The sequence below is a fragment of the Peromyscus californicus genome, unplaced genomic scaffold, assembly GCF_007827085.1.
Source record: "Peromyscus californicus insignis strain IS unplaced genomic scaffold, ASM782708v3 Scaffold_13__1_contigs__length_99412109, whole genome shotgun sequence".
NCBI classification, from domain to species: domain Eukaryota; kingdom Metazoa; phylum Chordata; class Mammalia; order Rodentia; family Cricetidae; genus Peromyscus; species Peromyscus californicus.
Genome location: NW_026294424.1, coordinates 59,831,846 through 59,895,012, shown reverse-complemented (window position 1 = coordinate 59,895,012; position 63,167 = coordinate 59,831,846). Strand labels below are relative to the sequence as shown.

At 46.1% G+C, this 63,167-nt stretch overlaps 1 protein-coding gene across 1 annotated transcript; it reads right to left on the bottom strand.

Moving 5' to 3' along the window:
• Positions 1 to 25,445: 25,445 nt before the first annotated feature.
• On the bottom strand, positions 25,446 to 62,206 carry Rhoh (ras homolog family member H). The gene is made up of 3 exons (XM_052735902.1): positions 61,782 to 62,206; positions 29,342 to 29,463; positions 25,446 to 28,875 (listed from the first exon to the last, which is right to left on the bottom strand). Exon 3 carries the CDS (start codon positions 28,665 to 28,667, stop codon positions 28,092 to 28,094), a length of 576 nt encoding a protein of 191 aa, XP_052591862.1. The 5' UTR covers positions 28,668 to 28,875; positions 29,342 to 29,463; positions 61,782 to 62,206; the 3' UTR covers positions 25,446 to 28,091.
• Between the last annotated feature and the right edge of the window lie 961 nt (positions 62,207 to 63,167).

Here is a 63,167-nt window from a genome sequence, read left to right as displayed (position 1 = left end):
TCTTTCTACAGTTCTACCCATACAGACCAAAGTCTGTCTCTCTGCCTTGTGTCTCTCTCTGTACTTGACTTGTGACTTGTCTTGGGGGTCAGTGTGTCAGTTCTGGGCTCTCTCTTTGGGAATCCTTCCAAGACCCTACACAAACAAGGCTGGGCTAGCCTGCTGATGGGGAGAGGCCTCCAGCAGACGGCAAACAACTACGGAGCAGGGGTAGGTATGGCCTATAGATTTAGCTAAACCAAGAAAAGTAGTTTTAGTTGTCTCAGCCAAGGCTGAAGACACAAAGGAGTCCAGCCCACCTCAGCCTGCTGGACCCCAAAGTTTAGGGTCCCAAGTGGGCGCCCCAAGAACCCAGACTCCAGTCCAGTTGGTGCAACAGCACGAGGAATTTATTAAGGCTTCTGTACAGAAGGGCTCCTCTGCTCCCAAGAGCAAGAGTAGCATCTTATTGCAGCCCCATAAGGGCTTTTAAAGGAAAAACCCACAAAACCCACAAGATTACAATTTCCATACAATTTCATGACCTGATCACAGAGTGGGTACAGTTACGTCAGCTTGTACACTTTTCCTGAAACCTTAAGGGGGGTATCAGGGCCGGAGTGGAGTTTACACACAGGTCACAGTGGTCCTTCCTGGAACACCTGCAACTATCCCAGTCACAGTTGACCACATCTCTTAACAGAAATCTTTTTACATTGTTATATTGTTATAGGGGTGATTGAGTAGTGGCTGAGTCAGGTGGCTCTTGGACCTAGATTTTTAGTTTCTCATTTCCTGGTGCTTGAAGTTTCTCTCTTCCTGAGGCTTGGGGGTATAAGCCTGAAGGGCTAGGGTCTTTCAAGCCAAGTTATCCTGAAGCCAAAGTACCCATGTGTAAGAGCATCCAGCCAAGAGGGAGAACTATCTGCCATATCCATATAGGTTATCAACATCATATCCATATAAGCTATAAACAACAATAAATGGTTGTTTTAAGCTGCAGTGTTTCGGAGTCATTTGTTACACAGCCATAGCTCACTGATACACCTGGCCATGTCAGGCAACACTCAGCTGGGCCAAGACTTGAGATGAGGCATGAGTTTTGCAACTCCCCACTGTTCTTGCATTCTGTACTGTCTCTCAGGCACAGTAGCCGAGTGGCAGTGGCCACTAATTACCGTTCTGGAATTTTGTTCCTCAGCATTGGATGAGACTAAATTTAAATGGCCTAATAACCATGCCGTCAAGGCTTGAATACTTACAGTGATGGAGAGATCTGTATAATCTAAGGAAAATGGCAAAGTGAAAGGGAAGTCACCTTCTGAGAGTCACCTCCTAACTCACTTCCCCTGTAGATACTTTAGATTTAGCTCTTGTTTTAAACCTCCTTGGCCTCAGTTTTCTATGTAAAATGGGCTTAAATACACACGTCTTTAAGAACCAAGGCAGGGCCGGGCGGTGGTGGCGCACGCCTTTAATCCCAGCACTCGGGAGGCAGAGCCAGGCGGATCTCTGTGAGTTCGAGGCCAGCCTGGGCTACCAAGTGAGTCCCAGGAAAGGCGCAAAGCTACACAGAGAAACCCCGTCTCGAAAAAACCAAAAAAAAAAAAAAAAAAAAAAAAAAAAGAACCAAGGCAGGTGTGACAGAATGGCACGATGGTTTGGCGCATAGAATCAGAAGCCTGAGCACCAGTGTTTACACCCTAGAGCTGTCATCTTCCAGCTAAACGTTTATGTCCCACCCACCCTGCCACACAGAGGTTTCCCAACATTGCTCCCCAGCCCTGTTCCTCTGTAAGAATTCTTCCTAATCCTTGCATCTCTCCAGGAAGGGATTATCGATCAACACTAACTTTAAAGAAGATTCTTATTTCAGATGGCCATGGTGGCACACACTTTTAATCTCAGCACTTAGGAGGCAAAGGCAGGTGGACCTCTGTGAGTCTGAGGCCAGCCTGGGCTACATATCAAGTTCTCTGCCAGCCAAGGCTACACAGGGAGACCCTGTTGTAGCTGGAGTTTTCTCCAGTTCCACTCGGGCCCACAGCCCTCACACCCAAACAAACACACAGAGGCTTATATTAATTAAAACCATAGGGCCTAACGGCTCAGGCTTCTTGCTAGCTAGATCTTACATCTTAAATTAACCCATTTCTATAAATCGATACATTGCCATGTGGCTCGTGGCTTATCGTATCTTTACATCTTCTCATGGTGGTGGTGGCTGGCAGCATCTCCTGACTCAGCCTTCTACTTCCCAGAATTCTCCTCTCTGCTTATCCTGCCTATACTATACTTCCTGCCTGGCTACTGGCCAATCAGCATTTTATTTATCAATCAATCAGAGCAACACATTCACAGCATACAGAAAGACATCCCCAGTACCCTGTCTCAAAGAACAAATAGAAACAAACAAGATTTTTATTTTAGTAAAATGTTAAGAACTCATAACAACCAAAACAAAGTCAATTTTTTTTTAGTATATAATAGCTCTAATGAGAATTACAAAACATTTATACCTTCTGGTCAAAGTATAGACATTTTGTGATGACGGCTCTGGAACACAGAAACAAAGCATGTAGTTTATAGTGTCCATTCAATGCAATGAAATATTCAACCACAAAATAGGTATCACCATGGGAAAACATGTGGAATGTTCAAAAATAATGCTAAGTTGAAAGAAATATGCATACGTACACAAAATGAAACAGAATAAAATGCCAACATCTCCAGCTGCAGATCAGAGTGAGCCCGGGGGAATAAACAGATCCCGTCCTAGCCAAGTGCTCTTCAGTGATGGAAGGACACCATGCTCAGCCAACCCGCTGGACCAGCACAATTCCAGCTCTGCCTGGGTCTACACCCCTGGCTCCTATTGCCCAGAACATCACAGCAGGGTGGTACCAGCCTGCTAAACCTGCAGCACATCTTATGAGAGGACCATCTAGACGTTACACTGGGTAAGAGGAGTTCCTTCACTCAGCATTATGGTGGTATTGTGTTCCCCAAAATATTGTACACTCTAATAAACTTATCTGGGGTCAGAGAACAGAACAGCCACTAGATATAGAGGCCAGAAAATGGTGGCACACACACCTTTAATCCTATCACTTGGGAGGCAGAGATCCATCCGGACCTCTGTGAGTTTAAAGCCACACTGGAAACAGCCAGGCATGGTGACTCACGCCTTTAATCCCAAGAAGTGAGCCTTTAATCCCAGGAAGTGAGGGCAGAAAGCAGAAAGGTATATAAGGTGTAAAAACCAGGAACTAGGCTGGTTAAGCTTTTAGGCTTTTGAGCAGCAGTTCAGCTGAGATCCATTCTGAATGAGGACTCAGAGGCTTCCAGTCTGAGAAAACAGTATCAGCTGAGGAATTGGTAAGGTGAGGAAGCTGTTGCTTGTTCTGCTTCTCTGATCTTCCAGCATTCACCCCAATACCTGGTCCAGGTTTGTTTTTATTAATAAGACCCTTTAAGATTCATGCTACATAGCATTTCTCCAAAAGAAGAGAGACAAAAACTAACATGTGTGTACTTTTTTGTTAACAAAGGTGGCTACCATATACAGATATCATAATTGATGAGCTAGGTGTATTCTCCATTTGTCCTGGTTAGGTTTTGTCAACGTGGTACAAGGTGGAGTAGCTGGGAAGAGTAACCTCGATAGAAAATGCCTCCATCAGATTGCCAGAGGCAAGTGTGTAGGGTGTTTTCTTGATTAATGATTGATGTGGGAGGGCCCAGCCCATTAATGGTGGTGCCACCCCAGGCAGATGGTCCTGAATAGTATAAGAAAGCAGGCTGAACAAACCATGAGAAGCAAGCCAGTAAGCAGTGTTTTTCCGTGGCTTCTGTATCAGCTCCTGCCTCCAGCTTCCTGCCTTGATGTTGTAGGATATTGGTTTACACTGTGCGAAGATGTGTCACTATAATTGGTTTAATAAAAAGCTGAACAGCCAATAGCTAGGCAGGAAAGAATAGGTGGGTCTTCCGAGGAGAGAGGAAAAACTTGGGATGAACCTAGGCACTCGAGAGACGCCAACGAGACATGGAGAGAGTCGGACATACAGAATGAAAGAGAGGTAAATCGCCCTGTGGCAGTATGTAGATTAAGAGAAGCAGGAAAATTTAAGTTATAAGAGCTGGTTGGGAACAAGCCTAAGCTAAAGGCCCAGCTTTCATAATTAATAACAAGCCTCTGTGTCATTATTGGGGAACTGGCGGTCCCAAAGAAAATCTGACTACACGTTGGCTTCCCCGGTGATGGACTGGACCCTGTAAACCTAACAAACCCTTCCCCTCAAGTTGCTTTTGATCATGGTGTTTATCACAGCCATAGAAGGGAAACCAGGACACCAGGCAGCCATGGACTCCTATTTCACTGGTTCGGTTTGCCCTTTCCCAGTACTCGACAGGTAGTGTTCAAACCAGAGAAGCTGTCCCAGGCCCACAGCTAAGTTCTTGATACTCATTTCTCTCACTTAAGCCCCGCAAAATCCAAGAGAAATATTCCCATTTTGTGGCTGAGAAAATATGGAATTTGCCTTTGACCACACAACTATGAGACCTCCAGAAGAGAACTGAACCTTTGCTCCTTCTGAGAAGCTTAAGTCTAGTGTTTCTCTTCACTCCACATGCCCTGATACCATCCTGTACAATAGCATCAGGACATTTGCTAACCATCCAGGAAAGCTATAAGTTACCCGGACAGTAACAGTGAGAAAGGACTGCTATTTCCAACAGCGTTAGCATTCTGTCCCAGCTCCATAGTGAGCTCACTTTGGAAACACTCTCCTAAAACAACAATGAGGTTATTTTTAATTGCTCCAAGTGCATGGGGCTGGCAGTCATCAGCACCAGCTCAGCACCCAAAGGGACTGTCACTGTCCTAGAGACCAGTCACCTCTTCTGTAAATGAAGACACAGTGACTGGGACTTCAAGTGATGGTGAGGCCTCATGGAGGGCCCGTCCCTCCCCATCTCTGCAGGCCTTGCCTAGCTAGCTCTGTCCCTTTCTTCCTTCCCCACTGTCTCCAGGTCTCCAGGAACCACACTGTTGGATATTAACAAGCTCTATCTGAGTGCTGGGCTGCCTGCTTCTCAGAGCTCTGCAGGAAGATTCTCAGCCCAACCACACTCTAGTCTCATTATAGCAGAGACAGGGTCCCTTGCTCACATTGAAGGCGGCTGTGGCCAAGACGTCAACAGAGCTGGCCGAAAGCTGCTCCTTCAGTCTCCGCAGAGATGCCCACAGTCCTGCAAGAGGAAAGAAACAGCTTTTCTCAGCAATGTTTTTTAATTTTTTTATTGTTTTTATCACGTGTATGGGTGTTTTGCCTGATGTACAGCGATATACCACATCTTCTGGGTGCCCAGAAGAGGTCAAGAATCCCCTGGAACTGAAATTATAGACAGCTCCAGGCTGTCATAAAGGTTCTGGGATTCAAACCCAGGTCCTCTGGACAAGCAGTCAGCGCTCTTAACTGCTGAGCCATCTTTCTAGCCCCTCAATAATTTTTGAGAGTATAAAGGAGTCTCAACCCCAAAAAGTTTAAGAATGGTAAACTGGGTTTCCAGACTCACATGGAGATCTCAGTGGAAGGGGGGAACTCAGAGCATCACAGCTCTAGAGCCGGGACAGGGCTCTGAGAATTCGTGTTTAGAAAGAGACAGAAACAATAAGTCAAATGAAAATTTGGGAAATACAGAATTAAAATGCACTACAATTGCCAGAAAAAGCTTCAAGCACACACAGTTGCCCTTTGATATTCATGGAGGATTGACTTCTAGAGTATGAGATTCCTCAAGCTATAGAAGATGGCTCGGTGTTTGCAAGTAACCTATGCATGTGCATGAGTATATGTATATATTTATGTGTGTGTGTGTGTGTAGTATAGGTGTATGTGTGTATATGTATGTATATGTATCCCCCATATACTTTAAATCCTCTCAAGATTACTTATAATGCCCCATAAAATATGCATGCATTGTAAACCATTGTTATACTGTATAGTTTAAGGGATGACAGAAAAAAAGTTTGCATACATTCAACACAGAAGCAATACGTTGTTTTCTGAATAGTTTTGAATATTCAGAATCCCACACTGAAGGACTCTCTGGGCTTTGTTCTAGACACCATTGAAAATACTGGGTGTTTACCACGGAACAAGACCCAGCCCTGGTCTTGATGAAACTCACATACCAGTGGAGAGATGGACCCTGGTCCTGATGTAAGTCATATACCAGTGGGAGAGATGGACCCTGGTCCTGATGAAACTCACATACCTGTGGTGATGTTTTATGTCCCTCAATATTGTGCACCCTAATAAAGTTTATCTGAGGATCAGAGGAAAAAGCCAGCCATGATAGTAAACATAGAGGTCAGGTAGCACCTGCCTTTAATCCCATCACTTGGGAGGCAGGGATCCATCTGGATCTCTGTGAGTTCAAAGCCACACTGGGAACAGAGCCAGGCATGGTGGTACTGTACCTTTTTAATCCCAACACCAATCATAAAGGTCTGGAGGTCTGTACAGACAGACAGGAAGTGACAGAGCCGGGCAGGAAGAGGAAGTGATGTAGCTGGGCAGAGAGAGGAAATGAGATGGCAGAACAGAAAGGTATATAGGTATGGGTAGACAGGAAGTAGGTCTCTCTGGAGGCTGAGGAGTTGGTGAGGTGAGGTTGTCTGTGGCTTGTCCTATTTCTCTGATCTCTCGGTTTTTCACCCCAATATCTGGCTCCGGGTTTTTATTAATAAGACCATCTAGCAATTCATTCTACACATACCAGTGGGAGAGATGGACTCTGATCCTGATAAAACTCACGTACCAGTGGGAGAGATGGACCAAGAGGACAAGACCTTGAGTATACAATGATGGGTCTGTTGTGGAGGGAGTAGGGTGCTCTTAGCCACAGTGGAAGGGTTCCTGCTGATCAGAGATAGCCTCCCATGATAAAAAGGATCTGGAAAGCCAAGGAGGAAGAGTGATGGGAACATTATGAGTGATAGCCTGGAGGGAGGTAGCCATGATGTCCATGAGCTGGGCAGTGCCTGGATTGGGCAGGCTGGCCTGTAGGAGTGACTGACAAGAGAAGATAAAGTCACACAGAAGTGGATGGGAATTCAGTCCCAGTAAGAAAGCCGCTTGGAAGGGGTGGAGACATGGTGGAGACCCACCTTAGAATTATGACTCTGGTGGCACAGTGAGGGTCCTTGGAGGGACAGAGCTGAAGAATGGCGTGCCTGCTAATTGGCAAGAGGGTAGTGTGGTTCCAGGGAAATCCCTGAGGCAGGCAAAAAATAAGCAACAACGACCGTGCCCATGGTTTAAAAGAAGTTAGATAACCTGCTACAGTTGAGCCACTGGGATACAATAATTAAATAAGACCTTCCCGAACTTTCTTTGCCCCCTTCTTAGGGGATTTCATGAACCCTTCTCAGGAGGAGTTTTTAAAATGCTGGGGTCATGGACTCTCAAGAATTCAATGAGAGCTTTAGATAAGACTCTCCATGGGGGGGGATGAATTAAAGAAAAAAATATATATGTATATATATATATATATATGTGTGTGTGTGTGTGTGTGTGTGTGTGTGTGTGTGTGTGTGTGTGTATGCTCTGGTTCTCTTATCCCGTCTGCTTCTATCTGCAAGAGACATCATCTGTAAGAATGGGAGAGATGCTTTCAGCAGCACTGGGTACCAGAGCGCTCGCCTGATGCAGGCAGCAGAAAGGATGAAGGCGGATGTTCCCTCTGGAGTCTAGGAAGCCTCTTTCTGCTCCAGAAGTCACCAAAACAGGAAATAACAGTTTGAGTGAGAAAGGAAAGAGGAAGATGAGATGTCGCCCAGGTTCAGCAGCACTTCAGGGAAGAAGGCACAGCGCAAGAGCAGTTGCCTAGCAACGAGGCTTCCTGGAGTTACCTCTACCTTCACATCCACTGGGCACTGCAGCCATAACCGAGAGGGGATGTTTCCCCTTCGCTGATCTTAGTTCCTCCATTATGCCTCTGTCTTCCACAGCCTTTGGGAACCAGTCATCAGGACCGCTGGTCACAGCTGTGCAGGCTCCTCACTGAACCTTGCCTGTGCTGAGCTTGCTGAACTCTGTGGCTTTCCACTGGCCAAGATACCCAGAGCGGGTGACAGTTTCTAATTCTCACGAAGGTACCCCACAGGTTAGCAATGCTCTACTACAGGCCTGATGCCTCCTCCTCCCCGTCCTCCTCCTCCTCCTCCTCCTCCTCCTCCTCCTCCTCCTCCTCCTCCTTCTCCTCCTTCTCCTCTTCTCCTTTCACATTCCTTTCACACAGTGGGGCACAGCTGAGAAACACACCACCTCCTGCATCCCCTCCCTTCATGCCTTCCTGAGAGGCTCAACACACTTACTCTGCTCTCTAAGTGTGTGCGTGACAAGTGTGCTTCTACCCTAAGCAAAAAGAAGAGACACATTCCGGCAGAGTGGTGTAGCTGCCTCCCTCCCCCTTCAACCCCAGCCTCAAAGGACAGCCCAGAAATGGACCTGAGTCACAGCTGCGGAGTCAAAACCACTGGTGGACTCTGCCTTCTCCACAGCGTTGGGGGCTGGGGAGGGTAGGGCTTGGAGGGCCTCTAGAACACACACCTGCTGTGGTCTAGTCTCTAAGTCAGCTATCCCTCCACAATCAGTCCTGAGGAAGGGCTTTGAAAGCTGTACAAATGTGAATGCTATCTCCTCGGCAAGCCTGGAGCTGGGGGGTGGGGGGAGGGAGCCCCATCATTACCCCATAGAATGAGCATCTGAAGCTATAGATGTTCTTACCCCCCTACCCCACCACAGGATGCTCCTTCTGCTGGCCTGCCTGACAGTAGACTTAAGGGGAAGCAAACTGCCAGCCTAGGGTTTCCAGCCTCTCCTGGGCAAGGAAATGCAGGGTGCTACCTCCAATTCCATCCCCTTAGGGTCCCAGCTGAGCCCTGGAACTAAGTAACCTAAGGCAGGTTTACAGGGGCGGGGAAAAAGCATGCAAATGCATTTATTGCAAGTTTATGTGGCCCAGGAGTCCCCATGAGCATATGGCACTGGTGTTAGCAGCTAGCATTCCTCACATGTCCACTGAGCTGGGTTGAAAAAACAACCAAATGGTAAGCTGTGAAGAAACTGCTTGTGTGAGAGGGAAAATAACAATGAAACAAACCCCACCCAGCACTCACTCCCTTGGTCCTCACTTCTCAACGCTTCCACGGTAACTTCATCCCCAGCCTTTAGAAACAGCATGCAGGGAAGAGCTGTCCTCATGCATCTGCTGTTTTCCAAGAACCTTTTGCTTAACCGGTCAACATACTAAGAATGGCAGATTCTGAGAGGAACGCTTTTGACACCTCCGGAGTCCAGGTGCTCTTTGTCATCCTGGTGTCATACCATCCATGGTGCGGTCACGGGCACCGGGCACAGTGCCAAGCCCTTCCTACTCGTCCAACATTCAATTCTCACAGCAGCTTCCTGTAGTTTTTGGATTTGGGTTGCTGTTATTGGGGTTTGGGTTTTTGGGGGGGTTGTTTTTTGTTTTGTTCTGTTCTTGTTTTTGTTTTAGACAGAGTCTCACTGTGTAACCCAGGCTGGCCTGGAACTCACTACATAGACCAGGCTAGTCTTGAACTCACAGAGATCTACCTGCTCCCGCCTCCCCAATTACTTGGATTCAAGACATGTGCCTCCATGCCTGATGTTTCCCAAGGTGCCAGTGGCCATGTCAGGGGAGCAGCAGGTGGCATTTGACTTCAGGATGTCAACCCACTAGGAGGTGAAACCCTGATGGGTGAACCTTGGATAGGCAAGACCCCAGAGACCACAGACTCCAGAGTGTCGTTTGCTTCTGCTGTGCCTTTACATGTCTGCTGCTGCCATCTTTCTCTGGTATCTGGCATGGTATGAATGGTTGTAGGGAGATCCCTACTGCCTGTAATGTAGTGTGTTTATTTCATGGAAACATCCGTCCTACTGGGATTTTTACCTGTGGATTATTATGAAGATGATTTCTTCCTAAGCTGTACTGTCTAACTGATGATAATAATAATAATGTTTGTTTAAATAGAGTTTTGATGATAAAAAAATAAAACAAGGAAGTGTCACATAGCTAGAACACATGAGTTTCTATTGAGGAGCCATATAGACTGTGGCTTAGTTTAATAATTAAGAAAAGCAAGTGAGTCCCAGTAGCCCAGCTAGCTTAAATTCTTTTAACCTTAATGTTGGGAGATGTGTTCACAGGTTTCAGAGTGCATCATAGCTGAAACAAAACTTGGAAAATAACTTAAAGTTAGACTAAGATGTTTTTGTCAAAGAGCTTTGAGGTGAAAAACCCAAGAAGACAATCTAAAGTTTTAGAAAGGCACATAGTTGAGTGAGGAATTCATTAAGCTCAGGGAACAAGAACAAAGCAGCCCAATTATCATTAGCTGACGTGCCTTTCTTGCTAGAATTGGTTGATGACCAAAGGTGATGATTAATTCCTTGTATTCATTTTTGCCCTCAATCTCCTGATATAAAAAAAAAGTGTTAATGAGTAGGTATGCACCCTAAAGATTTAAAGTAGAGCTGACTGATTCTTTTTCATATATAAAAGTTTAGATTTGTGCCGGGCGGTGGTGGCGCACGCCTTTAATCCCAGCACTCGGGAGGCAGAGCCAGGCGGATCTTTGTGAGTTCGAGGCCAGCCTGGTCTACAGCGCGAGATCCAGGAAAGGCGCAAAGCTGCACAGAGAAACCCTGTCTCGAAAAAAACCTAAAAAAAAAAAAAAAAAAAAAAAAAAAAAAAAAAAAAAAAAAGTTTAGATTTGTGATTCCTTTAAGATTTCTGATAAGATTACCTTTCAAGATAAGTAATAAAGTGATTGGTCCTGCAAAATACATCCCGCCAGCAGAAGAATACCTTGCTTGCTTACACACTGTTACTCTTTAACAAGTTGCTTGGGTATGAATATCTGTGGGTTCTTGGGATAATTTGCTTTTTCACCTGTAATACCTAAAATGTTTAATCATGTAAGGGATATGGAAAACATGCTGCCTTTCACTTGTATTCACTGTCATCATTCACTTGAAAAACAGAATGTAACCACATTGTAATTTTTACATTGCCTGAAAGATGTTGCTGGGGTATATAAGCTGTAAGGGAAATAATAAAGAGAGAGTTAAAATGAGTTAGAAGGAAAACATCAAGAATGACAGAGTTAGGAGGAAAGCATCAAGAGAGACAGAAGGGACATTCCTGGATGGAGAGAAGAAGAGAGGATATAGAACACAGAACGAAGAATAGAGAAGAGTCAAGAAGGGAATCATCAGAGAGAGTGTGAGCATCTTTTTTCTCCCTCAGATAAAAAAGTCATAGTATGCACCATAGTACCCTGTGGATTCCTTTCGAGCCCTGCACTACCCCTAGGCAGCGATACCAAGGTTTTATTGTCTCCTTTGCATGGGTGGGGAAACTGAGTCATGAATGTTACAAAGCTTTCTAAGGGTCCCTGGCTCACTCACCCCACCATCCCATCAAAATGAGCTTCTCCCTCCTCTGCGCCCGTCACTGTGTGGCAGCCATCCTCCGGGGGAAGGGCCTCTGGGAACCCATTCTGAAGGTTTACACTTTGCAAGAGCATATTGTAAGAGAAGGGAAGGTCAGGCACCCACACACAGAAAGAAAGGGTTCAAAGTTCAAATGGACTGCAGTCTCACCGTCTGCCTGGTATGACTGACTTCCCAGAACCAGGCCTCCTCCACTGTGCTGTCTGAAAACAGCTAGGCATTTCATCAGGAGCACTGGTTTTCTTCCCAGAAGGAGGTTATTAATTACATTACACACAAAACAGGAGATCTCCCAGACTCACACAGGGACAATTTTTCTTATCAACGCTATTACGGTGACTATCACATTTGATTAATGAGTTATATAGCTATTGCTATTTCATTATGTAATCATAAAACATAACATGATGTCATAACAACCCCTCAAGGCACAGAAAGTCAGGACTGTAACCTGCCTGTGACCGGAGCAAAGATCTTCTAAGAGGACATCTGTGTCCCTCCCTTTGGCTCTCAGACTATGGAAGCAATGGACCCCCAAGGAATTCCCCCCCCTCCCCAGAGTCCCATGCTAGGGATGGAGAAGACTGGGGTCCTGGTGCTGGTCAGAGGGAGAGCTTGTCTCTCGGAAAGAGCATTCACACAGCCTGACAACCTTGAGGGGTGGGAGCAGTGGTGCATCAACTACAGGCAAGACCGTACCTCGACCACCACCGCTTCCGCTGTCTCCCTGACTCCGGTGGTCCCGGCCAGTGTTTCCAGGTCCTCAGCCTCTTATCAGGGGTGAAATAAAGACACACAAAAGTTGCAAAGCAGCAGAGAAAGCTCATTCAAAAAGAAGCTATAGTAGAGATTAGGAAAAAAACACATTGTCAAGATTGACAGTGAGTGAGGATGTCAGGGACTCTAGGTTAGTGCCCAGGGGCACCTTTTTAGGAGCAAAGGGGAGGAGGGGTTTGGTTACTAGGGATGTGGTTTGGGTGATTCTCTACCTTGATTGACGAGGTAAGTTATATAACCATTTCTCTACTGTGAATGCTCCTTCCCATACTTATCCCATTTTAATCATATGCATGCCCAGTTATGCATAGGCATAAGATGGTAAATAGAGGATTTTCCTTAAAAGTTCACTTTGAGGACGCTGTTTTATTGCACATGTACCCAAAATTATTTCAGGCTAGATCAGCCTTCCTACTGTCTTAGTTACTTCTCTACTGCTGTGGAGAGTCACCATGACCAAGGCAATCTATAGAAGAAAACATTTAACTGGGGCTCACAGTTCCAGAGGGTAGTAGAGTTTATGATCATCATGATGAGAAACATGCCAATAGGCAGGTGGGCATGGTTCTGGAGCAGTATCAGAGCTCATGAGACCTTACATGTTGAGACTACAATGACAATGAGGCAGAGAGAGAGAGAGACAGACAGACAGACAGACAGACAGAGAGACAGAGAGAGACAGAGAGACAGAGAGAGAGAGAGAACACTAACTGAGATGGTGTATGGTCTTTTGAAACTTCAAAGCCTATCTCCAGTGACACACGTCCTCCAATAAGCCACACCTCCTAATCCTTCCCCAATAGTTCCACCAACTAAACCTTACCACATGAGTCTATGAGGGCCATAGTCATTCTAACCACCATGCTACTCTTATATCCAGATATAACCGAATATAGTGAATAGAATCTGTCCAGGTTTCATAGCTATTAAGGGAAGGGGAAAATCATTCCATTGTTCAGAGAGAGGTGTGGATGCAGCTCAGTGCAGGTGGGGGTCCTAGGTTGCTAACAGGCTGCTAGGTACATTGTTCAGACAGATGTGCATAGTACATGCAGATGAGGGTCCTAGGTTGCCAAGTGCACTTTTAGAAGAGGGGTGTATGTAGAGCCCAAACCAAGCAGAGTTCCACGTGATAAGCTGTTCCCTATGCTTTCTTATCTCAATAGCTCTCGTTGTCTATTTCAACCTCAGGTCAGGACCCTGAAGATGGACTTAGAGGGTCACAGGACATCATCATTTGTTCTTCTAACCAATGTGGCTACATTGAAATCTTCCTTCTCTACTTTTCCCTATTACTTGTCTCTATAATTGGCCTGTGAAAATATGGTGGCTGAGCTACCAGGGCCCAGGCTCTGACCTTAACCACTCTGGCAACAGGATCACCTGAATGCTTGGCTTATAACAGACAATGAATGAATGTTTATCTAGTGAATGAATGACCTTTCCTATCAGAGAAGCGAGTAAGCTTGTTCAATGCTGTTCAAATAGTCCGCAGTCAGTATGGGTCTGTTTTGCTAATATCCTTTCCCTTGGGGAGATGTAAATAATATCTACTGTCCCTGCTACAAACCAAGGTACAGTTAAGCAAAGTCCCTCCACCCAGCAGGGAATAAATGAGTTTATTGGGCTTACTTAGGAAGCAGTTGATGAGGAGTTATGGGCAGGAGCACAGGTGACTCTGAAGTATCCACACTGGACGGCCTGCATCAGCAGGGATGATGGTTGTGTGAATGGAGGCCTCCATCCTTCCCCACCTTTATAATCTAGTCCCCTCTCAAAGGCCCTGGGACCACCTGAAACTAGGGCAGAATTGATACAACTGGTTTGGGGGGATGGCTGGATACTCAGGTAAGGTCTCGGGTGCCTTGAGGGGTTGTTATGACATCATGTTATGTTTTATGATTACATAATGAAATAGCAATAGCTGTATAACTCATTAATCAAATGTGATAGTCACCGTAATAGCATTGATAAGAAAAACACACACACACACACACACACAACACCATGCTTCCTTCCAAGAGGAAACTCAGTAGTCCATAAGCCCAGCTATGACAATCTTTGGTGAGCGGGTCCGACTAGACTCCTGAGGATGGTGGCCATTTGGCAGAGGATAGTCCTGGACAATGGCCTGCAAATGGGGACAGTGGCAGACTGTGTGTGGAGCCCAGGTGTGGAGAATCCAATGCATTTGGGATGATTCATTGCAATTGGACAGTGTCTATTCGGTCCAACAATAATCTTTGGAAATGGACTTGGCTTTTTTCCCCCATCCTTGTTTTTTTTTTTTTTTTTTGATTTCACATTTCCCTATTTGTTGTTTATCTGTTCGTTCCTTCCTTTTGGAATTCAGTGTGTTTTCAACAGCCTCGATCAGCAATGGTGGAAAATTTAAAAAGAAAAACGGTCCTTTACCATCACAGTTTAAGTAGATGATCCCAGAACCACCGGAAAAGACAAACTTCTTAAACCCTCTAGCAAACAGCAAGGGATAAAACTCCCCTAAGTTTTGTGGACCTCTCAGAGTGAAATTGTGGCGGCTGGAGTCTTTTTTTTTCTTTTGAGATTATGACATAATAACATTTCTCCCCTCTCTTCTCTCCAACCCCTCCCAATTACTCTTCCATCCTCTCCTTCAAAGTTATGGCCAGTTTTCATTAGTTGTTATTTCATGTATATATGTACATACATATCTAAATGTGACCTGCTCATTCTGTACAATATGTCTTGTGTGTAGGTCCAAGCTTCCCCAAGCCTTAGCAGACTTCCCCATGCCAGGTCTCGGCACAAGCATTCACAAGCACTCCCTACCCCACCCCAACTTGAAAACAACCAGGGAGAATCAAAGACTTTAGCATCAAAGCAGAGCACAATCCGGAACTCTGTGTTGTGGCAGGATGGGGGTTTTCTTTGCCCTGGGCCCCTTCTTTCCTTCCTCCCCAGACCCCCTCCCAACCCTTCCTGGGAGGAAGTCTGGCAAGATGGAGTCAGGCACTCTGACCCAGCCGCCACAATTTTGCTCTGAGAGGTCCACAAAACTTAGGGGAGTTTGTCTCTCGCTGTTTGCTAGAGGGCTGGAGTCACCTCTGAGGACCAAAGGCATCTGATGAACTGCTTTCCAGCAGGAGGGCAGAGAGGGGGAGCGGGGAGCCATGTGGGTACAAGAAAAACCCAGGAGCAAAGAGCAGGACCTCTGGCCACTGAATAAACTTCATTTGACAAGAAGAAGTTCAAGTCATTTGTCAAACTAAGAGTTTTCTTTCTGGGACCAGATATTCCCTGCAAGCTCTCCCAGTTTGTGCAATTATGAAGTTAGAGGGCCAGCAAGATGGCTCAGGGGGTGAGGACACTTTCTGTCAACTCCCTCAACCTGAGTTCAATCCCTGGACCCCACATGGTGGAAAAAGGTAACTAACCTTACAGGCCTCCTCTGATGTATGTGTACACCATGGCACATATGTGCATACACATACAAACACACACACACACACACACACCAAATAAATAAGTGTGGAAAAGGTTTTGTTTTTGTTTTTAAGGAAGAGTGCAGAACCAAGTAGGCAGGACCATTATTGGAAAAGTGGTGGCCGGGATGCCAGGCTGAACTGACATGCGTCGATTGTCTGGACTGAATCTTGGCCCTGCTCCATGCTGAGTATAAAAACAATGAAAAGGCAGAGACACAAAAGGACTGTAAAAAATCACTTTGATCATCACCTGTACATCATTATTTGAAAATCTCTATCCTTCCAGACCTGTTCCCATCCACAGACGTGTGCTTTCACAGAAGCAGGATCATGCGCTTCAGTCTGACTTACGATCTGCTTTTTGTCAGTTATGATCCTGTGAATAGCTTTCAATGTCAGCATGTCCATGGCAGTACAGACTCCTGCTGTTGCATGCAATGGTGGCATGGTGGCTATCCCCATCTTTTCCAAGGGATGTGGGACTCTGTTTGTCTCTTGCGTCTGTGGGCCTCTATCGAGGTCTGCGGTAGGAAATGTATGTTAAGTGTGTGTATTTTTGTGAAGGAGAAATTCCTGGAAAGAAGCTGTGTCTACAAAGGATTGATTGAAACTCCAGGGACAGGAGCGTTTAGAATGTCTCAGGTCCAAAGCCTAGTTACCATTCATCTTGGGCTGTCTTTAGCCCCTGAAATAGTCACTCCTTGTCCACCTCTGTGTGGGACCTAACATTTAGTAGCAGATTAAAAAACCTGCCACTTTCTACCAACCAAAAGGCTAAGAGTCAACAGATGACATCCAAGAACTATGACTGAGATGGCCTCAATTTGCTGTAGACACTTGTTAGTGTTTCTGCCAATGTCTTTGAAAAGTACTTGATTTATGACTTTGTGCTGCTACCATAAAAACTTCAAGAAGCTGCTTCCCATGCCGGAGTATGGAATTTGAGGTAACCTAAATCTGTGTTCCCAGGTCATGATCACTCAAATTTGGCTCTAGAATAAACTATCTCTAATCCTCGTTGGGGTGAGAGTTTGATTTTGTGTGGACATATACATGTATTGTGCAAAAAAGGTGTGTGGACCCATATATGGCCTTGCACGTGGCTATAATAATGGTTACAGCTACACCCAGCACATTGTGTTTTACAAGCATCAATGTATTTACTCCTGAAAAAGACCAAGATAATGGCCACATCATCATTTCATTTTTCAAACAAGGAAACTTCCTTAAGGTCAAACGTTCACATGGGGCAGAGTCAAGGTTCAATCCAGATCATTCATTCATTTTGTAAAAAATTATACGCCAGACCTGGGGTGATGATTCTGTGGATAACACACATCTGCTATGCAAGCTGAGGACCTGAGTTTGGACCCCACAATGGGACATCTCCATGTCAGGTGGACATGAGCAACCCACCTGTAACTCCAGCACTGAGAAGAGCAAGCTGACTAGATGGACCAACTGTGTCACTGAGCTCTGGGTTCAACTGAGAGGCCCTGTTGGGGGATATTTGTACATTGTGGTGTTATGCCCAGATCTCAGGGACCCTTGAAAGAACACCACAGAGACCAAATCCCATGGGTAAAAGCAAAGAGCCTTTATTTTCAAACTCAGAGCTTAGACCGATGTGGAGGTGAGAGCAGAGAACCCAGAGCCCAGGCAGGGTGGGGTTTTCAATCATAGTAGAGGTCGTGGTGAGGAGATTTCCAGGGTTCAGTACCCTGATTGGCTGCATTTGTCTAGGGATATAGGGAATGTTTGGATTGTCAGGTACTTCCTCTTAGGTGCAGGCTCCACTGGGTGGGGTCCGCTTATGGCTTTTCCTGAGTCCACGTGTTGCCTGCCAGAAGCTGTGTCTGGGCCTCTAAGCCTGTCATGGCAGCTGTGTGGTCAAGCTGTTTTGCCCCACCCCACCCCCACATTGTGAAGATGTGTTGCTGTGATTGGTGCAATAAAAAGTTGAATGGCCGATAGCTAGGCAGGAAGAGGTTAAGTGGGACTTCCAGGAACAGAGAGGACTCTGGGAAGAAGAAAGGCAGAGTCACCAGAGAGATGCAGAGAAAGCAGGATGGTCAGTACAGAGATGAGGTCAGGAAGCCTCATGGCAGAATGTAGATTAATATAAATGGGTTAATTTAAGTTGTAAGAACTAGTTGGGAACAAGCCTAAGCTAAGGCCGAGCATTCATAATTAATAGGAAGTCTCCTTGTCATTATTTGTGGGCTGGTGGTCCCGACAAGAAAAGTATGACAACAAGACCCTGCCTCGGTGAATAAGGTGGAAAGCCAATGAGGAACACTCCCAGCACCATCCTTGGGCCTGCACATGCATGCACACACGTGTGTGCACACTTCCCCCATCACATACACTTGTGCCTGCACGCCTGCACACAGACACATGAAAACAAATCATTAAGCAAAGGATACACCTCTAAATTCCTTCTACCAAAGACTGCCTCAAAACAGTTCAGAGTCCAAAGACCCAGAGCCGAAGGTAGAAAGCCAGAGAGGCACACGAGAAGGGCAAGAGACCTCCAAGTCTGGCTTTGCCCAAGGCCGGCTGTGTGGCCTGGGACAACTCAGAAAGTCACATTCTTCCACGCCTAAGGAGACAGAATTGGGCCAAACCCTGTCTGAGGTCCCTTCCTTTTCTAAACGTGAGAGTCTAGTAAATAATGGAGAAGCAGAATGAAGTGCCTTGGCCAGGCTGCTTTGGACATTAAACCCGCGGTAGGAGTATCTGTGCTCACAGAGGGGTAAGCTGGGGTGCTTTGCCTGCAGTACCCAGAGAATTAAGGCCAAGTTTATTTGGGTCTTCACTTGGAGATAATTTCCTTTGGATTTTTTTTTTAATTTGTTGGATACAAATATGACCTGTACCTAACTTAACAAGCACTATCTGAGTCAATCGAGGCAGACCGATGGAACAAGATATGGGTGATATATAGACAATAAAAATGTATTTGTTGTTGTACTAGAGGCTGAGAAACCCAAGACTAAGGACCTGCAGATTTTGTGAACCCTGATATGCCTTTTTCAACCCTCTGTGGTTGGAATCAAGCCCAGGCTTGTGCTAGGAGACACTCTACCCCTAGGTAGCACCTGGATGTGCCTTCTTGCTGCATCCTCACATGGTGAACAATTATATTCTTATTTATGAGAACTCTAACCCCATTCACCTCCTAGATACCCCTTCCACTAGAATGACCCCATCATGATCTAAAATGTGAAATGAGGTGTGTGGGGGGGTAGGGGAGGGGGACAGAGTATGTGCAAAAACACGAAAGGTACTCAGCAGAAGGTGGTGGATCCGATTAAAACGTGAATTCCCACTATAAGGATAAAGCCAAGGTTGGCATGGGAGACTTCATGTAGCTTTGCTTCCTGTTGCTGAAACACTAAAGGCAGAAGAAGGGGGTTATGTCAACTGACAGGTTAGAGTCCATCACTCAGGGAAGTCAGCAGCTCAGGGCAGGAACCTGGAGGCAGGAACTGAGGCCGAGACCTCAGAGGGATGCTGCTTACTAGCTTACTCTTAGACTCATACCTTCCTATACCTCCCAGGACTACCTGCCCAGGGCTGGCACTGCCCACAGTGGGCAGGACCCTCCCACATCAGTCAACAATCAAGAAACTGCCCCACAGACATTCCCACCAGCCAATGTGATGGAGGCAACTCCTCAAGGGGGGTTCCCTGCCCCCACCTGACTCTAGTTAGCACACCTCACTTCTGGTCAATAACTTTGTATCTACTTGGCCGGGTTGTGTTGCCTCATCCCCCTCCCAGGGGATCTTAAGACAAAGTCTTCATGTGCTGGAGGAAAGTGGAGGGGGGGAGTTGGAGTCAAGAGAAACAAACACAAACTCTGGTTCTGCAAGCACAAGTTATAGCACGGATGAGTCATCCAAGCCTTCTGAGCCTCAACTGCTTTGCCTGTAAAATGGCACACTAAGACTAACAGCAGTGCTGTGGCGAGGTCACAGAAGGCGGTGTGCCTAGAGTGTTGACCGATCCCGAAGTCATTAGACTAAGACGTGGTAAGGCACTTTAGAAACATCTAAGAGCATCACAGGAGTTAATGTGGAGAGACAAGGATAGCAAGGGTCGATTCTCCTAAGAAATAGGCTTAGCCGGGCGGTGGTGGCGCTCGCCTTTGATCCCAGCGCTGGGAGGGCAGAGGCAGGTGGATCTCTGTGAGTTGGAGGCCAGCCTGGTCTACAGAGTGAGATCCAGGACAGCCAGGGCTACACAGAGAAACCCTGTCTCGAAAAGCAAAAACAAGCAAGCAGGCAGGCGAAAGAAAAAAAGGAAGGAAGAAAGGAAGGAAGGGAGGGAGGGAAGGAGGGAGGGAGGGAGGGAGGGAGGGAGGGAGGGAGGGAGGGAGGGAGGGAGAAAGAGAGAGAGAAAGAAACAGGCTTTAGGGCCAGGGAGATGGCTCAGTGGGTAAAAGCCTGACAACCTGAGACTGGATCCCTTGAACTCTCATAATAAAGTCAGACGCTATAGTGTGCATGTGTAATCCCAGGGCTCCTACAGCAAGACAGGAGACAGAGGTAGGAGAAGCTCCTAGAAGCCCAGGGACCAGCTAGCCTGGAGTACCCAGAGATCCTGCCTCAAGCAGGGAGAAAGCAAAACTGACTGCCAAAGGTTGTACTCTGACCTTCTCTGCACAGGTGCCACTTATTCAGAAACGAAACAAACATGCTGTGCCACACACACACACACACACACACACACACACACACACACACATGAACGCACGCACACACGCAGGGGTGGTCAGCATCTACTGTTTCAGATGTGGGTACCTGGCTGTGAAGAAGAACAAGAGGAGAAGGTAAAAACAGGTGTGGGACGGGATGTAGTCGAGAAGAACAGTGCACATGTACAGTAACTCATTCAAGGCTCTCTTAAGAAAACCTTCAGTCCAAATCCCCAGGAAATCCCCAAGATGACCGGTCCACCACGCAACAGCTTCCCTGGAGTTAATGCTGGTGATGCCCTTGAATTACACACGGGTCTGTCTGCTTCATTCGGTGTGAAAGTTCCAGACAGCCTGAGGCGCCTTCCTGTTCACAACAGCACCTCCACAAGGGTGAACACATCCAGCCTCTTTCCAGGGGTGGACTCTGGAGAGCCTCGGCCTCGCTGCTTCCCGTCTGCCCGTTCTCAGCATCTGTGTGTGTGTGTGTGTGTGTGTGTGTGTGTGTGTGTGTGTGTGTGTGTGTGTGTGTCTGTGTTCGTGACTCTGAGCCCTATCTGGATCCTGAGTTCTTGTCACTTCCTTCCTTTTGTCCAGAATCCGTTAGAAACCGCTTGCGGCGGGTGGTGGGAGCTCACGGCTGCCCTCGGCTTCTGCGAATTGTGCTACTGTTCTGTTCTCGGCTATTTGCCAACCCACACCACAGACAGCCCCGTTCGGGGCTTCCACACAGGTGGACAGATGGCAGCGGCCCCAGGAAAGGCTGTCACTCCTGTAATAAGGCTTTGCAGCATCAAACATTGATTATTGTGACAATGCGCATCCTTCTTCAGCTGGCTTTCTTGGAGGGGGGGGGGCTGTTTGTTTTAAAATGGTGTCTGTCATTGTCAACCACCTTCTCCTCAGTTAGGCCTGGCTCCGCAACCCGGTCCCCAAATCTCTCTCCCTTTTCCTGGTTCGTTTTACTCTTTGCACTGATCACTTGCCTACCTTGATCTTCTTTCTCTCTACAACTACTGTCTGCTCACCATTCCTAACCAGATGTGAATGCCGTGACATCAGGAACTTTGGCTATTTGCCCAGTGTGGGGCTAAGAAGGCCACTGTGAAATGGAGAGGTAAATAATGATTGTGACATAATATGGTGAGGCCCTCGTGGGTCTTTACCTGTGCCTGGACCACAGTAACCAACCTCTAAATGGAGTTGGTAGGAAGAGCAGGAGGATCCGGATTTACCAACTCACCGACTCACGAGGCTGTCATTTGATAGTCTCAGGACCTATTGTCCTCACCCGTGAAAGCCCTAAGCCCCGCTCCCCAGCCCTGGGGGATATAATAATCAAAAGCTACAGTTGCTGTTTATTGAACACTTACTGAGTCCCGGGCACAGGACAGTCTTGCTGTCTTCTTAGCTGACAGTGCTCACTACCCTACGATTTCATTTTCATTGGTTCACATATGAGGAAACTGGACACAAAGAGAGGTTAGTTCATTCACACAAGGCTGCAGAGCTCGGGGGTGGCAGAACTGGGATTCAAGTCTGGGGATTTGACCGTAGGCTCCAACTTTTCAAAAGTATTTTAAGTTATTAACTATATCATGCTTTAAAGAGTAGATAAAATGTGTAAGAACTTTTGAAGAAAAAATAATAATAAAAGGAAAATCCTAATGAACACTCAGCTGTTGACTTTCCGAACTTAAGAATGTGACTAATAACCAGTCAATGGTGGCGCACACCTTTAATCCCAGCACTCCAGAGGCAGAGGTAGGCAGATCTCTGTGAGTTCCAGGATAGCCTGGTCTACAGAGCGAGTTCCAGGATAGCCAGGGCTACACAGAGAAACCCTGTCACACCTCTGGCGACCTTGGCCATTCACAGTCTGTTTTCTAGTAAGAGGTAACCACTTACTTGAATACTATGCTTTAAACACTTTTGAACCTAGATATTAAGTTTTGCTTTTGTTTGAACATCATATAAATGAAATAATTCTACGTGTCATTGTTCTATTTGCATTTTTCTCCTTCACATTTGTCTACCCTCACCCATGCTGATATATACAATTATAGGACATTTTAAGTGCTACATTGTGGTCCAGGTGTGAATACCCCAAAATTTAATTGGCCTTTGTCTGATCATGACTTTATGCTGTTTCTAGCTTTTGCCATTACCTACCATGCTACTAAGCACACACACACACACACACACACACACACACACACACACACACACCTATTTTTCTCTTGCTCATTGGTCATATGTTGTTTCTCTACTAAGAAAGAACCTCTTTTTTTTCTCAGACAGGGTCCAGTCTCACCTCAGACTTTTGACCCTTCTGCCTCAGCTTTCCTAGTGTTAGGATCATACACACAGAGACACACAGACACACAGGCACACACACACACACACAATGTACATAGGCACACGCACACATGCACACAGGCACACACTGAGACATGCACACACACTCACACAGGCACACACTGAGACATGCACATTCACTCACAGACATGCATATACACATAGACACACACATACACACACTCACACATGTACACACACACATAGAGGTGTGTGTGTGTCTGTCTCTGTGTATGCCTGTGTGAGTGCATGTCATGTGAGTGTGTGTGCGTGTGTACATGTATGTGTCTGTGTGTGCATGCACCTATGTGCATGTGTGTTCTGTAAAGTGCCTGCCTTACCCAGGCCTGGAACCAGCAGGCACTCAGTCGGGATTTATTGCTATTTTTATTATTCTCTGTGCCCATTTCGTTCATCTTGCTTTAGTCGACAATATTATCAAGCAGAAGCTGTTTCTGTGTGGGTTTCCCGTCGTGTTACCCACATGATGAAACCTCTAGAAAATTCTGATCTGATGTACAGATTTTCAGCCTGTGTTTCAGCACAGGGATCCAGCGGACACATGGGCACGTGACCTCTGAACAAAAGCTTACAGGCATGTTCTCCCACAGTCATTACACAAGCCCTTCTACAGAATGTTCTAGAAGTTAGTACCTATGTTTTAAGAGAAGTAATTGAGGCTAGAGGACCCAGAACTCAGATCTTCTGACTCCGAAATGTTGCAGTCTAACTCCTTACTCTTTCATTATTTATAGCTTCTTATGTAGCATTAAGTTTCACATCATGATAACTGTTAGAGTCCTCAGAGTTAGTTCGGACATTAGGTCTAGTCAGGTGCCTTCACGAGCTCACACTGTAGCCTCCCCGGCTTGTTTTATCTTGTGAAAAGCTGCTTGAGATCTCGGCCAGAGATTGCATTTCTTTGCCTTATCAAAAGAGCCACCGTCTGAGGACAGTGAGTCCCTGCTGCAGAGTTATGCTGAAGTCACTCAACCCCTAAGGACTGCCTTCTAAGCCTTGGGGACCGACACTCACAGAGGTCTGTCCCTCTGAGACTTCGTGACACTACAGATCTGCCAGCCTGGAATCCTCCCACCACATCTCATCCTGGAGAAAGTGCCCTTCCTGGGCATCAAACCCCTCAAACAGAAAGGGGCAGCCTCTCTTCTCCGTATTGCTCATTCAGCGAATGTGTGAGCCCCGAGGAGCGAGACTACAAGAAAACAGAGCGTTGTCCAAGCTGCTGAGAGCATGAAATCATGGCGAATTTCATGTTCACCAATTCACACACAGTCTAGGGAATTGCACTGAGAAGCCCCGTAGAAATAGGGATCTTTGCCGTAGATGATACTGGGTGACTCCCTGGGGCATAGGCTCGCCACCAGAAAGAGGGACAGAAAGGGAAGACAGAGATGGAATATTTTACTTAAGAACAATCTTTCAGGGCTGGGGGCTTAGCCCAGGGTAGAGTGCTTGCCTGGTATTCATGAGGCCTTGGCTTTGATTCCCAGTACTGCAAAGAATAAAAATAAAAAGAATCCTTTAAGTTGGGTGTGGTGATGGACGCCTGTGATCTCAGCACTGGGGAAATCTAAGGCCGGAAGATTGACATGAGTTTGAGGTAGCCTGAGCTACATGGCAAGATCCTGTCTCAAAACAACAACAAATGATCGACTCAAAATCCTCCTCCTCTTCCTCCTCCTCCTCCTCTTCCTTCTCCCCCCTCCCTCCCTCCTCCTCCTCCTCCTCCTCCTCCTCCTCATATTTTAAATACGGGTCCTTTGACAAGTAGAGGGTGAGGCCTGCAGCTACAGATCGGATGTGGCGAAGCCATTCAGCTAACTGCTCGCGGAGGAAGTAGGGCATGGTGGTTTTGAGTAGAGTTTTGGAGCCACACAGACCTGCTCCAGACTCATAGTTCTGCTATTCTCCTGCTGTATAGCTCAGTCTTGTCCCATTAGCGCGCTGAGGCTCAGTTTGCTCGTGTGAGCCATTTCCATACCATGTAGCATGATAACAACATACGAGAGCTCAACAGAGCGCCCGGATATCTGAAGCGTTCAACATACTTCAACCATTAGGATGTTTTCAGTTTTCCTGCCGCATGGCCTCCTTGTTATCAGGCTAGCTTATCCCGTTGCCCCATTCAGCGAGGATGAATAAGGTAAGCCAGAAGAGCATGGCTACGTCTGAACGTGTGTGCTCCTTCCCCTCAAAACGCTCCTCTGAAGCCTGATCGGTGTGATGGTGTTAAGAGACAACGCTGTCAGAAAGGTGGCGCCTTCACAGAAGGGATGAGAGCTCTTTTGAGAAGACACCTCTCCCCTCTCCCCGTGAGGACATGGCAGGGAGACATCAACCGGGTGAGGCAGAGGTACCTCCATGGAGCCTGCCTATGCTGGCACCTGACCCCCGACTTCCCAGCCGCCAGAATTCTGCTTAGGCAGCACCATGTTCTTTCTGCTGCAGAGAATAAACCGGAACAAATAACTTGACCACGAAAATCCACCTTTTTCATGTAAACATAAGCATATTTAATTTTGCCACTTGGAATAATCGAAGTGAAGCATACAAAAAAGCACCATAAATATTGAAGGGGAAGAATCATGCTCCGTCATGGAGGCACGCAAACCTAGACATACGGCCCTGTGAAGTACGCCCTTTCCTCCACGAAGCCCCCTTTTCAACCCTTACCTCTTCCAGGCCTGGGTGGGCCTGCTTCCTCCTCATAACGGCTTGGAGGCCCAATGTCTGCCTTTCTCTCTCCAGCCGAATTTGACACAACTTCATTTCGCTGTGGTTTCTTCCCTGTGCTAGGCCCTGGAGACACAGAGCTAAAGGGGAGGTGGCACTCAGTCAGAGACGCAGCGCTTAGGAGGGAACACGGCTCCGGGCTGGCTCAGCTCCCATCAGCTGCACACGGAGAAGGCTCCACGTGTGAATTCCTGCCCTCCAGGCTTCCTTCCTCGAAGGAGCTTTTTAGTTGGCTCCTGTCGACAGGCAGACCTCACTCTGTGTCCTTACTCCAGTAATGGCAACACCATTAGCGTCCTCTCTGGCCACCCTTCCTGTTTCCACCATGACATTCTCTCTTCGTCCCCGGGTCCTTCCCACTCTCAGATGCTCCTCAAACCCCACCTCCCTTCAATAGAAAGACAGAAAAATATTAGGGGACAGCCAACTTAGCGTGTGGCGATTCGTTTCTTCAGTGTGTTTTAAAATATTGCAAAGATTAATCTTGAAGCTGTGTTTGTTATTAAAGACCTTTTGTAAGCCAGGCATGGTAGCTCACACCTGTAACCACAGCACCGGAGAGACTGGGACAGGAGGATCATTCCAAGCTTGGGGCCATCCTGGGCTACAGCATGAGAACAAAACAAAAAGTTTCAGTTCCCATCAAAACACACACACACACACACACACACACACACACACACACACACACACACAGCACAAAAACCTTTGTGTTTTGGAAAATAAGAAGAAAATTAGAGGGATATGAGAGATATAGAGGAGATGAGTTCTTGTCTACTCCCCTGCCTCAGCATTCCAACCTTCAGGATGCCTAGGGCCATGAGCTGAAGACAAGAGCTCCCAAGTCAAGGGATGTAGGTGGCCCAGAAGCAAGGACAAGCCACAGAGCCAGAGGCCTGAGAGATTAGCTGAAAGCAAACCTATCAGCCCTAGGAAATGGGGCTAATTCTTCTACCCAAGACCACGACCCAGGTCCCAAGCTTTTGACTGGGTATGGAAGAGAGGCAGAGGACAAGGGAGCATGGGGGACATCATAAGATATGTTTACCAGATTGTCACCCCAAAGAACCAGCCAGAGAATCAGTGCGATAAACTGATTTGCTTATGTTAGCATAATCCTCAGTGGAGTCGCTCCTTCGGGCTCCTCGCCCTTCACGTGGACAACCACACAACCCTTGGGCTCCAAGAAAGGCAGCTCAAGTGGTTCCTAGTTACTAGATTGGGACAAGAAATGGTAATCTGGCCGTAGAAAGGGTGAGTGGCACGTTGCTTTCAAACAACTAGAAAGGAGGGTTGTGTAACTGCACATGGCCCTATTCATTCAGTATTGCCCCTGGGAACCCTTTACTATCTGAGTAATTACTACAGGCTTTCTCATTCTCTGAACCTGGGACTTGTAATGTTTTTCACAAGTGAATATCTATTCATGAAACAGTAAAAGCTACAAATCCTGCCTTCCCCCTTGGACACATATACAACCACATACATACATAGGTGCCTTTCTAATTATTTTAATTCCGTCCTAAAATTAATAAATGATGGGGTCATGTCATTCAATTTAGAGTTCAAATGAGAACTACTTTGTCAAATTAATTATTGTTCAGAACGTTTGCCTGTCCTCTTCTGAGACCTGTAATCAGTCAGAAAGCATATGTCAGGAGACCCAGGCAAGGAGAAGGGTCCCCTTGCATCTGTGCCCAGCTCCGCTGCTGTCATTTCGCACGGTGTGACTCTCTAGCAGAAAGATTTTTCCTTCCATCTCTGTTTTAGTGAGTGAGAAAGGGATACTTGGTATGTAACTGGAGTCCTTTGAGTGACAGGTAATATTGTAAATAAGAAATACTTTTTTGCAATTTCAGAGAAAAAATAATAACTGTTCCAAATCATTTGGCAGTGTTAAAATACCTTACAGTCTGGAGCTGTATTTATACACAACTCTGAATAATAGGGAAATGGAAAATGAGTTCCAGGGACCCGTTTATGGTCATTTGAAAGTTTGATTATCTAGAAAAACACAGCACACAAATAGTTTCAACCAAATTAAATTCAGGAGTAAATAATAACACTACAGACATATGGTTGAGCCCCACAAGGTTATTTCCCTCATACAGCAGTTTGCCTTTTCAAAGAAAAGATTTCCCAAGCATGAAAACAAAAGCTATATAGCTAATTACTATTATTTAAATAAAACGTGAGTTTAAATATAACATACTTGGGAAATTCATTTCATTGTCTAAATTAGGATGGTTGTTTAGTTTTTCATTGAAGATGGACTATTCATTTGGCTTCCCAAGGAATCTCTCTGGCTGTGCTGGGCCAAGAGTTTATCTGTAGAGTACAGTTAGTGGAAGCATCGGTGACCGACCCTCTTGATAACTCCATCCAGAAAGAAAGGCTGTTCAAATGTGCCAAGACAGAGCAGCAACCCCCTTGGCTTGGCACCTTCCCCTCCCCATTAGTCCTTGAGGTATGTTCATGCATGTCGGGTGTTGGGGTTTAGAAGATCTTGCACTCATTGATGGAGAAGAGCTTCCTTCTGTTTCTTCTCCTGGCCTGGTTGACAGCCGTTCTGACGGCACACTCAAATACCTGCTGTACTCCCCGGTTGCTAAGGGCTGAGCACTCCAGGTAGCCCTTGGCTCGCACATCCTGGGCAAGTCTCTTCCCTTCTAAGGCATTGATGCAAGAGGCCCTGTGGGGTCCTACCTCTCTCTGGTCAGTCTGTGTAGCCACAACCAGCACCGGGGTACAGGGCAGGTTGCTCCTGATCTCACTAATCCATTTGTTCTTCAAGTTCAGGAATGAGTTATGATTGGCCACGGAGTAGCACATGAGTACCACGTCCGCCTGCTGGTAGGACAGGGGGCGGATGCTTCGGAAAGCATCGTTGCCGGCAGTATCCCAGAGGCCCAGGCTGATCTGGATGCCATCCATGAAGACGTCCACGCCGGTGTTCTCGTACACAGTGGGCTTGTAGGCCTCCGGGAAGGTCTCAGAGGTGAAGCGCACCAGCAGTGAGGTTTTCCCAACAGCACTGTCCCCTACCAACACGCATTTGATAGAACTCAGCATCTTCCTGTCCGAAGTCCTGCTGACGAGTCCAGGCGCCTAAGGGAAGTAACTCTCAGTGGGCTGCTGCAGCAGGCTCCATCCAGCAAGAAGACGTCAACCGGGGTTTATGTTCTCAGAATCTCGGGCATCAATTATAGATGTTCCTTCTCCCGTCCAGCCAGGTGAGAGGCAGCGACTGCTTGGAAAACCTCTGAAGCTTGGTTGCCAACTAGAAGAGAAAGAGAATGGGGGAAACTGAGGTTTTTCCTTTCTGACGACAAGGAGCCTCCCCATTGCCAAAGTAATTAAAACACGAGGGTCCCATCTCAGGGTAGCCGTTCAACCCCATTCATCCAGTCCCATCCCTACCCTTGGCAAAATAAGTTAAAGCCTGTCACCCAATGCTTAGCACCTATAACATCTCCTGGCCATGTAGTTGGTCCTTGAAAATCAGCCCTTGAATGACAGGTATAGTGGTTCCCATCTCTAATCCCAGGGATCCAAGAGGCTGAGGCAGGAGGATCCTGAGTTAGAGGTCAGCTCGAGATACATTGCAAGAGATCCTATTGAGAGAGAAGGGGAGGTGAAGAGAGAGAAGGAGAGGGGAGGGGAGGAGAGGGGAGGAGAAGCAGTTTGGTGATAATAACACAAGGAACTACTCTGGTCACCACATAAAAAAGGATTCAGTTACCCACCTGGTGTGTGAATGACACTGGTAAACAGCTCTTGACTGGCCAAGAAGCAGGAAGGCAGCCGGGTGAAGGCAGCTGGGTGGGTGTGGCCTCAGCCTCTAGCGGATCCCAGCCACTTTTTGGAGCTGCAAAGAAGAAAAATTAGTGAGGGACGAATACCATACACAATTCCCTTCACTTGTTGGGTGATCGTCCAGTCCTTGGCTTACTCGGGAATTTCAGTTGAAGCAGAAATCAGTGGAACATTAACACTTTGCTGTGGTTTCTCTCTGAGATTCTTTGGTAAGGCTGGTTAGATGGGAAGGATCCTTTTCAGAGTTCTCTGCAGCTGAAAGCAGGCTCCGTTAGCTACATGGCAGGGTATAGTTTTCGACGTGTTGTTCGCAAGTCTCGGTTTACACGTATGTAAAACTGTGATGAGTTTAGAGACGTGGAAACTAAGTTCTTTCTTTCTTCAACAATTTGGGACCATCCCCTGCTTGGCAGGCACAGTTCCACGGCCCCTAACTAAACAAAACAACTTGCTGGAAAACAACTCTATTCACCACCAACCTTTAAACAGGACTGCACAAATACGGCAGGACCTGCGTTTTATGAAGGGGTAGGTGGACCCTCATTTGTGGGTGGGTCAGAAAGCCCCAGGCAAAGAGCTCGGTCTCACACACAGCTATCATCTACCGGGTACATTCTCTCAAGGCCAGCCCACTTCAGGCACAAAAGCTCTTCCAGATCAAAATTCGGAGTAAAGGTTGTTAATGCAATTGGCCTTATTAACCAGCCTGATATCGATCATCCCGGCATACCACACAAAAAGCACACCCCAGGCAGACCTCTGTAAAAGGCAGCATTTAAAATCTCCCTTCTAAATCCTAAGGATTCCTCCAAAGACTTTTTATGTCCTTGCCACCCCTCAGTGTCTGTTTAATTAGACATGATAGCCTTTGGGAATGAGTTAAATAAGTAGCACATGATTTTTATGAATTCTTTTTTCCTCTGGACACACAAGCTATGTGACCTTGGCCAAGTTACTTAACCTGTCTGAATCTTGGTTTCCTCTAAAAATGAGCTGTATGGGGGCCCATCATGGTCTCTATCATCACACTGAAGATGCCCGTCCTTAATCGTCGCTGGCAGAGGGGCTACAATGTCACATGTTCACCAGATTCACGTTGGGATACTCTCACTCAAGATGGCCTGGACACCCGTTTGTCACCAGACCTTTGACAAAAGGGCTCCATAATGTCTCAGACCGACTTTATCCCCTTAGATCTATAGGGCAACCTAAACATGAATTTGTGACTTTGTTTACAGCCAACACCACCTTATTTAATTTTTTTTATGTCAGTATAGCAGGACAGAATTAGTAAAGCGATGCATATGTCAGATCTGTGGATTATTTCAATGAAGTATTTCTAACAGATTTATTGTCAGAGTTCCTGAGTGAATATCTATGACAAGACGCCACGTTAAGAGAGGGAGAAAAAGGCAGGCAGACTTAAAGTGGAATCTGAAGTGCCTAATTAGCTACCTGTATAGTCACATCCAAAGAGCTTCTTAGCCTCATAATGCCTCGGTTTCCTCCTGGTAAAAACCAATGTAATAATATCTGCTTCACATGGTTGTGGAGAGTACCCTGTGGGCTTAAATTCTTCTTCGTCTAACACATCACATGAACACATTGTATGAATGCAATAAACACTTCGCACCCCTTATTACCAGTAACATTGTTAAGCGATCATTATTAAATATAATGACAAGCAATTATTCATTCACATGAGGAATTTGAAGCATCACTAAAGAGATTTCTCTGGCCAAGAGTGGACTGTGTATCTTATTCACGAAAATAAAACCAAAAAAAAAAAAAAAAAGACAGAAATTTCTTCTCACAGCACAGAAACAAAATAGTACATGAATGAAGAAATGTTGAGATGTGTCCCCATAGGGCTCAAAAAATGTCAGACAGGAGAAAAAGGCTCTGTTAGAGCAAAGCAACCTTCCCACACAGCCCATCGTGACTGAGTGACGCATCTCAGGGACTCAGTTCCCCAAGCTGCCAGCGGTCAGGCACAGTGAACTTTCCTGGTAGCCCCACTGAGACTGAAGCCGAAGAAAAACCTGCATTGTCTGACCCGGGAGCACAAGAACCAAAGCCCTGCACTATTCTGTAAGGTGGAGTGACAGATAGGCCAGGCCTTTAGCAGATGGCCACATATGGAGCTGGGGGAGGGGCAGAAGTCCAGGCTAGAGCAACGCCCTACAAAGACATGATCTTCAATCTCCAACACGGGTCATATCCACCCTCGGGACAGCCGCTATGGCCCACGTGGACGCTGGTGGGCTTCCAGTGGTTTCTCCTAAAGAAGGACATTGTCCGTTACACTGTAGGCGGGGGCAGGAAATAAAAGCGTGTTTTCAGCCCTCTGTCATGAGTGGCTGACTGGTCAGGTATCCACTACAGGGCTCTATCAGGATGAGTTATTTCAAGCGTCCTCTGACATGTTTTAAGGAATACCCTTCAGTGACAGTTAGGCTGGATCTCTGCGGCTTCCGACTAGAGTAACTGAACCGCCAATCCCAGTATGTCCGAGTCTCGTCTCAGTAGCTTGATTTCCCTTCTTTCTCTTCCTATTGTTTCTGCCAAAAAAAAAAGGGGGGGGGCACCTTCTGCAGACCTCCACAGTTCAGACACAGCGTCACATGGAAGAGGGCCACCGTGTTACAAAAGCAAGGTGCTGGTCCTTCTGCCTGCTCCGACAAAGGATCAAAAGGAGGCCGAGAGAGGACTTCCGGCGTGAGCTATCCTAATCATCCTCCTGAGGGCCACACGGAAGGCCTCAGCTCTCAACTTGCACAGACAGACTTTATTTCTCACTAGGACCCCTTCCACAGACAAATTCGGTGATACTCCAGGGGTCAAAAACCTGCCCCTCACTCACGCCAAAGCTCTACCCGTTCTCAAAAGTCTTCCTAGACCCCCACCCCCCATCTCCCGTTGCCTATGTACTATCTCAGACGCCCTGCTCTGTCCCCATACGTCCCCCTATGTTTACTTGACCCCCAAATCAGCACCCAGCTGAACAGGCTAGCCCCATTTGTAAAACTGGAACCAGACCACGTCTCCACGGGGAGCTCGTGAGGACCAGGTTTAGATGCAATTGCGGCAGCTAATCCCTGCTGCGTTAACCATACTTGCTCATAGAGACCCGCTCTCAGGTTTTCCCCGTAAAGCAACGCCCCCTCAGAACACGTCATTTAATAGAAAACAAACATCAGGTTCTAACTGTGTGGAGGGTTTTGAGTAGATGGCTTTGGTGGAGGTGCTCTGGGCACAGCAGTTTGTGCCTGCCATCCTAGCACTGTGAGGCTGAGGCAGGATTGCTGTGAGTTCCAGGCTAGCATGAGCTACAGAGTAAAACCTTGTGTTCTCTTCTCCCCTCCCCCCCCTCACCTCTCCAAAAGAAAAATCCACTACAGTTCAGCGGTTCAGCCGTTCACCAGTTGAGCCACGAATACCATATGTAATTTCCTTCAAGTGTTGGGTAATCGTCCAGTCCTGGGGTTCTGTGGGAATTCGTGTTAAAGCGGAAATCACTGGAACACTAACAATTTGCTCTGGTTTCTCCCTTGAAATTCTTTTGTAAGGTTGGTTACTGATGGGGAGGACCTGCTGTGGAGGTCTCTGCAGCTGAAGGCAGGCTCCATGACCTTCGCTGCAGTGTGTGGCTTTCAATGGGTTGCTTGAACATGTCAAGGTGGGCTGTTCCTGAGACCTGTGATTGTAGGTGAATCTCGGTTCCTTCATTTTGTTTATGTGAATTTAACAGGACATTTACTGAAACAGGCATGCTTTACTTGTGCAATTTGTTTACTCTCTGTGTGTGTGTGTGTGTGTGTGTGTGTGTGTGTGTGTGTGTGTGTGAAGTGCTGGGATCATACCCTAGAGCCTTGTACTCATGAGGCGAGTACTCACTGAACTACATCCCCACCCCTGACCTGTGCAACTCTGAAGAAGTGCTTTGTTGGTGTTGTTTTGTTTCTATTTGGGGTTTTGAAAGGAAGGTAAGGCTGAGCTGGACCCCTGAAACCAACAAAATTTCTGGGCTGAGGATGTAATGCAATGGTTTATCACTCACCTAGCATGTGTGAGTCTCTGGATTCAATCCCCCACCCCCAAAATAAATGAAGATGTACATCGGTGCCTTTGATTTAAAAAAAAAAATCTGGCTCTGGACATCTAGATTTGTTTAAGTTTCCTGAAAGCACTCGCTCCAATTTCTGGTTCCTTTTTATGTCAGTTTTACTTTCTCCTTTTGGAAGAAGGCACAGGAAGCCGGGCACCTATGTTACAGTTACAGACACCACAGTTACCGTCCACTAAGCCTCCCTCCTCCTGCTTCTTGCTTACACAAGAATAGGGGGGTTTGTTTTGTTTTATTTGGGTGTTTTGGTGTTTTGGTGTGTGTGTGTGTGTGTGTGTGTGTGTGTGTGTGTGTGTGTGTGTATTTTAGATGTTCAAAAAAATTGGAATACCACCTGGGTATTAAATGCCATTAAGGAATATTACTGATTTTGTTACGTGACGATATTTTTTTTAAGTCATCACACAAGTTGAGCATCACTAAGGTGAAAATTTTAAAAAAAAATCTGAAATACGGCAAAATCTGAAACTTTATTTTGTTTTTTCACATTTATTTATTGTGGGGAGACGGGGTGTATGCCATGCCGTGTTTATGGAGGTCAGAGGAAATTTGCCCAAGCTGATCCTCTCCTTCCACCTTGCGGGTTATAGGGATTGAACTCATCAGTGCCTTATCCCAGCTGAGCCATCTCGATGGCCCAGAATCTGAAACTTTTTGAGTATTAACATAATCTTAAATTGAAGATTCCACACCAAGGAAATTAGTTTCATGCACAAAATTATTAAAAATACTGTGTATTATTACCTTCTGGTATATATATGAATCGTATATGAAATATTAATGATTTAGGCTTGGACTCCATTACCAACATATATCATTATGTATATGAAAATATTCCAACCTAAAATATCTGAAATTTAAAAATATTTCTGTCTCAAGCAGTTTAGGTAAGGGATAGACACTCAGTGCACATATGAACATCTGTTCTGCATATTCCAGCATATGTCCTTATCTGATAGAGAGGGTGACCCATTTTTAAGTACAATAAATACAAATGTTTCTGTCTCTCCAGAAAACAGTGACTAAAGGCAAGGACAGAGAGTGACGGGCGGAATAAGATCGGGAAACTGTTGAAGAAGCTGAGTGACAGGAATGTGGGAGAACACAAGTTTACTTTTGGTTTTTGTGCTTGGTTCAAAAATTTTCAAGTTGAAGGATTGTTTTAAACAGAACTGGTAAGGTGGCTCAGTGGGTAAAGATGATGTCACCAAGTCTGAGGACCTGAGTGTGTGACTCCTGGGATCCACTCACCAGGAGGAAAGAACTGACTCCCGTAAGATGTACTCCGACCTCTACACACACACACCCCATAGCACATGCACTGACTGCCCATCCCCAACAAACAAATAAAAAAACTTCAGTTTTTAAACAGTGGGGTCTTTTATAGGTACCATTGGTAGTTATAAAGTATACTTGCCTTAAACCCTGAATCCTCCTGTCTCAGCCTCCCAAGTGCTGTGATTACAGGCCTGTGTAACATGCCTGGCTACTATAATGACTTCTTAAAGTATCTGGAGGAATGTTGCTGGGACATCAAGTGATAAGTGACTGGGACAGACAGACATGCACAGGCTCAGAGCGTGCCTCCAGGTGGACGCCACAGCCCTGAATAAGGAGCCTAAAGACAAAACTTGTGATTCAAGTTCAACCTGTGTTGGTGCCTCAGTGAAACACCACCGCTGCCCTCTCTCTGCGGGCCCATACCTAGAACACATTCCAGCCGAAGGAGGTAATTACTGAGCTTCAACTTGCTAGCTGCTTCCATTACCTTCACTAACCCCTCTTAAACCCCTCTGCCCGAATTCTGTAGAATCAGCTGTTTGCAAAGGGCAAAAACCATCATAATGAAAATAAGTTAAAGAGAAAAGGAAAGAAATTCAGGAGTGAAAGATGTGAAAACGTCCCGAAACCAGGTCAGGAATCAAAGGGGGATCTTCTCTGTCTGCAAGGTGAGGGACAGTGGGAAGTTTCTGTATCAACATGCAGTGGTTTTTCCCCCTAGACTCCAAGTGGCTAGCTCCTCCTCTGATTCGTCCAAATCAGTCTCCACTAGGTCTAAGGCCCCTCCCAGCTCCACCACACCGTCTGTGACTAACGGAACCACCATGTGTCAAGGGCTCCCTGTGACCCACCCACACTATCCAACACACATTCAGTCTGTGACAATGGATGGCGGTCGTGTGCTTGACTTGCTGGTTCCTTCAGATGACCTCATTTCTGGTCACTTCTTATTTTTTTCTGGATCATCTCTATATCGTCTTATTTTCTGTTTATAAAATTAGTATACATATATTATGGGATATTTCAAAAGCATTAACAATCTACAGTGTAAGGTTAAAAAAAAACAGCTCCACCCACAGCCAAGAACTGTGTAATATCAGTGTACATATCCCTACTACTTTGAACTACTGATCCTCCTGCCTCCACCATCCCAGTGCTGGGATTATTTATGGTCAAGCATGCCCAGTTCCAGTTTACGCGGTGCTGGGGATGAAACCCAGGGCTTCATGCATGCTGGCAAGCCCTCTATCAACTGAGCTACATCCCCAGCCCCCTCAGTTTAACATTTATAATGTTACTATTTCCTGTATCAGGATTTGTCCAACATAATTTTCATGACTACATAAGATTGCAATATATACAGACATTAAAACATCATTTATTTAATCAATTGTTGGATATTTTAATTTCTCCTAATTTTAAAATAACATGCAGTGAAGATTTATATCTAATTTTGTATCAATATATGATTATTTCTTTAAGATGAACAATAACAGCAGTTACTGGGACAAAAAAGATTAAAAAAAACTGGACTAGTGTTTTTAAGCTGTGTGAATGCCATTTCATCACACTAGGATCAAGGATCACTGGGTATATTATTTTCCATTTTAATTTGTTTTCATCTGTAATTGGAAAAAAATAAAATTTTGTTTTTTAAAATTATGTCACTTTTCTCTCTTTCTCTCTTCATTTTTTTTGTTGTTTTATTTTTGAGACAGAGTCTGGCTATGTTGCTAAGGCTAACCTAGAACTTGGGACCATCTTGCCTCAGTTTGCCAAGTGCTAGAATTATAGGAAGACATCACTGGGTCCAGAACAGTAATCTTTTTCCTGCTTATTTGTTTGATTGGTTGGTTTCTATTTGTTTGTATTTCTTTTCTTTTCTTTTTTCTTTTCTTTCAGTGCTGGGGGTTGAACCCAGCGTCTCACACACGCTAGAGAAGAAGTGTTCTGCTCTACACTGAAGTGTGAGTATTGTGAGTTAGCTGACGGTACCATTGGAGTTCTCTTCTCTACCCTGTGTCCTGTTCTTTTTTTAAATTTCATAAATCATCAGCTTTTCCTAACCAAGCAACATTGTCTTTGTTTCTTTTGGGGGTGCGGGGAGAGGATGGTTTTTGAGACAGGGTTTCTCTGTGTAGCCCTGGCTGTCCTGGAACTAACTCTGTAGCCCAGGCTGGCCTCATCAGAGATCCGCCTGTCTCTGCCTCCCGAGTGCTGGGATTAAAGGTGTGTGCCACCACAGCCTGGATGGTCATGGTTTCTCAAAGACTTTTAAAAACCCTCTTTAGAGATTGGGGATATTAACTCTTTTCTTGATTAAACGTATTGTCAATATGTGTTTAATAAATATGGTATGCTCATATGTTTCGGGAAATTCCCCTGATTTCTGGTACTCCCTCATACTCAGCAATCCCCAGGCTGTAGGGTAACAAGTCCCCCCACTGTGGAAAGAAACTCAGTGTGATGAAAGGACCAAAAGGTCATCAAAGTCAACCCACTCATTTCCCCCACGAAGGAAGTGAGGAAGCCAAGAGCTACAAAAAGCAGTTCAGCTGCCAGGGACTCACTCCACGCCCAGAGTGGAACCTGCTGAGTCAGCACATTTTCCATCCACGGGGGATGTTTCAAACGCATTGTGTCTTGTCTTTATTGTTTAAGCACAAAGCTCATACAGCTAGCTAGCTAGCTCTTCCAAATTATTCATCCTAAATTAACCTATTCCCCCGCATCCCTCCAGGGGAAAGTTTCCACTATGTAACGGTGATCTTTTTACTCAAAAAAGAGTATCTCCCAATTCTAATATGAAATCATCTTCAGACAGCTATTCTCCTTTTTGTTGACTTCCTTTTCAGACAGAACGTCTCTCCTTTGGGTAATCATTACCCTAAGTCCTTTAGAATTAGGATAAACCCTTAAGTCAAGACTTACTTAAACCATGAGGAAGGCAGGCCATTTGGCCCAGGGCACTGAGTGGAGAGCAGTGAATTTGGTTTGTGTGAACATCTAGCATCTCACTGCTCTGTGAAGGGCCCAGGTGTGGAGTGGGGGGGGGCTGGTTAGCTTCTCACCCCCTTTGCTGATTAATTACGAAACCTCAGGTGAGTCACAGAACTGGAGCTGCAAGGTGTGAATGATAACGTGTAGCCTGGACGACCTCTAAGCCAACTGAGAGGGTGCTGTGTCCTGCACCAAGCTGAATGTCCAACCTTTGGCAAGGAATAATAATCACGAGCGTCTGCCAGACGTTGCTTGAAGTGCTTTATGGAAATTGCCTCGTTTGACAGCAACAACACTCTACGGTCATCACCATTGTCCCCCCAGTTTACAGAAGGGATCAATAAATAAGGCACCGAGTAGGAATGGGCCTTGCCCAAGATGACAAGCTATGGAGCAGTTGGCCGAGGAGCCCGTCATCTGTCTCTCCATCCCCTCTGACTCTCGTACCCCCTTGGGTCAGGCCTGCCTATCCCTGTAACCTCGACAAAACTAGGATCCAAAATAAAATCCAAGGGAAGCGGGAGCACCGAATGACGTTTTCCAGTGTGTGAGTGATCTCCTCCTCACCCCAGGCCTGGCCTCTAACAGCAAACAGATTTCTCTAACCACTTTCACACGCCACTGGTCAACTGTACAGACAGAAGACTGGCACCATGCCAAGCGTGTCAGTACACACCTACAACCCCAGTACTAGAGCGGCTGAAGCAGGGGGATGGTAAGTTTGAGGTCAGCCTGGACTACTTAGCAAGTTCTGGGCCAACTTCAGATAACAGACTCTTGTCTCAAAAAAAAAAAGAAAAGAAAAGAAAGGAAGAAAGAAAGAAAGAAAGAAAGAAAGAAAGAAAGAAAGAAAGAAAGAAAGAAAGAAAGAAAGAAAGAAAGAAAGAAAGAAAGAAAGAAAGAAGAGAAAAACAGGAGCAGGGGATGTGGCTCAGTAATCTGACATCTGCCTAGCAAGCATAAGGCCCCGGGGTCAATCCCCAGTACAGAAAAACAGCACGAACAGATGAAAGGCCTGTTGTCTCTGTAGAGTGTTGTTGGACAAAACTCGATAACATGGATTTAACAGGACGGAACACTCTTAAACCTCCCTCCTCCCTAGGACAACACTATTTCCAGGAACAGCCGTGCTCTTGAGCCAATCTTTAGCTTTAGAATAAGTTATAAAATCCATTTCGCCGGATGGCAGTGGCGCACATCTTCAATCCCAACACTCGGGAGGCAGAGCCAGGCGGATCTCTGTGAGTTCCAGGCCAGCCTGGTCTACGGAGCGAGTTCCAGGACAGGCACCAAAACTATACAGAGAAACCCTGTCTCAGACACACACACACCTCAAAAAAGTTCAATTCTAAATTTTTTTCGAGACAGGGTTTCTCTGTAGTTTTGGTTCCTATCCTGGAGCTCGCTCTGCAGACCAGGCTGGCCTCGAACTCACAGAGATCTGCCTGGCTCTGCCTCCGGAGTGCTGGGATTAAAGGTGTGCGCCACCACCACCCGACTTCAATTCTAAAATCTTACTTAAATTCAGTAAAATATTTTATGTGTGCACTCAGATTTGCCCTTATAGTCACAATTAATTAAGATACAAAACTCCAAGAGGTCAGCTGGAACAGCAGAATCCAAGAACTCTAGAGTGTATTCACAGTCTCTCTGGCCACCCTGCCGTCACCACGGAATCCCAATCTACCGTTCAAGGGTAGAATGTAAATGTTTGCAAAACTTTGCCTCTGGAGCTCCGGTAGAATCTACACAGACTGTAAAGAACTTACTCTGAGACAGGCGTGGCGGTGCCCATCTGTCATGCCAACACTTGCCAGTCTGCGGCAGGAGGAGTTTGGGACCTGTCTGGTCTAGTACTTGGGCAGGGCTCCGTAGCAAGACCTTATCTCACTAAAGAAAAAAAATGAAAGGAAGGAAGGGTGGAGAGAGGGAGAGATGGAAGGAGGGAGGAAGGGAGGGAGAGAGGGGGAGAGAGAAATAGATGAGAGAGAAAAGGGAAAAGGAAGCAAGAAAAGAACTCAGTGTGACTTCATCACTGACCGCGTACAGTGATCAGCAAAACGGACCCATATTGGGGTCTCACTGTTGTTTTTAAACTCTTTACAAACCATACACCCCTTATTACCCTGTGCCACCCCACTCTTTATATTCCTGCCAGTATCTACCAAAAGTTTAAATGCATACGCCTTCTAACCAGCAACTCTGGTCTTTGAACACGTTGTGCCAGAATACCTCCACGCAGTCCAGGCGTGTGAGAATTTCCATTGCGGTACACTTGGAACAGCAACAAAATGAATAAGCTAACTGAACGGTCCAGGAAGAGGCAGGGACTGAAGGAGTGATGCAGCCACATCCACACAGTGGACTGACACGGGGCTCTGAAAGGAATCCAGTCAGCCTCTGCCATTGCCCCGCAGTGCACACTATACCAACTGAGAAACAAGCTCCTGGCGTGGTGAAGGACCCCTCCCTCCCGTTCACACAGAACTGAATGTATAGGCACAACACAGTGGTCCTGGTAAGATCCCTTGTCTTAAGAACACTGGTCCAGGCAAAGCAAAAGGCATAATCAGGTAAAAGGCCTTGCTCTCAGCAATGAGCAGCCATTCCAGCTTGCTAGAGATGCTCCGCTCACCTCACACTTGCCCCTCCAGAGAGCAAACTCCCCGAGGCACGTGGCTGCCGTGTCTTAAACTACCACTCCTTCAATTGTCTAAGTAATAGAAGAGCCAGGTGAGAACATGGGTTCATGGGGTTGTCTTAGAGTTTGGAAGCCCCCTTTGGTATACAGATACGAGCTCTTTTTGTGTGGATTATATCGCAAATATAGTCCACAGCTATGAGATTAAATGTCTCCCTAGATGCTCAGCTGAAAGGCAGATTTTAACACCCGTAAAGCCACGAGGGCACCTCAGAATAAGGCTCTTCTTTTTTTTTTCTTTTAATGGCTTAAGTTATTGCTTACAAGTATAATGTTCTATCAATATCAATTTAGAAGTCTGAAAAAATATGACAATCTGCCTTTAATTGACTTCCACATAAACTTGGCCTAATGGAGACAGAAGGAAATGTAATAATGTTTTGGTTTTAGACTGAGCCTAGAGGTTTAAAAACATTATTATTTTTTAACTTGGATGATAATGTCTCTGACCTTCACTTTTTGTTTCTTGTTTTTTGGGGGTTTTGTTTGCTTGTTTGTTTGTTTGTTTTGAGACAGAGTTTCTCTGTGTAGCTTTGGAGCCTGTTCTAGAACTCACTCTGTAGACCAGGCTGGCCTCAAACTCACAGAGATCTGCCTGCTTCTACCTCAGAGTGCTGGGATTAAAAGAGTGTGCCACCACTGCCTGGCCACTTTTTTTTTTTCTTTATAGAAGTTATTTCTCAGTGGGAAGTAATATACAGTCCACAGGAAGGCACCATGATGTGGTTGCATGATGCTCAGGCCCTAGAAGCTTGCACCTTGGGGAAGAAAGTCCTAAACCAGAAAGAGACAAAGCAGGATTCTGCACCGAAAATGACCTTGCTCTCAGCTTCCTCCCCCCAGGAAAATTAGGACAAATTTCTAGGAGCAGATGCGGACTCCGTCAGAGGTGAATAAAAAATACTAAGGGAACTCTGGGGACGGCATTAAAGTCAGCGGGGCGGTGAGATCCAGGGGGTGACATTTGAACTAAGTCCTGGAGGAGAACGGAAGAACAGGGGATAGACCATGAGGAAGTAGTCCTAAGCCCAGGGGAGCATGTGGGAAATCCTGCATTGGTAGGGGAGATCATAGGGTCTGTGTCTGAAGCACGGCTGGGGTGACGTTGGAGCAGATCTGTGGCCTGTCCTTTGCACTGCAGAAGCTCTCTCCCTGGATTCCAGTCTCCTCTGGTCTGTCTCTACAGCGTCAACAGGATATCCCCAAGCCCTCCTACCCTTCCCAACCTCAGTATCCTCAACCGTGCTGCCCTCAACATCTAACACTCGCCCTTACTTGCTCTCCACACCCTTCCCAGAGCCCAGCTCAGAGGCCACCTCTTCCATGTAGTCTTTCAGCACCTCCTAGACAGCATCCTTTCTCCACTAGTGGATAAATTTTACTATTGTAGGGGGAATAGATATGATAGCAAATGTTACGTGAAAAAAAGCCCCAAACAGCAAAAATAATATGATCCCAAGTTTTTAATAAAATGAAGGGGAGGGATAGAAATCAGGAACAATATACCAATACTGATAACTCTTGTATTAGTGTGACTACAATTTTTTTTTTGAGACAGACTCTTTTTAGGTAGCCCTGGCTATCCTTGAACTCACTATGTAGACCAGGCTGGCCTAGTACTCACAGTACTCGAGTGCTGGGATTAAAGGAGTGTGCCACTACACCTGGCTTAATTTTTTTTTTTCATTTTTTTCAATGTTTATTTATATTTTCTGAATTTTCTTTATATGTATACACTGCTTCCGTAACAAAAATTATACGAATCAAATCTTGTGATACTTTGTAAAAGAAAATCTAAACATATCCTCCAGTTCATTTGCTAATACTATTGAAGAGTCACCTCCTCCTCCTCTTCTTCCTCCTCCTCCTCTTCCTCCTCTTCCTCCTCCTCCTCCTCTTCCTCCTCCTCCTCTTCCTCCTCCTCCTCCTCCTCCTCTTCCTCCTCCTCCTCCTCCTCTTCCTCTCATTAGGCAGCCTTGGCTGGCCTAGAGCTCGCTCTGTAGACCAGGCTGGCCTCAAATTTACAGAGATCCGCCTGCCTCTGCCTCCCGAGTGCTGGGATTAAAGATATTTGCCACCACAGCCAGCTGGATAGTCACTTTGAAGAAAGCATGGCACAGGAGACTTGAGCCAGGATGGGCTGGGCTAATAGAATGCCTTTGGACAAGCCCAGAGACCCCCCCCCACACCAATCCTCTTCACCACCACTCCATCTGCCAGGCCAGTGAGCAACTGTTGCAGAACCTACCCCAATTTAAAATACAAGAATGAAAGCGTGGTGTCCAGTAACCAAAGCTGTAGGTTTTGCCCCAATATTCCTCCCAAAGTGGGGAAATACTAAAAATACTCTTTAAGATTTTTTTTAAAAAGCTATCTCCTTGTAAGTATGAAAAAGCTGAAACCATCCCAGGAAACTTGTCGGGTCATAAGAAAAGGACTCAGTGAGGCAGGTGACATTTATAACCAGAAGAAACAGAAATGACAGAATAAGCACCGGCTGCAGCTCCAGTGGACTCTCCAGGCGAGGCTGACAGACATCAGCCTGGGGTACCCACCCAGACACACGGATGGAGCCTCACAGAGCTCCGAAGGACACGTCGGTCACAGGTGAACGCACCGCCTCCTCCTCACCCACAAGGAACCAGAGCGGAGACCAAGTCTAGCCCCCAGAGCAGAGAGAGGGGACGGTGCATGAGAAGATGGCACCCAACTGGGTACCTGGGGCACATTTCCACATTCTCTCTAAAGAAGCCTATGTTTTCAGCCTAGATCTTAGAAAAGCCAAGCAAATAACTTTCCAAAGGCAGTGCAGCGCACACACAGTCATTTAAAAATCATGTTAATGTTCTGTATGGCCCCCTAAAGCGAAGGTGACAGGAGTTGAGAAGAGATTGTTTTCGTGTTCAAATTAGTGGTGTCCCACTCAGGACGCCACTGGATCCCCATCTCTGACACTCCTGCTGTATAGTTAGAACCTTCCCGAATACACGTGCCTCCGTTTGAAAGAACCTGGGGAGCCTTGCCCAACCTGAGGTATTTTGTTTTAGTTCCAGAAAACTAACAGACCACACCAAAAATGCCACCCAGACCACAGCCATTGACCAGTCAGTGAGGCAATGCGATTACTTGCATTCCACGAAGCAAGCTTCCTCAATATTCTATGCTTTGAGCACTGGGCCTTTCAAACAAAAGGACTAGCAGGAAGAACGTTACAGCGGATAAACACAGGGCTGCCCTGCGGGGCAGCTGGCAAAGCATCGTCCCACTAAGAGAAATCCCTCTCCCTGGGACCACGTGGAGTTCTTATCTCTGCCGCCTGATCAGGGTAAACTATATCCTAGAATGTGTTGCTACGGATCCCAATCAGATCCCTCTGTGGGCTTATGTATTTCAGAGATCTTGTTGTTGCTGTTGTTATATTTTATATTAATAAGTCTTACATAAGAGGAATTCTGAAAACCTCCCCATGGGGTCTTGTTTCATTTCTAACACCTGGCCTAAGAGAGGTGAGGGTGTGTGTGTGTGTGTGTGTGTGTGTGTGTGTGTGTGTGTGTGTGTGTGTGTGTATCAGGGTCTCTGTGTGTGTATGTCTGTGTGTCTGTATGTCTGTGTGTATGTGTGTGTGTCTGTATTATGTATATTAGGGTCTGTGTGTCTGTATGTATGTATATCAGGGTCTGTGTGTGTGTGTGTGTGTGTGTGTGTGTGTGTGTGTGTATATCAGGGTCTGTGTGTCTGTGTGTATATCTGTATGTATGTATATTAGGGTCTGTGTGTATGTGTATCAAGGGTCTGTGTGTGTGTGTATGTATCAGGGTCTCTGTGTATGTTTGTATGTGTGTGTGTCTGTGTGTCTGTGTGTATGTATATCAGGGTCTGTGTGTCTGTAATCTGTATGTATGTATATTAGGGTCTGTGTGTATGTGTATTAAGGGTGTGTGTGTGTGTGTGTGTGTGTGTGTGTGTGTGTGTGTGTGCACATCAAGGTTCTCTGTGTCTGCCTGTCTGTCTGTGTGTATGTATGTATATCAGGGTCTCTCTCTCTCTCTGTATGTGTTTGTGTCTGTGTGTCTGTATACATAAATATATATCATGGTTCATGTGTGTGTGTGTGTGTGTGTGTGTGTGTGTGTGTGTGTGTGTTCAGGTACTAAAAGAGTGAGATCCACACATGGCATTTTTTCAGAAACAAGGTCCAAAGAAACTTCTCTGTCTGGGGTTCAGTTGGAGTGAAGAGCTTGTTCCCCGCTCTGTACCCCACTGTGCACATGATCTAGAGGCTTCTTTCTCCATCACATGACGGCCGGTTATCTTTCTTTTCCCTTTGCTTATCTTCTCCTGGCTGAATTCCAGGGTCTTCTTGGTCAACTTAGATTCCGGGCCCCGCATTTTTAAGGCTTACAGACCAGAACCTAATCAGATCCCCCACAGCAAGAGGACATTGTTAACAAAGAAACTCACGACTGGTCAAACTATAGAAAATAAGCGTCAGCGGCCATGCTCAGCCACCAGTGGGACATCTAGATTATACGTCATCCCCCCAACACTCAAGAGACCATTAGAGAAGAGGGGGACGAAAGACGATTAGAGCCAGAGGTCAGAGGGGACGCGACAGTGTCTTCTGGACTCAACAGGATGGCGCACCACGAGCTCATGGCAGCTGCGGTTGCCTACACAAGACCCACCATGTGGGTCCTGGGAATTGAACTCAGATCATCAGGTTTGGTGGCAGATGCCTTTACCCACTGAGCCATCCAGCCAGCCCCATTGTTCTTCCGATTTTTCAGGTTATTATGCACAGGAAAGGGCTTCATCATGGCATCTTCTTACATATGTGCCTTTATCCTTCATTCTCCTCCATCCAGGACTCATTTTACTAGTTGCTTTTCTTTGGCTGTAATAAAATTTTTTGGAATAATACAATTTTAAAAAAATCAACATCTCAATTTTCCAAAGGCATTTTCCCTCTTTTAAAGGCAAGTTCTCAAAGCTGATTAAAACAGCTTGTTGACAGAATAATTAGCACCTGATACTCCCTCCATAGTCACTCTCTTTTCGCTAAACAATTTATTTTTTCTTTAATTAATGGTCATGGGATATGCTTATACTAAAAATACTATTAGTTCTTTAGCTGAAATCCAGATTTTCAGGTTATTTTTGGTATTTTTATTTAGCTAAGCTAGGGTTGGGGGAACCTAGTCAAAAGTCAAGGTAATTTCATTAAGCTCACTTGCCGGTGCAGTTTCAAGGCCTGCCTGCATACGGAGAATAAATGGATTCGATTTTGCTTGGTCACCAGAAGCAAGATACCGTCTCTGGACATAGTTTTATCATCACAGCTAACAAAGGGGTTTTATCCCGGGTCTAAATGCTCTGGGCATTTGGGAGGTGTGAGTGTGTTCCTTATTCCAGTTCCGAGATACAGCTGTGCCCTGCACATCTGTCCGTAATGAGCTGCGTATCCAATGATGCCGTCACAATATTACATCACCTGCGATGTCATAGCGGTTCCCCCACCCCCACCCTGCTCCTACACTCGTACTGGAAATCGAACCTAGAGCTCTGAACATTCTAGGTAAGGATTCTGCCATTGAAATTTGCCCCTATCCCTCTTTGGTTTATACTTCATTTATTTTATTTTATTTTATTTTATTTTATTTTATTTTATTTTATTTTATTTTATTTTATTTTATTTTATTTTATTTTTGAGCAAGAGATTCAACTAAGTTGGCCAGGCAAGCTTTGCATTCACTCTAGCTCAGGCAGGCCGTGAACTTGCAATTCTCCTGCCTCAGGCTCCTGCAATCACGGGCTATGTCACCATGCCCGGTTTAGTAGCTGCCTTGACTTTCGTAAGTATACTTTATGAAGTCTGCACAGTGACTAATTTTTGATTAACGAAACACTTCCTGGAACCTAGCTATAGCATTAAGTGACACACGGTCATCTTTCAAACAAGCACTCCTTGGAGACAACCATCCTTTAAGAAGCAAACTCAGTAAAGCAGTTCACCCCACACCCCACCCCACCCCCACCTCCCTACCCCCCCCCACCCCCCCCACCCCCCCCACCCCCCCCACCCCCCCCACCCCCCCCCCCACCCCCCCCCCACCCCCCCCCACCCCCCGGCATCCAAGCACAGAGGCCCAGCCGCTCACCGCACCATCCATTCAGTGTCTACAAAGTTTTAACAAAGGCATCTCAGCAGCCCCTAGCCATCCAAGCATGCTTGCCCAGTCACCCACTGCACCATCCATTCAGAGTCTACAAAGTGCTGGACCACGATGCAGGCACTTTCATGCATTACCTCATCTTCTCTTCACAATAATCCCCCATGGTAGAAAATACCCCTAATTTATAGACCCACCGGCCGAGACACAAAGAAACCCTCACAGCCTCTGACTATGCTCACTGCTGACTGGAGCAGAGCTACAGCCCTGAGTGCCACACCATCCTGCCACACCACCAACTCCTACATAGAGGAGCAAGAAACGGAAGGCAGGGCAAGGCAGGTGAACAGTTTTCAGACTCTAGCCAGGCCCTCTAGCACTGTTCCCCAGCGTGTGTGTGTGTGTGTGTGTGTGTGTGTGTGTGTGTGTGTGTGTGTGTGTGTGTGTTCTTTTAGACAGAAGTCTCACAGCACAGCCCAGGCTAGCCTTGAATTCACAGTCCTCCTGCCTCGGCTTCCCAAGTGCTGAAATTACAGATGTGAACCACACACGCAGCTTAGAGGTTTCTCCTATGAGCTATACCCATGATGGCAGATAGACCTATGTTAAGACACAAATAAAGCAGCGTTTAGAACCTCAGAGAAAACGGCATTTCTACCACCTCACGACTTCCATTTTGTCTACTGATGTCTATGCATTCTGTCTATCATTTAGACAACTTTTCTTGGTTTCTTGCTTTACACACAGCGCTCCCTGGTCATGGCAGTCCCCGCTTGCCTGGAATTTAGCTGACTGGAGACAAGATACAAATCCTACTGCTGGGGAAGCAGCAAATGGAGACGTGAGACACTCTGGTTAGTGAAGCAGATCCACCAAGGAAGAAGACAGACTGGAAATGGACTGGGCTCTATGGGGTTGAGATGTGCTCGGGCTTAGGACCCTGTTAAGGACTCACGGAGGAAGCTGGGTTCCAGCCGGACTGTGGAGAGAAGGATGTGAAAGGTTGGAGGGGGCAGTGAGGATCGCCAATGGTTGAAACCCCTCCAAGTGTCGCACTCGAAGTGGCACTGACTAAAATCTGGGAAGAAAAGGAGCTTCACAAAGCGAAAAGAGGGGACAGTGCAAAGGAGTAACATCAGTTCCGTATCTAGGGACCAAACAGATCACTCTGCCTGTTCCCCAGGCTACAGCTGAAGAAGTAACAGGAAGCAAGAATGTGAAGGTCAGCCTGCTGGGGTGGCAAGGTAGCTCACTGGTAAGGCACACACCATGCAAGTGTAAGGCCTGGAGTTCCCGCACCCAGGTAAGTGTCTAGAGGCCTAGTGGCCTGCCTATAATCTCGGCCTCAGGAGGGAGAGACCAGTGATTCCTACATCAAACTGGCTATCTAGCCTAGCTGAATCATGAGCTCCGGGTTCAAGTGAGACTCTGCCTCAATATACACAGGGAAGAGTGATGGAGGAATGTGAATGCACCGGACATCGACCCCTGGCCTGAACACACGCGTGAACATGCACACACACACACACACACACACACACACACACACACACACACACCAATATGCAAACACACAAATCCATATGCACACATACAAACCCATATGCATACACATACACACAAACCCACATGCGCACACACACACACAAACCCACATGCACACACATATACACATATATGCACACACATATACACATATATGCACACACACAAATCCATATGCACACACACAAACCCACATGCATAAACACACACAAACATACACAAACCCACATGCATAAACACACACAAACATACACAAACCCACATGCATAAACACACACAAACCCATATGCACACACACACACACACACACAAAGAGGTAAGAGAGAGAAAGAAAGTTAAGCTTGCCACTTAAGACACTGGAAAATCTGAAGGTCTTTGGGATGTTGTGGGTGTTTAGTGGAGCTGTAAATGTGTCGAGTAAAACATTCATTCCAATCAACATACAAAGCACACATTCTGAGAGCCAAGTATACTAATGCACACATATATATGTCCAAGGATAACATAGTTCCTTTTCTGAAGACGTCCTCACCTCACCAACCCCTAGCCCTGATAGTATATGGTGAATGCAGAGACTCACTGTGATCAAGGTGCTAAGAACAGCGGCAATTGAGTGCTAGTCCTAAACAGGGCATTTACACCATTCCCTTGAAGGTTCGTGGACCATCCCAGAAGAGGGACAGACAGAATGTAAGAACTGGAAGACGGGGAGAAGAGCTGCTGCACGATGCTATCTCCAGAGTATGACAGCCACCGTGGTCATGGCAGCCGCAGTGGCCTGCCCAAGACTGGGCCCGCCAATTAACACAGAGATCCACAAGTGGGTGATGTACAAAGAGTGAGGGACTTTGGAGCACTTGGTCCTAAATGGGGTCTTCATCAAACCCTTCCCCTCGAGGCTCAGGGAATAATAGAGGAGGCAGAAAGATTGCAGGGGCCAGAGGTGATGGATGAGTCCAAGCAAACAGTGTCTTCCAGGCACAGCAGGACAGATGCACATCAGAACTCACAGGCATGGTGGCGGCTTGCACAAGTCCTTAACAAGCCAGACAGGGTCTCAGCTCTGAGAGGGGGAAGTACACATGGGGTCCCACCCTTAGCAAAGAGGCTACTTGTAATTGCTACCCTCTGGCAACTGGAAAAAGCCAATATTCTCCACTGGAGTGTCCGTGGGTCTATCAACCACACCCCAGGGCAGGACCCATGCCCAGGAGTCGTTAGCCAACACACAACAGCTCCATGGTTTGGTTTGGTTTGGTTTGGGGTCTTACTGGTCCCTTGATTTTGGGTTTTGTAGGATTTGTTTTTGTATTAAAGAGGGAAAGAGACAAATAACATAAAGTTGGGTAGGTAAGGAAGTGGGGAGAAGCTGGGAGGAGCCAGGAAAAATGAAAAGATTGGCCTGCATGGCCTGATCCCTCCCTGCTGAGCTAGTGGCTACCTGACTTCTGGGCAGTCATTGTTTTCAGGATGTATTCAATGACCAGCCCACCAGGTTCCAACGGATAGTTCCAACCCCATGGTCACGTTGCAGACAGTCGCACATCTATTTGAACCAGTTCCAGAACACAGGCAGGCTCCTGACTGCTTGGTACGTGGAGCAAGGAATGCTGGGTATTGTGAACCACTGTTGTTAGTCGATGTTGTTAGTCAGGTGTGGTGTAACTTGCAGCCAAAAGCATTGCTGATAACCTGTGCGTCTCATGAGTAGTGCGTGTCCTAACATGATCATGAGTTACTGAGTTACTGTTAAACCAAAGCCTGGGCTCAGAGGGTAAAAGTACCAGCATGCAAACCTGACAACCTGAGTTCGATCCCTGGATCACACACACACACACACACACACACACACACACACACACACACACACGTAATAATAATAATAACAATAATAACAATTAAAAGGTAAAATAAAGCCAGAAAAAAACAGGCATATTTGAAAAATGTATTATCAGGGATATTGCGTAAATCAAACATGAGATTTCTCTCACAGTTAAATGAAAAATTCTCTCTTCTGCTAAGCCAATCCTTTTAAAGAATGTTTTGATATTCCAACTTATATTTAGTATTTGAAAGGAACAAAAGATAATATAAAGTAATTTTACTCAGCTGGGCAGTGGTGGTGCACACACCTTTAATCCCATCACTCAGGAGGCAGAGCCAGGCAGATCTCTGTGAGTTCGAGGCCAGCCTGGGCTACAGAGCGAGATCCAGGACAGGCACCAAAACTACACAGAGAAACCCTGTCTCAACAAAACAAAACAAACAAACAAAAACAAAAAAGTAATTTTCTTCTTATGCTAAAACAAGCACACTCATGATTTATCAAGCACACATGTCTTTCAAAATATGTAAAAGTTGTTCTTAAATTAAATATTTATGCTTCCTTTGGGAAATTCCTGACATGTGAAGAACTTTGAAACAGGCCTACACTCATCATTTGAAAATTTTGTTTTGCTTTCATTCCAAAACTAGCTACAAAGCTACATAGCTAGCTGTAAGTTCTCTAACTTTAAAAATATAAGCTCATCAACCCATTATACTCCAATATCCATCATTAAAGTGGTGGCACACACCTTTAATCCCAGCACTCGGGAGGCCAGGGCAGGCTGATCTCTGTGAGTTTGAGGCTAGCCTGGTCTACAGAGCAAGTTCCAGGACAGCCAGGGCTACACAGAAAATCTGTCTGGGGGTGGAGGGGGGAGTCTGTGCACATCAAATTACAAGACCCAAGAACCTTAAATCCCTCTCATCTAAGATCCTGGGAATTTTAAAAGATAAAGTACAGATGTAGAGATTTTAAAGCATCAACTGTCTTCCAAATGTCACAATAATTTTCACATCACAACCGCATAGGCCCACAATCACCAGCTGGGTTTTAATGACCTAGTACTTCAGAGTCCATGACTGTCCTCAAAATTGGCAAGGCAATTTTGAGTAACTATAATTGGTGGATAACACGGTGAGTTAGCTACCTGTGAAAAAAAGAAAACCAGCCAGTCGTGACCAAATTTAACTGCCAAACAGCATTAATGGGTGTAGAAAATAAATTTGAAGTGAGCTAATTTCAGCTGTCCAAAGAAAGGCCAACTATGTCAGAAGAGCTTAAAATGTAAGGCTATCTTGTCACAGGTCAACAAACAAAAACAGGAACTTAAGTTGAAAACGCTGGGCTTTTGGCTTTTTTTCTTGACAACAATTTTGAAAGCTAGCAGTCTAGTCTTCCATTGAAACCGCAGGCCTCTAAGCCCTGTTGGAAGAGAAATGAACCTTTCTCCCAGATAAGCGTGTGACGGGTCTTTCCCAAGTCAAACGGTCAGAACTTGGGGAACTCCAAAGCCATCGATCTGGTTTGGACCAGTCAAGCTAAATTTTACACGGGCCTCCCCCCATCCACATATTTTCACAGCTCTAGAATTTAATATTAACATTGCCACAATCCCTGTTTTAATTACTTTCCCCAAGACATAGATGACGAGAAGAAAGAAAAGCCAGCCACAGGCCTCGGACAGACAGCTACAGTCTCCCTTTGTTAATTCAAACCTTCCTTTCTGAGAGTTGGCTGGGAAGCAATGCCAGGATCCTTCTCTGTGGGTTCTGTACACCTTGGAGTGAATACACAAAGACATACAAGTTGCAAAAATGCATTCCTGTGCGCTTATGTTAAAAAAGCATGCGTCACGTTTGCTACAACGGACCCGCACTACTATTATGAATCTATGTTTACTGTTAGATTTTTAAAGCCAACAGTATTGTAGATTTTTCTGTGATACTGCCAGAGAATCTAGGTACGGGGATACAATGACAATATTGTTTTAGCAGATGTAGGAAATTGTGGTAGTGCTGATATGTAAGGGTTTTCTGGCTTTACCCCGCATATTTCCTGTACAGACCTCCAATGCTATCTACCCCATCAACATAGCCAGGGGAAGAGCCGCCACCAACATAAATGCAGTCAGTTACTGTCCAAAGATATAGGAGCCAACAAAGTCAGGTTTTATCTGGAGAAAAAAGTATTGCGGAGCTAATTATACGAAGGGTTTTGTTGCCAGCAGACATGGCTTTACGTCATTTAAATTTTATTCTAAATATATGGCTTTCCTTCCCCTTTCCTGGGTAGGAGGACTGATCCCATGGGTTCTTAGATTTCCCCACTATGGCAGGCATTGCCTTAAGCTCACAGTTGGAATAAAACTAATAGAAATGTTTGTGGCAACTGAGAAAAGAAATACAAGACAGAGAGAAAGAAAGAGGTTTGTGGTGAGTTATATATCCTTAGAGGTGACTCAAGAGAGTAGCAGTTGGGCCTGGAGGGGAGGGGGACATCCAAGGGAAGCATCCAGAAGGGAGAGGAACCAGCCACTCACCTGCAGCAACCACTGGCTGGCGAAGGGCAGCGAGGACGCCAAGAGGCCTGTAAAACGGGTAGACGTTTGCCCCTGGCCTCTGCTGCCCCTTGGCCTACAGTGGTCTGATGTTCTGATGAACCGTCCTCCATTGGAAGTATTGTTTACTAAATGTACTAGGGTAGCACGCTAACATCCTAGCTGAGCCTATACCAACAGGCTAAGAAGACTAACATCAGCCTGTGCCTGGGCACAGCCATCTAACTTGAAGACTAATTTATAGTGAAATGTCATGTACGGGGTGCTGTGCTGAGCACGAGCGGCGGGACAGCTGTCTGCGTGCCACCGTGAAGTCAGAAAAATCCTAAGCCTAACCATTATAAATCTGCACTTGGGTGCTGAGGGCTGTGACAGGGGCTCGTACAATGCAGTCTTATTACTCAGACACGTATTGAACTTGGCACACAACCTACCCAGGGGTGGACAAACGATTAAGGCAAGTTATACTCCTTATATGAATGTATCTGTTAGAGATTTTCGTGTGCTACCTCAAAGATGGGTATATGGTTCCCACACTGCCGCAGAAAAAGAGAGCATTAACTTATATTTCCTAAGTTCTTAGCCAGTTTCACATACTTGTACTCTGGAGGGTTGAGGAAGGGCACACCCCCTCCCGACCCCCAGTCTGCATGCAGCCCATCCTATGACCATGACTCCGTAATGCGATATCATCTTCGGCTGCCAGCAGAGGCGGCTGGTTAAAGCGGGCAGATTTGGGGTAGGTCTCTGCTCCACTGAGAAAAGATGTTCAGACGCTTGAGTTCTCAACCAAAATACAATTCCCCCAAACTGCCAAACCCAGCGATGGTCAAATGGGCATCTGTGGTCAAAAGACTGTATAGGGAAATGAATGGCCCCGGAGCTGTCAAGGCCCAACTCGATGTTCAGCTTCAGGGAGGAAAGACTATGTCTGGGTGCGGGATACGGCTCCATGCTGGAGCACTTGCCTAATGCATGCGTGAAGCCATAGGTTCAATCCCCACACTGTGCACGAATGCACACACATGCACATACACAGACACACATGCACATACAGACATGAGGGGGAGAGGGGAGAGGGGAAGGGATGACTATACCTTACACTCAGGAACAGCACATGTACCAGCTGCTGCCTTGCACTGCCTGGCCCCGGGGTGTCAGCTGACCCCTGACTCCTCACTCTGCTCTATAGTCTGAATTGATCCACTCTGTGTACAAAAGGTGCTGTGTCTCTGGTGCTGTCCGAGGTTATACATAGGTGTACCTAGGACACTAAAATAGAATCTTGGGAAGTGGCTCTCCCGACAAGGACCTGACCTTGGCTTCACAGAAGAGGATTCAGAAGGAAGGACTCAGAGCAGTGATCATATACTCTCCAGAAGGAACCTGCTCAAGCCCACGTGCTGCTCAACGTAAGGATCTGATGGGCCCGCCAGCCGCCATCTTGTCCATCAGCATCAGCCGAGAGTTAACATTTCATCTAACGTGACATCACAATAAGCAGAACTTGATTTCCTCCATCCCATAATGCTTCTCTTATGCTACCGACAGCCTCTGAGGCTGGTGCTCTTAATGTGAAACCTATGGATTCCTAGGAAGCCTTTAGAGAATACTTAGTACACACTCCCAAACTGAATGTCAAATGTCCGTGTTCCTGTGTGTTCCTTTTCTAAGAGGGCCTTCCTTCTCATTAGATCCCAAAAGAATTGGTAACCCCAAAACTTATTAAGAAGCATTCCTTGGGGCTGGAGAGATGACTTATCAGTTAAGACCACTGGCTGCTCTTCCAGAGGACCTGGGGTTCAATTCCCAGCACTCACATGGGAGCTCACAACTGTCTGTAACTCCAGTTCCAGGGGATCTGACACCCTCACACACACATACATGCAGGAAAACACCAAGGCACATAAAATAAAAGCAAATCAATCCTTTAAAAAGAAAGGAAGATTCCTCTAGCCAGGCTGGTGGCTCATGCCTATAATCACAGCACTCCATGGGGTTGAGGTAGGAGAGACACCAAAAGCTTGAGGCCTTCCTAGACTACAGAGTGAGCTCCAGACCATGGGCCGCTGAGTGAGACTCTGTCAAGGAGAGGGGAGCGGGGAGAAGGAGAATTGGGGGAAGGGAGGGAAAAACTGAAAAGAAGGAAGTAAAGAGAAAGGAAGAGAGGTGGATAGATGGGTGGGGTGTGGAGAAAAGGCAGAGCTGTTCTAGAGCATAAGCCAACCCTGAGACACGCAGGTCTGTGGGGATGAGGGTGGTCAGCAGGTCTTACAGTCTGACTCTAAGTGTCCCATGCTTTGTAGCCAATAGACCCTGAACCAGACCTCTGGCGAGGAGATGCGCTCTCGGTTTGGTCTTGATTTATCACGTCCTATCCTGAGAGACTGGAAGGAAGCCTTGGTGATGGGAAATGTGAGGACCGGACACTAAAGATTGTTTGAGAGTTCATGACAGTCACAGATCTTCTGAGGGCAGGAAAACAAAACAGGTGGTCTCAGGGCCCCAGCTACTGCTACACAGGTGTCATTTACTTTTGATGTTTATTTTATGATGTAAACCTGTCATTACTATTGTGAGTGCCAGAGGCCTCTGGCTACGTCACTACTCCATTTTATCAAAAAACAATACCTTCTCTCTTCCTTTAATATAATATTATCACTCACCAAGACCCCCAGGAGTTTCTGGCATGATCCCCCCATATTCTCCTGTAAATCTGTTCTTAATGACTACCTCCCGGTGAGTTGAAATCAAAGTGTTCATGGGTCTTCAAACTTGGCTGGGTGATTCAAATTCCTGCCAAAAGCTGTTTGCTTGTGGAGGGGAATTCTGGGGTACTAACTCATCGGAGGAGCACAGTGAGCACACAGCCTCCCTGCTTTAGCTCATTCCTGTAGCAAACAACTGACCTCTCTCTTCCTTCTCTCTGTTGCTATTCCTTCGCAAGATCAGCTCTTGGATTGTGAGCCTCCAATCCCCAGCCTCACCCACAACACACACACACACACACACACACACACACACACACACACACACACACACACACACACACACGACAGAGACAGAGAGACGGAGAGTGTGTTTCCTCTAAACCAAACTAAAACCTTTAATCTATAGTGTCTCCCAAATGATGACCTGCAGACCATCCACGCCAGCTTCACCGAAAATGTCTGTGCGTACTCCTTCCTGCCTCCTCCCTGACAGAAAAGATGGAGGGAGGCCACCTAGGATGCTGTAATTATTAACACCCCCAACCCACCCAATCCTACAGGTGCTTCTTGGGCACACACATTTGAGACCCCACGATTCAGAAGAATCATATCCTCTCCAGTTTACACCCTCACTTTTAAAAATGAAAACTGAACTATTTGCACACGCACTTGGTCACCTCTGAGAGCGTCCCCTTGGCTTCGTCCTAAGACAGGTCCTCTTCTCCCTTCCTCTGGCCTCTTTGTCTCTCTCATTTTATTTTTCACCATGTTTTATTGTTCCTCTCCTCCTCCGTTAGAACTTTATTCTACTATAAGTGAAGGGCAGGTTCAATATGTTCCTAATGATTCTAGCAGCGCCCCCCAGTACTGTGCCATTGGACCAGTTAGCTCTCTTGGGTGAGTTTCCTGCTTTCTGTTTTTTGTGTGTTGTTATTGCTTGCTTGCTTTGCTTTGAGACAGTCTTGCCAGGAAGCTCAGCTAACCTCGACTCTCAAACCTCCTGCCTCAGCTTCCCAGATGCTGGGATTACAGGCCGGCACCATCATACCTGGCTCCTCTGGCCTTAGAGTGTACTTTTCTATTGGCTGGTTCTCAGTCTATGTAAAGAAGAGCTGTGTCCAGAAAGCGTTTAGGGGTTTAGCGTGCGGTGACATAGGTCTTCTAGCCTACAGGGTACTTGCTCAAGTCCTCAGAGCCCAGGGACTTCCTCCATCCTCAGCTGCTCAAAGGAACCCCGTCAGCATTCACAACTCTACATGGCCCAACTCTCCCTTTACTGTGCCCTGCCCAAGGGACCCATCCCAAGCTGGGCAGGGTGGAGGCAAGGATTGTCCTTCCACAAATTCCCTCACCCTCTCTTACTTTTTCCAGCTTTTAAAAATGTACGCATGCAGTTACTATAAGTGAAGTAAATCAAATTCTGCTTTAGCATTTTGACACACAAAATGCTTTCATTTCTTTCTTTTTTTTTAAATTGGCCAGGCATAGTAATGAATGCCTCTTTTAAATTTTTATTTATTAACCAGGCAGTGGTGGCGCATGCCTTTAATCCCAGCACTCGGGAGGCAGAACCAAGTAGATCTCTGTGAGTTCGAGGCCAGCCTAGTCTACAGAGCAAAATCCGGGACAGGCATCAAAACTACAGGAGAAACCCTGTCTCGAAAAATCAAAAAACAATTGTTTATTTTTATTTCATGTGCACTGGTGTTTTGCCTGCATTTATGTCTGTGTGAGGGCGTCAGATCCCCTGGAACTAGAGTTGTGAGCTGTCATGTGGGTGTTGGGAACTGAACCCGGGTCCTCTGGAAGAGCAGCCAGTGTTCTTAACCCCTGAGCCATTTCTCCAGCCCCACGCCTTCATTTCTGACGGCTCACATTTTATTCATCATAAAAGCAGCAGAGCGTTCAAACTTGCCCTCACACTTTTCTCGGCAGCATATTGTGCTTGCTGATTCGGTCATGTAAGTCTCCCTCGACTGATTTCTAGCTAACAACACAAGATCACTGAACAAAGAGGAAGAGGAAGAGATGGTCATGTAGCATATGATCCTACAGCACGTCCATTATACAGGTCGACAGCTTCCAGTGACTTGAGCGGCTTCCAAAACTTCTGGAAATACTACAATCTGCTCTTGCAAGCTAGCACGGATTGGTTTTAGAACACCACAGCAAGTATGCAGCTGGTACTTCCCAAAAGCAAGTTTGTTCTGTTCTCTTTCTTTCTTTCTTTCTTTCTTTCTTTCTTTCTTTCTTTCTTTCTTTCTTTCTTTCCTTTCTTTCTTTCTTTCTTTCTTTCTTTCTTTCTTTCTTTCTTTCTTTCTTTCTTTCTTTCCTTTTTGTTTTTAGAGACAGGATTTCTCTGAGTAGCTTAGGCTGTCCTGGAACTCACTCTGTAGACCAGGCTGGGCTTGAACTCACAGAGATCCGCCTGCCTCTGCCTCCCAGAGCTGGGATTAAAGGCATGTGCCACTATCATCCAGTACAATTTTTTTTTCATGAAAGGCACTGAAAATTCACCTTATTCTCATCTGTTCAACAAGCGAGGGTTTTTGTCAGCAGATTATGTAACTAACCAATATAACATAAAAAAAAGACAGAGTTTTACTATGGGTTTTTTGGCCTGATTAATCACCAACTCACTGGATGTATTTATTTCATGACATCATCTTCCATGAGGTCATGTATGCAACTACCCAGTTGCTCCGACAATAAACCGAGTGACAATGCACAGCTCGTAGGGCTGCGGTGGGAACGAGGCCGTTACCTCACCAGGCTCCACCTGCCTTGGTTTTCTTTTCTAGGAAATGGGGAAGAGGTCACTGCTGACTTCGGTTTTACCAGAAACTAACTGGCAAGATGAGAAGGCCTCAGCTGACACCAGAAGAAGCCATGGAGCACTCAGCAGTGCTCTGGAAATTTCTTCCCAACATTCCATTCCACAGGAAAAGAAAGAGGGGAGATGATTGGGCACTTTCTCCATTCTATTCTACAGGAAAAGAAAGAGAGGAGATGATTGGACACTTTCTCCATTCTATTCTACAGGAAAAGAAAGGAGGAGATGATTGGACACTTTCTCCATTCTAGTCTACAGGGAAAGAAAGAGAGGAGATGATTGGACACTTTCTCCATTCCCTTCTACAGGAAAAGAAAGAGAGGAGATGATTGGACACTTTCTCCATTCTAGTCTACAGGAAAAGAAAGAGAGGAGATGATTGGACACTTTCTCCTTGCTAGTAAATCCCTTCCTTTGCGCTCCTCCAGAGGAACGCTGTCTGCTTCTACATGCCTACAACACCGTAAAGCAATGACTCTCAACTTGTGGGTCATGACCCCTTCGGGGGTTGCAAATCAGATATCCTGCATATTGGATATTTACATTACAGTAGCAACAAAATAACTTTATGGCTGGGGGTCACCACAACACGAGGAACTATATTAAAGGGTCACAGCATTTGGAAGGTTGAGAACCACTGCTCTAGAAGTTAATAAGGTACTTTATGAAAATAGCATTGAGCTAAAAATGCCCACACCCTTTCACCACCGGAAACTTATCTCAAGGAACAAATTCAGGACAAAGGAAGATCCTCTTCCGTGTTCCACTGTCAGTCACAACAGAGAGAGGGCTGTCCCCCTCCTTGCAGCAAGCACTGTCTCCAGCTACCATCTTGGCGTTTGGGGACTGGTAAGAGAGAGCTTTGCTGAATGGTTCTTAGACCACCTTCTGTAAAGCCAATGTAAGGCCATGTCATTTCAGGGCTTGCGTTTTTGATCACACAGATTCCTGGGCCACATGCCAGGGCTGTGGTACGTAAGAATTCAAGCTCTCCACATGGTTTCCAGGTCCAGTCAGAACCAGACTAACGACAGCTGTCTGTATCCCGGAACAGCAGGACAGTTCCGAGTCCAGAGATGGTTCAAGTGGTCGGTGGAGCAGCTGCTGGGGTGACATGGCAGGCCAGGCCAGAGGCCAGCTGTTTCTGGCACTCCCTCCCCTTCCTTCTAGCCACGCCTTCCATCACCTAAGGCCTCCCTCTCTCTCTGACCAACTCATCCCCTAATATTACCGTGCTGCCATCAATTCCCATCCAGGGCCCCCCTTCTGGCTGCTGTCCCTCTCTATCTCTAGTTAGAGCCCCCAGAATCTCCTCCCTCACATTCTCAGAAGGTCGCTACAAGGAAAACAATATCGCTACTTGACTAATCTTGACACATAATTGAGAATCAGCTTCCTAATTAGCATGCCGTCTGTCACTGGACTTCTAAAAGGAGGCCTTTCTAATCCAGAGGAACCTGTAATTTAGAGAGGAAAGGGAAAGCAAGGAGCTTTGAACCTGGGCTTTGACGGGACCTAAGCACCCAGACCTGGAGCAACACTTCAAGAACTTCTGGTCAAAACTATCCCAGCTGTGGAGGAGGAATGGATTTTCAGCTGTATCTTGCTAGCATTGCAACTAAAATATTAAAATTATATGATTTAACTTAAACTAGGCCAAGAAATAAACTGTTCTCTCTGCCTCAGATTCCAAGAACCTCTGCAATTCCACCCACAGCCTTCAGACTTCCATCCAGATGTTCACAAACATCTGCAGATGCTCAAAAGAGCTCTCTAGGCAGTTGGAAGAGCTGGCGTGAGAAAGCTTAAAACACCACTTTCTAACATGATCTTTTTTTTTTCACATGTTAACACTATAAAATGTCTAAACCCTGGGTCTAGTCAGTAACCAGTGCTCAAAAATGTAAATCCCTTAAAAGGAATATTGTGTTTAAATAGGCAAGTTTGTAGACAGCTTGCTCTCAGGCCAGCAATCAGATCGTCTTCATTTGTGTCCGTCACCAAGTCTTTACAAGGGCTGACCTTTGAGAGTTTGTGGTAAGCTGGACACTAAGCTAAGCACCTTGTATATTTTATCTCAACAACCTTTTGAGGTAATGGTTTTCAGTTATTACTGCTGTTCTTCGAGCTGTCTTATCATTTAAAAAAAAAAAATAGGAAGATTGAAGAATTTCAGTGACTTATCTGAGGTTCCCACAGCCCAGAAATAATAGAGCGAGGGTTCAACATGGGCTCCAAGTTCTTGCTCATCGTCCTGTGTTCCTTAGACGAACACAACCTTCGCGGTCCAGGAATCATTCTCCTGTCTCTCTAAAGGAAAGTCCGTGGAAACAGCAGCCGTGTGGCCAAAACGGCTCGCTCTCTGCACAAGGGAAGCTCACGGAATGTTGGAAGGAGCGTTACAGGGACAGAGACTTGCTTATCCTCCGATTCACCCTCCCGTGAGGAAAGCCACCTGCGTTACCAGATGATTGAAAGTCTTCTTAAAATGGGAAAACCAGACACGGAGGTTTCCCACAGGCCTTTCTCTGCATCCACATTGTACTAAGGGACAATGCTGGAGGCCCAAGAGGTGTCACAAAACAGTCATGAGTGAGCTTAAGTCATGGAGCAGAACTGCTCCAGATCACTCCTACACCCTTCTTGAGCCCCTACGACCCTGAAAGCCTCTGCCACCTCGCTGCCTCGACTACTGTTGCCCAAACGGTACTTTTCACTGCGGCTACTAGAGTCTAAGGTTCACCACAGGATGGGTGTCCTTATACTTCTCTTCTCTCATGCACACCGTCTTAGAACCGGTGAGTGGTCATCAACTACTTCTTGCTTGAATATATCAAATGTGACATTAATGTAGTAAAGTACCTAAAACCAGTGACATTCTGGGCTTTTGTTGTTGCTGATGCTGCTGTTACAACCCAGGCAATCGATGGACAGTTGAAGCCACCTCAGAAACTAAATTTAATCTAGAAAGGTATAGAAAGGGACCATTAGCATTGAGGACAACTAGGTAGCAATTCTGGACCCAAATCTATACAGTTTTATTTTGATTTTCTTTACCTAGCTAGATAACTTTAAAACTGTTACTTGTGAAAGTTGGAGGGTCATTAGATTTTCTTTATCAAAAGCCACCGTGTGGTGTTTAAAGTCCTCACACAAGCAAGCGCAGACACAGTCAGGCCCCCAAACAGGCATTTTCTATATGCGAGAACACCTCAGAAATCAAGACAATCACATTTTTAATGTCTCGGAATTCTGCGTGACCGTCCAGGCTTGGTGGCACACACCTGTAATCCCTACACTTGTGACGTGGAAGCAGACGGAACAGGAGTTCAAGGCCATCCTTGACTACAGATCAGCCAGCCTGGGCTACGCGAGACCCCACCTCAAAACAAAAACAAAGCAAAACGACAAGAAAACATAATTGTGTCTTGTTAAGACTTTGGAGAGGGGATCCACAGCACACACCCCCACCTCCAAGTTTGGTCTATGCTTTACGACGGATTAAACGAGGTCATTACATTGTACAGCTTCAAGAAAAAGAAAAAGAAAAAATCTCAACAAAATTACAGAGATTCCCGGGACTCTGAAGAATCATTTTTAAAGAGACAAAAGCCTTACCTGTCATGGAACGCCAAACGGATGTCTCAATACCAAGATGACTGACTCCGGAAATCTAAGCTGCTCTTCACAGCCATGTAGAAGTCGGTGTAGCTGAAGCCTGTCGCGGCTGTGAGGTCCTCCTGGGACCCACCTCTCCCTCTCTCCTCCCCACGGCTCCCAGTGAGTCACGCTGGAAGGACCGACGGCAACCCTGGACTGGGAGAGCCCAGCCCGAGGCAGTGGGCCTGGGAGTCGGAGGTGACTAAGGCAGCAGGAACAGTCCGAGAGTGACAAAAGCGATTAGCAAGTTCCTGTGCAAAAGTGAGTTTCCTGTCACTGGCGTCTCCACGGAGGGGTTTTGTCTGTGTGGGTTTTAGGGGCGTGTGTACATGTGCATTTCCCTCCGTGAGACTGAAACCTACCCAGCCGAGAGGCAGAAGTGGGCTTTTGCTGCATGGCTGGATTTGTGTTGAATTTTTTTTTTTTCTTATCCTTCTTGGATCATTTCTCTCTCGCCGTTCCCTTCAGTTTCCAACCCCAAGTCACCTACAAACAGGTGAGGGGAGGAAGAGAGGGAAACCAGGATGGTTCCATAAGGAAGTGAAACAGAAGAAAAAATAATTTCACTGCACTAACTGGTCTTGGTTAATTTCAGCTTAGATCAAAGCACCTTAAAACTTAACTTCCGGGCGAGGACAGAGTCAGCGGGTAGAGTACTAACTTGCCTAGCCCTGGTTTTGATCCCCTGTGACGAACAGAACCATATATGGTGGCGTACACCTGTGATCCCAGCATTTGGAAGGATCAGAAATTCAAGGTTGCCAGGCCCGATGGTGCACGCCTTTAGCTCCAGCACCCGAGAGGCAAAAGCAGATGAATCTCCATGAGTTTAAGGCCAGCCTGGTCTACACAGAGAGTTCCAGAACAGCTGGGGCTACACAGAGAGACAGGACGTCCTCAGCTACACAAGGAGCTCACGGCCAGCCTGGCTGGAGACGGTAGGTGGGTTCCCTGCTTCTCTCTGCTTTATTGTTAATGGACTGTGTTGCTAGTATTAGTAACAGTTTAAAAAGAACAGGCTGAGCCACAGCAAAAGCTCAAGCAACTGACACATGGCAGCACCTGTGCTGGGAGGTCCTGGACTCTGAGCTGTTTTCAGAACTCCTCTGAGTTTCATTATTTGTCTAAAAACACGACTGTACTTGTCCGGTCCCTCTGCGCTAGCCAGGTGCAGAGACCATCTGCAACAATGAAGACTACGGCCGAGCCACCCAAGCCGGCCGTTTGATTCTCCTTAAGTATTAACACCCCCACCCTCCTATCCCATGCCCCTGCACCCTAAGTCCTGAATCATTCATTGCAAATGCTACTGCCCAGGATAGTATCTTACTCAAAATGCCATAA

Excerpts from the sequence above, each read along its gene's own strand:
- Rhoh (XM_052735902.1), bottom strand. The coding sequence starts at position 28,667 with ATGCTGAGTTCTATCAAATGCGTGTTGGTAGGGGACAGTGCTGTTGGG.